Source organism: Amphiura filiformis, chromosome 8 (assembly GCF_039555335.1).
Source record: "Amphiura filiformis chromosome 8, Afil_fr2py, whole genome shotgun sequence".
Taxonomy (NCBI): Eukaryota; Metazoa; Echinodermata; class Ophiuroidea; order Amphilepidida; family Amphiuridae; genus Amphiura; species Amphiura filiformis.
Window position 1 is genome coordinate 1,355,026 of NC_092635.1, and position 60,948 is coordinate 1,415,973.

General features: G+C 35.4%; 1 protein-coding gene across 2 annotated transcripts; it reads left to right on the forward strand.

The window, feature by feature from the left end:
• Window positions 1–29,982: 29,982 nt before the first annotated feature.
• Window positions 29,983–60,250, forward strand: LOC140158491 (cartilage oligomeric matrix protein-like). 2 transcript variants are annotated; one of them, XM_072181588.1, is made up of 22 exons: window positions 29,983–30,326; window positions 31,220–31,307; window positions 39,355–39,670; window positions 40,234–40,683; window positions 44,426–44,508; window positions 46,008–46,077; window positions 46,986–47,149; window positions 48,114–48,254; window positions 49,065–49,142; window positions 49,475–49,627; window positions 50,055–50,159; window positions 50,497–50,604; window positions 50,946–51,108; window positions 51,556–51,674; window positions 52,123–52,175; window positions 52,669–52,754; window positions 53,144–53,239; window positions 55,661–55,839; window positions 56,532–56,777; window positions 57,013–57,185; window positions 58,379–58,518; window positions 59,206–60,250. In XM_072181588.1, the coding sequence occupies exons 3-22, from the start codon at window positions 39,553–39,555 to the stop codon at window positions 59,271–59,273; spliced, it is 2,793 nt and encodes a 930-aa protein (XP_072037689.1). In that variant the 5' UTR covers window positions 29,983–30,326; window positions 31,220–31,307; window positions 39,355–39,552; the 3' UTR covers window positions 59,274–60,250. The 2 variants fall into 2 exon arrangements, with proteins under 2 accessions (XP_072037689.1, XP_072037690.1); XM_072181589.1 differs by lacking the exons at window positions 39,355–39,670; window positions 40,234–40,683 and having other exon boundaries at window positions 29,994–30,326; window positions 59,206–60,247.
• Window positions 60,251–60,948: the final 698 nt, after the last annotated feature.

A 60,948-nucleotide genomic window follows, 5' to 3' on the forward strand; every position in this document is an offset into this window, starting at 1 on the left:
CTAGGTGATATGGGCAAGTTATTATTTTTTGTGACATTTGATCCCTTGCAAAATTAATCAAGCACACATCCTTGCTCACAAATATCGATTTTTATTTTTTCTTACAAATATGTAAAAAATGCTAATTTTTGGTAAAAAAATCCCGATTTTTTTTCGTAAATTTCGAGGAAATTGGACATGAGCGACTATTATTTCTTCCTAACATATTTCTTAACAAAATGATACCAAATATGACTAAAAACAATATTGCTGTACGAAAATATAACCATTTAAAAAATATATTTGACTGACCAAAGTTACCCCGCTGACCGAAGTTACCCCATTTTACGGTTCCTAATGGAATTACCAACATTTATACAGCGTGCATGCTATTGGTAGTCTACAGTGTTTTTATTCATGATAATCATCATGATCATGTATATTGATTTAAAGTGAAAGGCCTTATTTTTCTCATAAACATATTGAAATTAGAAGTTCCAACTCAGTGTATTTCCGAAGATATCATCAAAAAACTACCTAATTAGTCTCAAATATGGTATACCCCGGGGGTATACCATATTTTAGACTAATTCGACAGTTTTTGGGTGGGTGCGGCGTGCCGCACCCACCCTGTATTCTCTGACTATTGACCTACTTTTTCACATGCCGCAGTGTTGAGAAAATATTCGTGCCGGTTATATCCCAAACACCCACAGAGGTGATAGTTTACGGTGAGTTTTGTAATTATTACTTGATTTTGATATTTAAGTAATACGATAAAGTCGTCATAGGCAGTAATGTGTTTGTATTAAAAGAAATAACAAAAATAATTGTTTAAGTAATAGAAATACTATTTGGAAATTGCAGCAAGATTTGCAGATGTTTTTATTTGAACAGTATCAGTTCACCAGTTTTGCTAGTTTTCCTAATCTTTGGGCTAAATTAATAGCATCGTGAAGGTCATATATATCATTTTATACTGAGAGCTTCGGCATGTACTTAAATACAGCTTGTATGTGCATTGTGTTCAGTGTGTACATAGGCTATTTACTTTTCAAATCTTTGATGCTTGTATAAGGTATTATAGACAAATTATTATAATGCATGTGCACCAGTAGAAATGGCCCAGGTTGAATAAAATAAATAAACATATGAATGAATATTTTATTCCCTGGATTATTTTGTTGGGACAAAATAATGATATAGTTTGACGCTTTGAAATACAGTTATGTTAATCATAATAAAGTTACAAAGTTAAAAAATAATATCGAAATATTGTAAAATCAAACATTTCCCCTCATAAGTTGCAATACAACATATTGAGGACATTGACATGACAGATTTTTAAACTTTGATATGGAAAGATACCCCAGCCCTGTTGTCTCACCAGAGAAGATGAGCAGAAGTCTTTCTATCTGATGATAAAAAAAAAACTCTAGGTATGATTACGAAAATGTTTTAAATAACTATTATCTACAAAAGTTTTATAACCATGTTTTATATAAAATGTTAACATAAAACGTCTTGTGTTATGATGTGAAGGGTTAATATATAAACGTATAAAGTTAAAAACTCTTTTAACTTTGTTTATACGTTTTGTGTTATTCCCCTATTGGAAATCGATGTTGTGTCATATTTTCCCTGTTTTTAATTGTGAACTTGACTTACTCATTCTTTCATTTCTCTTGACAATTTTTCATTTGCCCACCCTATTCCTTTTAAAGGAATTTTTATTTGATGATTTCTTTGGAAATACACCGGTACCGATTTGGAACGCCAAATTTCAATATGTTTATAAGAAGTTAAACACCAAAAAGAACATAGACACCAAAATGCCGAATTGCCAGGATGACCCATAAAGTCTAGCTTCTCCCACAAAAAGAACAAAAAGATGCCCGGGAGCGTGCAAAACACAAGACAAAACGAAGACAGGGACCAAAGGAGCAAGCTACACAAATTCAGCAGACTCGTGGGTCATAGCAACTCTAGCCAGGTATTTTTTCATGGCCTGTTTACAAGTACATTTGTCAAGAATTGATTTGATAAGGTTATCTTTGATTTATGACAATAAAGTGGTTAATTAATAAAACATTAAAAAAAAGTCAGGTAAGTTTCGAACTTGAGCGGAAAAAAAAAATCATCAATGGATAGAAGTCCATGGCTTTAACCGCGCGCTGTGCCACGGGGCCCGGGCGCGTTATACATGTATAGATCAGTGTGTGAAAGTGGAAGAATTGTGAAAAACTTGATTTTTTTTGGCGAATGGGGTCCAGAATTTGTATGTAGAGTATCCAGGAAAATGCTCGGGTAGAAAGTGAATCTGGAAAAGAAGTGCGACAGTGACTCGCAGGTAGGGCTGTAGCACTAGTGTCGAAAAATTGGGGATCAGTGTGATTTAGGCCGTGTAAAATTAATATTTTGGTTCTCGTCCCTCCCTCCTCAATTTCTGGGATTTGTCAGATTTTTTTTTTTTTTAGATTTTTCAATTTTTTAGACTTTGGAATGATTCATGAAATCTTCATACATATAAATAAGTTTATTAGAGAACAAGCATCACTTCCAAGTCTTTATGTGGTACTCTAGGGGTTTATCCTCAGAATCTCACATTTGAAAAAAAAAAAGGGCCTCATCATCTCCTCGAGCAATAATGCAGACGAAAGAAAACCAATTACACTTCCAATTTTACCTCGAAAATACAATACAAAAACAAAACAAAAAAAAACCTCCCTCCCTCATCAATTCATGAAAATCCTCTGGACGAGAACCAAAACATTAATTTTATACGGCCTTACCAATAATTTTGGTGAAATGAAGCAAGAATGTTTGTTTATTTTACCAAACAATGATTGTAGAATTGGTGTCACTTTTGGAACTAATGAGTTGTTAAAATATTACACTTAGGACAGTAAATAAGATTTGGCATGGTTTTAGATATATTTTGTAGGCTACCCAGTGAAAAAATATCATAGACCGATAGCGGTTATGTTGGGTGTCTCGCGGAGCATCTGTTTAGTCTTGTTAGTCAGTCGTTTTTTTTTTAAACTTGCTGGTCACGGCTACATGCCTGTACCGCGTGACTCCAATGCTTACACATGTCCCAGCTTGCACCTAAATGGAATCAGCCAAATATGTTGAGTGTGTAGGTCAACAGAGCAAAGTGTCATGAAAAAATGAGTTAAATGCATGGAAAATGGCCAAAATAACCAATACAGTTTCTGTCACTTTACCTTCAGCTCAAAATGGACAGAAACCCTTCCCGACAATTATTACTATTATTTCAGCATTTTGAGTATAGAATAACAAAATTAAAATATGAACGGAATCGTACAATAAGGCTTTAATGGTTTTGACGGATTGGCCACATAAAAAAATAGGTTCTCGTCCGGAGGATTGTCATGAATTGACGAGGACTAGGCTAGGCGGTGGTGTTTTTTGTAATAATAGCCGGAGTTGCATTTTGTAGTTGTTGGCCACACATCGAGTGCCAGTAATGTATGCTCAGTACGTGTTTGCAGAAAGTAAACAGAATAATGAATAAGTTTGACAACATTATCTCCCATAACAAAAAAGTATGTGGATAGCAAAAAAATAATAATTAAATTAGGCCAAATAAAAATAACAACCTGTTAACGATACACACAAGTAAGGCGCGGAGTGGATTTTGCGTCTTGTTGAAATTGAAAAACTGAAATTTTAGATTGCAGACTACGAGAATGGGAAAGTAATTACTGATCTTCATGAAAGTCAAGATCATCCACATATATATTATTTGTAGTGTATTAAAGGGCAACACGTTGTGTTCAATGGGCAATGAGAGACATGCGCAGGTGATGGACAATGATTGCCTTGCGTGAGTCGAAAAATACGAGACAATTCACACCAGGAATTCAAAATTACTAGATATTTGAGGCTTCGACGTTCCCAGGTTTATATTAATCTTTATATATCATTTTAAATTTGTATTTTCTTTTCTTTCGTTCAACAAGAAATTGCTATGAAAAGTGATTCTACAGACCTATATAGTATAGTAGTATACATGGTGGACTTGAAACGTTTTCTGAATTTTAGTCCAGCCATATGGTACGGTGAAATGAAATTGATCATAACGTTTGAGGAAAAACACTATATTATGGTCAGTAGGCCTACAACAAGCAAGTTTTTGGCAATTTCCCCAAATTTGTTTTAAATATATGCAGTTGTATTGTTTTCTTACAGCACGAAAGTTTTAGTTGCTTTAATCACTTAAGGTTATTAATTATTTTAAACTGTTGTGATTTGGTAGTTCACATCATGTCATCTTACGAATGGTAGTGAGCTTTGGCAAAAACTCCATTGCTCAATTCATAGCGAACGTGTAGAAGAATTTAAATATCACATATATACTTTTATAGGTGCTGCGGTTCTTGAGTTACGTTGTAAAGAGGGCTGAAACAACAACACTTTTGTAAAACTTACATAAACTAATTAACAACAATAAATTAAGCAAGTTAGCAAAGTATACGATTTGTAGAATGAACTGTTGCAAAACATCAAGGTGTTAATTTTCAATAATATAATATATAATAAAAATCGATTCTTAGGTTGCTTCGACCAACAATACCTCGTCGACCCTTAATATCATGATGCAGTCATGTCTACAGTAGAATTCAACTCGACCTTTGCAGGACTTAAACCCCATTAAAAGCTATTAAACCAAGATAACACTCATTGAAAACAGCTCAACTGATTAAATCATATCTTCTCTGGTTAAATACACACATCATATGTTTCTGCTTTACACGTACAATGGAGCAATGCGCTGGGATTATACTTTCAGTTGGGTGAACGATTATAAAGCGAGCGCTAGAGAACAATTCTCTGTGGCCTTTGTTTACGAAATGAGACAATACGTGCTTATTGTTAACCAGCGTTCTTGAAAATGAGAAACATGGTGGTTTGCAGACTTAACACGGTTTGGAAATAATTTCTTCATATTTTTTGGTGTAATCTGTCGTTTACATATCCTTCCTAAAACACCAAAGTACGCATATTTCCAAACATCTAAATTAGCTAAAAATTTAGGACATGTTACAAAACTATATTGTCTAGAATTTTAGAAGAGTACTTTTAATATTGGCCGGTTATTTTTCACACAGCGACGTTAACTAGGCAATGTACTATTACCTATAACATTAACTAAAACACCAAAGTACGCATATTTCCAAACATCTAAATTAGCTAAAAATTTAGGACATGTTACAAAACTATATTTTCTAGAACTTTAGAAGAGTACTTTTAATATTGGCCGGTTATTTTTCACACAGCGACGTTAACTAGGCATATCCCCATACTTTTAACGTAGGCTATTTGTAGAGGTCACGCGTCAATGGGAAAGAGCACTGTGTATTGTGTATAGGAAAACGGACAGTAACTGCAGTATGTGTACTCAAATATACCACAGACCCTAGAAAATTCTACATGTTCGAGGATAGTAGTGAAATTTAGCAGTTGGACCCTGAAATGAACAATATTTTCCCCAATTTAAATAAACCTAAACTAGTAATCTATGTTGTGCATTGACAGTATGACTTTCAAACATTTGATATATCATTTAATTTTGAATGTCATGACTTAGCGCGAGATTTATATAATTTCATCAATTCCAGAATTCTGTAGCTTAATCTACTTATCAATAGAGCAACAGATAATAATGACAGAGCAAAATAAAATTACAGCATGTTAAATACTGACAATTATTTTATAAAACATCATACTAAGTGCATACTTAGTGCTACTACTAAGTATGTCATAATGTGAAACAAATTCATGTCTCCCCGCAGGCACCATTTATGTACAAAGTAACGAATGCTCATTTACCGCTTAAACCTAGTGGGTGCGTACCCGGGTGCGTAGTCAAACTTAATGATCAGTGGCAGAGCCACCAGGAGAGTGAGTTAGGGTCAAAAACAATTACGATTCATCAATTCGATATAGCTAAATTAAGAAGAAACCTCCAGGAGTTCCTCATATGAACACAACAGGAACCTAATGTTAGATTTCATGTTTGACCTAACTTACTTAAATGACCCAAATATACCATTGATAACCGAGACCAACCGATCGTCACAAGCTTTTCAATCTATACATTTTTGTTTATCGTTGTCTAAATCAGTGAAGATCAGCGCCTCACTGAAAAAAAATGAAAGAGAAAATGCGGAATTCAAAGGAAAAGAAAAGCTGAAAGGAACCCGCTGCTCACCAAAATTCACCCCGACCATCATGCCAAAATACTAGTCTAAAATATCAAATTTCTGCCCGTTACGCGTGTACATTGTAACAGCGTTTCTAAAAACTGTTTATGTATACCCCTGATAATCAAAATGATTCAACCAGGAAATTCTTTTCGTCTTTGCAAATACATTTTAATTCCCCCGACCATGAAAGCAGTACACCTCTGGTCCAAATCCACTTTCATCCAAGTGACCCATGAAAGATACCCGGGATGCGTAGAAGTGATGACAATGTTTGAATATATCGCCCTGCACTAGAACGTTAACCGCGGTACCTATTCATTGAACCATAGATGTCACAGAACATGGATAAAGACCTGGGTCGTAATTCTATATAATATTCATATTTATAATATGATATGCTGATCACTCACACCTAAAGCACTGCAGGGATTATTGTTCTATTGTGTCCGATTTGAGCGCTGACATATTGGAAATGTTGCCAATCAATATTCACGAGAGTGTTTAACGTCCAGTTATCAAAATAACTTGTGTTTGGCAGGTGTGAAATATATCTGACTGTGTGTTTTAATTACGTAACGCATCAAAGTTTGGGCATCATTGAATGGCTGCCTAGTGCTGTTATGATGTTTAGTTTCTATAATAATAAGGATTATTTTCTTTATTCATTCCTGTCTTTTCCTTTCTCTGCACTTATTCTTTCTTATAGCTGCACTTTACGGGCCTGTCACTCCGTCGCTCTCCTTCTCCCATTTTCTTTTTGTCTTCCTCCCCTCCCTCCAATTTCGATCACCCATCCGCTTCTCCTCTTTTCACCCCTCGACCCTCCTTCACTCCCTCACCATGGCTTTTAAAATGGATAGTCGTGATATTAACCCATTTGACTTTATTGAATAGGCATGTAACAATGATAACAACATATACTGCGAAGTAGTTAATAATAGAAAGTGACACAGATAGACCTTTTATATACCATGTAATATGGCAGCAAAGGCACGTTGTTATGGGTAATCGATCAGCACCCCCGGGATCAGCACCTCTATTGAATTTATTTAAATGAGGCACCTAAATTAAGATGGGTGGTAAATAATTGTACATCGACGGTAAAGTTTGCTTTTTTGTGCTGGCGAAGACTCAGTGGGTTGAATGAGAACACAAAGTATCTCTCACTCAAGTGGGCGTTTTCACATGACATTCTTTTGATCACTTATTGACAGTAGCCTGCATGGTAAAGCGTTAATACGCTTTCAGGTTAGTTATCGATTTAATGGCGGAACCCTTCTGTCCTGAACAAAAGGTACCTCTCGATGAAAAGCCTGTGTCGGTAAATCAAATCGACACAAAAGAACAATGCGTTATGTAATCTATTGAGCCTCGGATATGATAGATCCATGCTCACAACTGTAAGCATAGTATCTTTGAAAAGAGCGGCATGATTGCAGACATACACAGGTGATGAGTGTAAGGGCGATATATTAAAAAATTGTATACATCTATTGCTCATTGAACACATATTTCCAAATTCATGGAACACATATTTCCAAACTCATGGAACACAGCATATTCCACTTAATATTAATGCAACATCTTGCAAAAAAGCTGATACTTGGCTAGTACTAGCATAGATTTAGACAAGGACATTCAACAGAATAATAACTTATCGTCGCCCTGGAGGAGATCGCCAGATCACTTGACAACAACACACAAACAGATGTGCAAATAACTTGATTTCTCAAAAGCATTTGATACGGTGGTAGCTGGTGGTGCACCAACGACTCATCAAGAAGATAGACTACTATGGTATATGTGATAAAACCAACGAAAACATGGTTGACCAACAGAACCCGGAGGGTTGTAGTCGAAGGTGAAGCGTCATCCACAGTGCATGTTGATTCTGGAGTGCCTCAGGACACGGTCCTTGGGCCAATGATGTTCTTGTTATTCATCCATTAAACTGTTTGCAGATGACTGCCTATTATTTCGAAACACCTGAAGATGCAAACCAGCTGCAAGAAGATCAGCTTGGAAGAGTGGAATCACCCACAAATACATCATGGGAAAAGAAGAGTTCAGCGCAGTCTCCAGCCAGGCCTACCTTGGATTAGAAATTTATGAAACCTCACAATGAAGCTGTGGCATCCAAAGCTGAAAAGACCCCGGGAAAGACCATTTTGCTTTTTAAGACTGAATCTCGGCAAATGCTCATCAAATGCTCATCAAGACTCAGCTTACACCTCACTAGTACTATCACAGATATAAGCACATTTTCTTCACCAGGACCATAAGAGAATGGGAAGCGCTCCCCAAGCCATCATCGAACTGCTCACCATAGAGAGCAGTTCAAGGGAGCCATCAGCAGAGAGTAGACACGACAGAGTTTTTACTTGCACCAAACCAGCACCTGTAAATTTGGAGAGCACTTTTTGCACAGAGTCCACTGTTGTAGACACCGCACCGAAGTCCTCATCCAGATGCTGAACAGGCTTTGATGAGTAGCAGCATAGAAGTAGAAACTATGGTCATGATGGCAGTTAATCCCTCCATGGTTAATCCTCTTATTACGTCATTTCTACGGCGAATTGAGGTTGCACTATTGTATCTATCTAATAATAGATCTAGAATATAGTTTGATCAGCTCTTAAGTTCTTAAGATTTTTACCACTACGCCGAAAGGTAGACCCACGTTAAGAGTGCTATTAGTTGACCTGTCTGGCCTATATTTTGTGTGTTAAAGAAAATAGACAAAGTACAGGACTTCAATTAATAATTTGTGATGCTTCTGGCGAGATGTCACCAGACAATTATCAAAATAAAATATTTTGATATTAATCCGCGATGTGAAAAGGCCCGCCAATTACGAGCTGATCAAAGTACATCAGCTATTATAATGTCGGCAATGTGATACAATACAACATGGATAACGCGAACAGCTGATCCGCAGTACTCTAATCCTAAAAGTAAAAGATATCGTTTTGAAACCCAATCAGAACATGTTTAGTTCCCTTTTCTCTCTCTCGCTGCGTGTATCAAATAACCATGCATGACGACATCAGGTGAACTGTTTCAGGCATGACCTTCAATTATTCAACCCTAATGTAAAAGAGTAAAAGCCCACTTTTGAAAGAGCCAGAACGAACAAGCCTTTAGTGAAAATCACACTCTCAGAAGAGTACGAGTGGAATATCTTTATCGTTTAGTGCATTATTCAGAGAGTGTGATTTTCATTCCAAATGAGACTTGTCCCTTATTATGACACTTCAAATATTGACTTTTAGTTTTTACTCTTCTAGTTCTACATTTACAGAGAACCAATGGGAAATTAATATTTTTGACAATCAAATTCATGGACGTAAAATGGGGATGCAATGGTAAACGATGAAATATATTTTGCAGTTGAACTGCAGGGTTTGCATTTGTATGACTGTTAACAACCGGATTAAGATATGCTTACGCGGGCTTTGTGACTGAAAAAAATGTGCGTGTAACACTCTGGGTTGGTAAAGTGTTCTTTCTTTCTTATTGATTATATTCAGTTTCCTCTTGTAGCGAGCAATCGTTCCCCATTGATGTTATTTGTTCTTGTGCAGGATGCGTATCCCCATTACCTACTTTACTTGTATTATGCTGGGGAAACGATTAAGCATCAGTAATGATCTCTTGTACTTGTGTGTTTGCGTAATATTTGTTTGTGTGTATTGTATACCTCGACTGCTCAAATTAGTACCCAGTTTCAACCACCGTTTATCAGTGGGTTTGACCTAATGGATAGAGCGCCCGTCTAGAGATCGGAAGGTCGTGGGTTCGAATCCCATGCCGGCACATTCCCTTGCTTTTTTCAAGTTGGATTGTGTGCCGGTCGGGATTTGTGTTTATTTGTTGTCTTGTTTAGTAATACTTTGGGGTTGGTAAACTGTTTTTTCTTTCTTATTAATTATATTCAGTTTCCTCTTGCAGCGAGCAATCGTTCCCCATTGTGTTTTAAGTTTAAAGGATAAGTGTCTGAGTGGACAAAATGCTGAAAGGACGATCTGGTATAAGGACAAAATGGTTAAAGGACGAAGTGATAAGAGGCCTAAAGAATGTTAATGGACTAATGGTTAGCCTAAGAGTCCATTGGCCCAAGTGGTTAATGGTTAAGGAACTAAATAAGGAAGATGTGGGTAACATACCTACTGGTTGAGGGGAAAGTGGCAAGTGTCCGTTTCATACCAGTATGTAAATCATACATATAAATCTGCAATTTTTATTATTTACTTATAATATTTAAAATATTAAATGTGGCTTCCACATGGATCGATTCTAGGTCCATTACTCTTCTTCTCTATACTAATGACAAACTATAAATAACAAACAATAGTCAATGTTATCCTCTAGGTCACCATTTCGATGAAAATACATATGATAGAATATGATGATAATAGAGTCGTCATTGGCAAAAACATATCATATTATAAAAAATTCATATCCCTGTGGCATTACGGCATTTGGTGTGGAATTTGTCCATGTAAAGAGAGTACCATGCTTGTTGCAATAAAAATGCACACTTTTCTACTAATTAAAATGATAGGACTTATGTATTATGAACATGTTCCCTGAACTAGAAAGAGAGATCGGCATCGTAACTGTATTTTGGAACAGAGATCGGCATCCTAATTGCCTATATTGGAAAAGAGATCGGTATCCTAACTGCCTATTAGAACGGAGACCGACATCCTATTGAAACAGATCGGCATCCTAGCTGCTTATAATAGACCGATATTATGAATTGCCTTTACTAGAATGGAGACAGGCATAATAACTGCCTATATTGGAACAGAGACCGGCATCCTAACTGCCTATATTGGAACAGAGACCGGTATCCTATTCAACTGCATATCTTAATTGATGCCTATTGATGCCTATTGATGCCTATATTGGCCGGGGGCTCTCCTGGTTGAAAGTATACTTTTTCAGTGATTTTGGTATATCAATGGGTGGGTTTATATCATGGCAAAGGTGTCCTTAAAAGCGCACAATTAGGACAAACGTGGGTACTTTGGGGGGTATTTTTGTGTGAAATATTGGTATAGTGATGGGTTGTAGCATAAACTGCAAAAAGTAGGTTTAAAAAAGTCTGCATCCGAAAGTCTGCGAGGCACATCCCCGTACAAAATATTTCGAAGAACCCCTCCTGGGTGAACATAGATCTGCACCCTAACTGTCTATGGTGAAACAGAGACCGGCATCCCAACTCCCTATTATGAGAACAGGCATCCTAACTTCCTACATTGGAATAGAGATCGACATTCTACAGTAACTGCCTACCGGTATATTTTGCAAAACTGCTGAATAAGCGCTGCATCTTTTAACACTCAATTCCCCTAATCATAGACCCTGAATATAATATGTACTTGAGCTTTGAAATTAAGTCAAGCTCAAGGTTGGATGACGAGAACTACAACTTGATGTTGTCCATGACTCTAACACCGACCGCACCGGGGAACCCTGCTTGCCCCGGGCTCACCCGTCGTAGTTAATAAAAGCTTTTTCTCGAACTGTGAGCAGGCTATTCATAATGCACAACATTTTTCCTGATTCCAAGTTTAGCCATAGACAGTAGAAGAGCAAAGCAAATTTAGCACAGCAAATCTTTGATATTGGATTTATATTTCCATTAACAGGTATGAAAACTTCAATTTTAGTTGATTAATCCACACTAATGATACACCCATGAAATGATGAAGTAGAGGTACAGGAAAGACCGAAAGGAGGACAGGAGGTTGGAGAACAAGCCGCTTTTTGTGGACCTTACGGACTTAGCAAGCGCGTAGCGCCAGGGGTTGAACCGAACCGCGCGTAGCGCAAACTCTCTGGATAATGTCAGAGACCGTAAGTAATGCAAGGAAAGACTTCTGATTTGAACTAGGAAGCAACTCCGCGTATACGATTTATATGATAGTGGGAACCCCGAGTGATAACCCGGGCACAAGAATTAAAAACACTGCACTGAAGTGTCGTTTAACTCCAATAGTACCCTATGAGCTTTACCCCGGTTTGACCCTGAAATGACATAGGTCACATTGAGGATGATGTGATACAAAAGCTTTGTGTTTTTCCGCGGTTTCTTTCTTCTTTGTAGTTTGCAAATATAACTACTGATGAGCATGTTAAGGGATCTAGAATGAGCGTTTATGGCGTTTCGACAGTATTTTTTGTGGGACATGAGAGCACCTCAGAGGTATCGAATTGCATTCTGAGTACGAAGCATGTCTTTCTGATATCAAATAATTTTCATTTTTTGAAATTCACGATATAATACAAATTTTATGACAAATTATTAAAATTTTATATTTTTCAAAATTTTGATATATAACAGATATAATAAATTTGATAAATCTAATGATATATTTTAAAGTGTATGTAGCTGGGAGGAAAAGCCGACGATCAATTGAAAATGTTGACCTTTTATATTGAAGATATGGATTTTTTCCCAAAAGACCTATTTTTTTGGTGTTTTGGGGAAAAAATCCATATCTTCAATACGAAAGGTCAAAATTTTCAATTGATCGTCGGCTTTTCATCCCACCTACATACACTTTAAGTATAAGTCATCAGATTTATAAAGTTTACTTCAAGTACTGTTAAATATTAAAAATATCAATTTTTAATGATTTGCCATAAAATGTGTATTACATTGCGAATTTCAAAAAAATCAAAATTATTTGATATCAGAATGACATTCTTCGTATTCAGAATGCAATTCGATATGTCTGATGTGCTATAATGTCCCACAATAAATACTGTCCAAACGTTCATACCCCATATGTTACGATTACCTTTTCCAAGTTAAAGCAAAGATACTCAACACACTGGTCTATAATTCAAAACAATTATATTTAGGCCTAATTATTAATGAAAGTACATGAGTATTGGACAATACTTAATAACATGTAAAACACAAATAACAATCACTGCTTTAAGCTAATATTACTACAGCAGATCTTCTTAGCGCATGGCAGTCTGGTTGTTGTTGCTGTAAGTAATATCCATCTGACACACCGTATCCTTTGCGTATAGATCAGGTGACAGATGGCAATCTCCAAAACTGTCCCCAATCACTCCTTTCTTCTTGGAACAGTTTCTACTCTGTTCCATTTTCATTGCCATGAGTGTTGGGGGCCAGGGTGGCATATTTAGAGAGGGTATACACTACAGCCATGATTTTTCCGTGTTACATAATTATATGTACTTTTTTAGTGTAGTCTCCCCTCAAACATTCCCATTAAAATTAAGCATCATCAATTGTCTTGTGTGTACTTCCGATAGGTGTATCGGCCAGAATCTTGCATCGTAGGCCTAGAATAAATGCTAGAATGGATTTTTTAATGGTTGATTACTGCTAAATTATCTCTTTTCTTTGTTGTTTTTTGCAAATCAACACAAAAGTTAGACATTTTACACATATTTTCACTACTTTGTGGCATTTACAAATTTCCGTGAGCAAACCCCGAATTCCGTGAATTTTTCCGTATCACGGAGAAATCATGGCTTATACACCAGTGTACTTCGGTTATCTATAAATGCGCTTTTATAAACGCACGTAACTCATGAGCACGACATACCAAGACCAGCAACAGCAAGCGTGACCACATTTTTGTGCATTGACCACTATACCGAAAGGGATAGGAACGCTGTATGTAAATATCATCAAATGTAAGTATTAATTGAATTGCAAAATCATTACACATTTTGCAATTCCGAATTTGTAATATGTTTTTGAAAGTATTTCACGACGGAACAATATTCAACGACGGAAACGTTTACAATATAATCCCAAAGTTGAAAAAATAGACAATTTTGCTACACAGGAGTCTCATGTTGTTCCGCCTTTGCATTCAAATGTATAGAAAGACCACTTGCTATGTACATGGAAATAGTAGATGTAGAAGGTCACTTCAAGACTTACTGTCTATAAGCTGTTATGGCAACGCGGAGGTGGTCACGTGCGTATTTATAAAAGCGCATTTATATAACCGAAGTACACTGTACACAGAAAGCCGCACAAGGCTCGAGAGTGGTTAATTTGGAGGTGCTGATTCCGAATCGTTAAATGTGCACTTCATACATGTTGTCGAGCCTTCATGTTTGACATTAAAAGGTAGCACATGTTATTTCAACGTTGTTCAATTTCGATAAAACCCATGCCCAAGTATTTCTCTTATCCTTTAAAAAGCATAGTTTCTCAAGTTCAAACAAAAAGGCGAAAAGCAAATCTTTAGCGCTTACAGTGGTCAATGCTCAGGTTTCAAATTGTTTATAATGTAAATTATAAACGTAAATCAGAAAAGAAATAGTTTTGCACCATGAACTAAAGAGATATGGTTTGCAGTTTGTGGAATGCTTCCTTACCTAGAAAACATCACAAAATAGGTCATGGTCAATATAGGGGTTGACAGTGTTTGCCATTATTTCCCCAGTAACAAAGCATCATGATCATGTTCCACCCAGAAGAAAAAGCTGAACTTAAAAATGTAAAAGGGTATGCCCTAAAGGTTTGATCATAGACCCTAAAAGGGCTGTTTTAGAAAGTTACAAGTGAATTGAATGTGTAAGTATAAATGTCCGTGATATTAGAGTCAAGTTTTAGCCAATAATTTTAGGAGGACCTCATGGTTAGTTTACCCACGCAGGTGAAATAAAAGGGGATGACGTCATGAAGAGATAGTCGACGTAAGTTAAAGTGACGTACATATTTACTGTAGCTTGTGCCAATGACATCATATTGAAATAATTACGTAACTGTTGATTTGGAAATTTTCAAGATTGTAAACGAACATTGTTAATGACAAAACAAAACAATCAAAGAACATTGATCACTTGATAACATTAGGTGTGTAATTCGCCCGGTAATTCGCAGTTAAAACCCAAAATTTTCATAGCTAAAAACGGATATATCGGTATATTATATGAATCCGCGCATCATTATAAGATCGCGAAAATGAGAATGACCAATCAAGAACTCAAGGACTGTGTGTCAAAGAATTTATAAGGTACCTATCTGGATGTCCAATATTATTTGGCAAACAAATTGCTGATCTTAACAGCTCTTAACATAGCGGCATTACTACTCGCTAAGATGATGGTTTTAAATGTGGATGAAATGTATTCCAACATGTCAAATAAGTGAGCTGAATTAATTATTCACCATGTTCATGCTGTAAGAGACAGTCTTTTAAGGATGCACACAGGATCATTGAAGTGTTACATGGCCAAAATTGAGTTTTCATCATTAATGTCATCTTCAAACCGTATTTTATCTTGTCATTAATAGATTTTAAAGAAATCTTAAAATTTGAACCATAAGAAAAGCTATTTTAAAGACCCTTTTTCATTAAAAATTCGTCAAAATGCAAAAGCAAATAAATCATTGTTTTCCCGCAATATATCGCGTTCTCGAAACGCGTACTGCGGCGTACAGCTAGCAAAGACACGCACACATGGTAAACTGGATGGGCGAGGTGATTGCTGATTGAGGCGCTGGAGTCGCCAATCGCGATAACTACCGTATTTTATCGTATTGATCTCTTCCAAGGTAGGTAAAGCTTGCACCATTGCATTGCGAAACTGCGGGCCGACAGACCACCACCGTCCCCATCCTAGAATCAGTAGGCCTACTCGATAAATTTCGCCAAAAAAGTGCTGATATAGTGGTATAAATTATAGGTTTTTATATGAACATAATTTAGTGAATTTTTTGTTTGTTTTATTTTGTTTTTCAAGTTTCATTCTGAACTTGAAAAGATGAAATTTATCTGTAAGAAGTAGTTACCCGTAAGAAGCCCTGTAATGATGACGCAATCTGGTAGATACGATAGAAAACGTAGGCCCTAAATATTTTGCTAGTAGGCTAGACTTAGCCCATACATCATTAGGCTTATTGTTTTATGTTTAAAAATTCGTTTTATTTCATTCATTCATTCATTTCATTGTTATTATTTGATTTACCAAGTTGGTGTAGTTGGACAAGAATATAGGCCTATTATATTAGCTTATAATTATGCAGTCCCAGCCTTGGTTCGGGGGCCTCTGCGGTCGTTCAGTCTCGTCTTAATTTTGAAGACCATAAAAATAGGCAAGCAGTTACTACCGGTAGGCCTATATTAGATACCTAAGGCCCTGAATAATGTTTCAAAGTGTTATTAAAACACGGATTTAAGATTCGTTTTCAAACGTTCTCTACTCCTGATTGATTATGATTGCGATAAAAGCTTTTGGTTTTACAACACTTTTTGCGAATGTTTTGGCCGAATGCCTTTTTATTTGCAATGTTTGCCTGGTTTTCAACTTTCACGTTTATAATGTTTTCTGCATACTTTAAAAGGTAAACTGCTTTAAAGCATTTTTCGTGAATGTTTTCATGCAGTGTTTTAAAACGCTCTTTACAGCATGATGCCTATACGGTAGGCCTACTGCATAAACCACAATCTAATTTAAAGCCACAAGTGTTCCGTTTTCTACTTTTGAAATTCGGTTTTGTTAGGCTATATCAATTTCCGTGTTTTTCAGTTTTCTTGTGACCTCTCCGTGTTTTGCCCGTTTAACATAATATATAGGCCTACTTTTTGTCCGTTTTACAAGAAGTTTATTCAAGACATATTACAACTTTTACCCCAATTTTTACACGTTTATTTGATTGAAAACAACAACAGACACACTTTTTTTATATTTTTGTTGTTGTATTTTATTCACTTTTTATGCGGTACAAAATATTTTACAACTTTATTGTAGCTTTAGGCCTATAATAGGCCTATGACCTTTGTACGTGTTTGATATTCCGTAAAAAGTTAAAAATAAAATATGATAACTACAAACAATTACAATAACAAAAACGGAATATTGAGTAATGCGACACATCAGAATCTTTTCAAATTTTACTTGGGAGTCCTGTGGTGTAGGCCTAGCTATAACGGGCGTTAAAATCTCATTGGCGCGGACGGGCCGTTGTGGTGCCTCTCAAGCACTAACTAAAAAGAAAAACCAACGTGTAGTAACAACATCATGTTTGCGGTTCAGAAAAGGACAATGAACATAAAATGCAATATTTGTCAACACCAAAAAAAAAAAAAAAAAAAAAAAAAAATAACCAAAAACGATAAATTAAAAACACTGCATTTTCAAAGCAAAATTAAGAAAATTAGGACAAAACAGAAATCACAATTATAATATGTCTCAATTTATTCTTCATTTCATAAAACTTCCTGATTATCTGCTAAAATAATTGCTTGTCAGTTATTCTATGCTACTTTTAATGTTCTGATGTCCGCAAATTTTAATACAGAACATGATCTTTTTTTGTACGGAACAGGACAAAATTGTGCTTAAATAATCATGGTTTCGTTCGCGGCAACACTACCATGCACTGTGCAACTTATTCGCGTAACCTGTCTGTCTGTCCGCGCGCCCTGTCGCTCCTCAAACGCTGACGCGATGCCGCGGCCTTGCCGGAAGCTCTGCTGCACCATGGAAACAAGACTGCAGTAAATAAAATGATTACACCATGTGGATAAATATCTGCCGAATGTGCACGGATAATTTAGTAAAATTGTATATTTTACCTTCTAAATCATCATAAAAATGCCAATCTGCTGCAGTTGGACGCCCTTCTCATTTTCTAACTTGACCAAACGTCACAAGTCACCGGATTATATATTTATGGAATAATCTTCAAAAATGGACCTAAAATCCGCTGTATTTTTCTAAATCGCGATTTTCGGCAAGTTCACTTTTGACCACTTTTAACCATTTTGGTCCGCCATAGCGTCTAAATGAAGCATCACTGAGGTAAGTTTTTAAGTCAAACGTTTAGATATGGCCAAAATCTAGATAGTGTTTTTTCATTTTTTTAAATTAGGGCCTAGAACTTTTTTTATCACCCATGATTCAAAAATTTGAACACGGGTCATACGTTTTTACTGATTTTTTGCCTATATTTTAAAAACTAAGCAAAATTTCGAAAAAATAAAAAACACTATCTAGATTTATTTGTCTAAATTAATAAAATTCATGTTTTACAGTTTTTGATTTTCAAATAATTTTTTTTTTGGCGGACCAAAAATTTTTGGTCAAAAAAGCCGTTTTTTGGGATTTTCTCGAAAATAGTACTTTTTGACCCAAAACTGACATTTTAAATGGATTGATGAACTCATTTCCGTTCAAAAAATGTATACTTTTATATACTTTACATAAATAGTTTTCGAGTTATGAGGTGAATAATAATGGATAATTAGTGATCCTGTGTGCCTCCTTAACTAGTATTGGAATTCCATTAGGAAAAATGGATCACAATAATAAAGTTACACTGCATTTACGGCACAAAAAGCGTTGGCTGAAGTCTCAACTAACTGCTGATAAAAGTACAAACTGTACAATAATATACAAGAATTTAGTAGTGTGAATACTCTCGTTCCAAGATTGCTGCATGCCACAGATGTTCTCTCTTGTCAACAGATAATCAGATTATAAACTTTCAAGAATCTACCTGTTTGTAAATCCAAGAAGGATCTTGCCAATTAGTTCTGCGAGTTCTTCGATGAAAAAGTGCTCAAAATTCGAGGTGCGTTCGATTTTGCTATACAATGTTGAAACGGCACTGCCGCATTGACATGATTGATGAAACAGCCTGTTGAAAAAACCACTTGCTACAAACGGTTGACTTTTTAAGAACGAAGTAACCTGATATCGGGTTTTGTTATCTTAGGAATTAACAGAATGAATTATCATGGTACACAAGAAAAAGTAATTTTTTTTTAACTACATGTAGGCTTATATGTACTCTTGCTGTCCAGTAGTCAAATCTAATTTATGCACAAATGACAAGCCTTCCGTAAATAAATTCATCAGGATTGTCCATAATTCATACTTTATAAAGGTTCTGGTGTACAAATCCAAAAGTATTTCGGTATAAAGATGTTAGATATACCTCAATGACGTTTCATACTACAGCGTAGTACTTTCTCAAATTGACTGATCAATTCTCCCACTCCTCGTCTGTTTCCTGTTGGAACTTGATGTTGGTGGCGTTTCGGAGTGCAGTAATTGGTCATAAGTGTGGGGTAGAAAGTGGTTGCCCTCGTCTTGGTTGAAACTCTACCCCACGGTTAAAACCACGCCCAGAATCTATTGTACCCAAAACATTCACAAAGCCGGCACTCCCCTAAGACCGACTGCAGACTATTGTGGCTCAATTATGTATGAGACTTCAAAATCACTTGCTAAATATTAGGTCCTCCAGTAGGGCAATCAGACCACCATGTCATGAACTTAGTAGGGATTTTGATCGACGATGGTGAGGAGTTCATCTCCCACGATGTTGTATCCCTGTTCACAAACACCCACATTAGTGAAGCCTTAGAGAATATTAAACAGCGGCTATCGGAAGATCTCACTCTAGGTGATAGAACCAATCTAACTGTTGATGATATCATGAAGCTTTTAGAATTCATGCTCACCACCACATATTTCTCGTTCCGTGATTTACCATCAAAAGTTCGGCACCACGATGGGCTCCCCGGTAAACCCGATAGTGGCTAACCTGTATATGGAGTGACTTGAAAAGGAAGCCATAGCCACAGCACCCATCAATTGCCAGCCCAGAATGTGGAAAAGATATGTGGATGATGTATTATAGATAGTTAGCAAAGGTTCAGCAGAACAGCTCACATCACGTATGAAAAAGAAGAAAACAGGCAAATTGCTTTCCTGGACACTCTCATTGTTAAAAGGCAGGACGGTTCAGTCAAACTCTTAGTCTACCGACAAAAACACATACAGATCAATACCTTCATTTTCAATCCTACCATCCACTTCAACACAAACTTAGTGACATTCGTACGTTAATGACCAGAAAGGACACAGTTGTCACGGAAGAGGCATACAATCTTCATCGTCATCTCATTTCAGTTGTGCAATTTCATTTTCTGCAAGGTCTTGAATTATATTGTTTTTAGAAGTGTGAAATAAGGTGGCATGTGGTTTGTGCAAATACTGCCTTCTTAAAAGCGTTTTTAATCTTATTCATTTTGCTACTTTTTAAACATATGTCTCCAGAGTTTAGACTAAATTTATACCGGTAGTTTGCTGGTCAAGCTTACGGTATTTTATTGATTGTGTAACTTGTACATTATTTTATGTTTTAGTATATTAAGGTATGTTTAATGAGCTTTATCATGATTATTTTTCATGTATACTATTTTGTTCAACATGTAGGCCCTAGTTGATTTTGTATTTGTGTTTGTAGTTTTAAGATTCTGTGCAGCGCCTTGAGGCTGTTTTTACATCGTAGGGCGCTTTATAAATCCCATGTATTATTATTATTATTATTATCTTCTTGAATAGAACAAAATCAAAGAAGCCCTGAAAATATGCGGTGATTTAAAGACGTTAACAAAATGAAACCAATCGAAGACAACCATCAGAGGCATAGTTGTCCTCCCATACAAAGAGGGACTTTCTCAGCGAGCGAAACGCGTGTTTAGAAAACATGGTATCCAAACATCAAATGGTCAATCAAACCACATCAGATTCTCATCTCAGGAACATACTGGTTAATCCCAAAGACAAACGTGATATATTACAAACAGCGGAATGTGTTTATCAAATTCCTTGCCTTAACTGTGAAAAATCTTACATAGGGGAAACCGCGAGAGTATGCGGAACACGCCTCAAAGAACATAAGACTGAAGCTGACAAAGCCTCAAACAAGGCATTCACAAGATCACAGAGAAAAGCCTCGGTCACAGGAGAGGTAAATAAATCAGCCATAACGGACCACGTAGCGAAGAAAAACCATTTCATAGGCTGGGAAGACGCAAAAAACAGAGACAAAGAGCAAAATAGAAAACGAAGACACATTAAGGAAGCCATCGTGATCCGGCAAAAGGGAGCCAACACATTCAACCAAGACGAGGGCAACCACTTCCTACCCCACATTTATGACCAATTACTCCACTCCAATTCGACTCCAACGTCAAGTTCCAACAGGAAACAGACGAGGAGTGGGAGAGTTGATCAATCAATTTGAGAAAGTACTACGTTGTGGTACGAAACGTCATTGAGGTATGTCTAACATCTTTAAACCGAAATACTTTTGGATTTGTACACAAGAACCTTTATAAATTATGACAAGCTTTATTGGTTAACTAATCGTATTAAACAATTAATATCTAAACATCATAAAGCCTTTGCTTCTGACAATTATGTGCAGTGGTGTAAACTTAGAAATCAAGTTAAACGTGAAATTTAAGGCTAAAATTTCATATCATGGTAGCAGGATCAGGAACTTGCGTAAAACAGAGCCAAGATAATGATAATGTTACTAATTCCAGCTCAGCTTGGACATCCAAGATATTGAGGCGTCTGACTACAAAGGCAAAGTAAATGCTAATAATACCAAGTTTGTTCGTGTTTGTGAGAGATTGGAGCCTCTTAATTTCAGTTAACTGTTAACTGCCTGATTGTGTATTTACTGCAAAATCTCCTTAGTTATACCCTTGTTATTTCTGGTAAAATAAAATCTGCGAAGTCTGATGGCCCTGATCAAATCTTTCATATATGGGTCATACTCAGCTACACTCAGCCAGGGACCCTGTATGATGATGGGACTGGAAACGGATTATTGACAGCCGACGTTGTAAAACTATTGTTATCAGATTATCTTTTACGACCTTCGATAACATGCGAGTTGAGCCGAGGGCGCGATGTTTGATTTCTTATCATGTTGCCCTACAAAATACCAAAAACACATCAAAACATTCCAATATTTTCTAAAGTTATGTCAAATTGTGTAAAATGTCTATCCTTTGTCGAAAATAATTTCTGTCTAGCGTTGAGAATCATTTACATAGGATTTTGGAGACAAAATTGTCATAATTTTGTGGAGATACAGAATGCTAGAACAAACAAATTTATATTTTATCTTGAATGTGTACACCGTACGCTTTCTGTTCCTACTGATTTCGATACTGAAATAATTCTTAAAATAATGTTCTTTGATGATTTATGTTGGCATTTCTAGAGTCTATCATTATAGGCAAACATGTAGGCTCATTTCGCAATGTACAAGACAAACCACGTGCTGTGTTGTAACTTTGCTTGGATTCGTACCAGGGTCTATCGATCAACGTATTATTCATGCTTGCTCGACTAAGGATACTTTGTAAACCAGCAACTCGCATGGTACGATGGGTGGAAGCCGTTTCCAGTCCCTTCATACACGTCCCTAACTCAGCACAGTGTTGCTCACTATACAGCCTTTCCGCCTAAGGTCAGAACTACCAGAGCGTGAGCTGGTATAAGTAAGGTTAGTAACTTTTTTCGAATAGCTCCTGCTTATAAGTCAGACCTGGTGTCTCCTCATAACTCTCCACGTCCATTGTCATAGAACCTGCTTTGCAAGAAACCATTTAACTCTACAACCTATGAGATGTCTTTCTCTGTACTTGCATCTATGATCTGGAATGGACTGTCAATCATGTCAGAAACTCGGTAACAATTTAAACAATTCAAATCGAGGCTTAAAACTCATTCATTAAAGGCTTCTTGTACATTTTTTTTGCAAGTATTTTGGATTGTTCAGAGCTACGAGACCTCCTGTTTCCGCAAGTTAAATTAAAGTCCCATTCAGTAATCCCAGCGAAAGTGTAAAAAAGTTAAATCGTTATTGCTTAAAAGTGAAGGATAAGTAATTCAAATTATCATTGGTAGCTCCTTCACCCAATGGAATTTGGGGAGCTGCACAGATAATTGGTGGATGTTACAATCTAAGTGCGGATAGCTCTGCGCCAGGTTCGGCTGCAACTGGCCCAGATGATGCGATCTGATTGTGATGATTCACCATGGCAGCGAAATTAGCTGGAAAAAGGCGCTATATAAATCTGAAATTTATTTATTTAGAAATGACAAATTTGGCCAAAAAAAACAAACCCGAAGAAAACAGCAGTATTGACTAAGTTGAAGCCCCCGAATGGGGGTTCTTCGAAAATTTTTGTACGGGGGTGTGCCACGCAGACTTTGGGATGCTGACTTTCTCTATACCTACTTTTTGCTGTTTTTGCTACCCATCAGTATACCAATTTTCAAGAAAAGGCACCCAAAAAGCACTCAAATTTGCTACTTTAAGTGCACTTTTTCCAAAATGCATTGGTCTCCACTGAAAACCCACCCATTGATATACCAAAATCGCTGAAAAGGTACCCCAAAACCGTGGCACATCCCCGTATACCTTCAACCAGGAAGAACCCCCTCCGGGGTTGAAGCCCCATTCAAATACATGTAGCTAATTTATATACGGTTAGTATATAAATGTCAGATTAATGTAAAATATCTTATTTTGTCTTAAATACGCGGCTTTTTGGCTGAACCACTAGCAGGCTATGTTAGCACATCTATGACAATGACAAAAGTACCAAAATCGGAATATTGATGATTTTTACGATCGTCAGGATGAGCAAATCACTGAATGGGCCTTTAAGTTAGTTTAGTGAATGGACTAGCTCAAGATCTGGTAATGGCCGATGTAAAGTGACCCTCAAAAAGTTGGGCTATCTAACTGCATATGTGGAACTGAACCACAAACCATGGATCTCCTATTGTGATGTCCTCTATTGGAGCACAAGAATACAAAGCTGAAGACCTTGCAGAGAACAATGATATTGTAAAGAGTTGTGTCTTGCTCTGGCTGAAACACAATATCTAGAATACGATAAGAAGAAGTTAAATGATAAAAAAAGAGCATCGTTTAACTGGGGCCACCACAAAGGGTAGTGACACTATATTTTGACCCGACAGTTCATCCAGGACTCTTATTTCCATTACAAAATCCTTTCATCTGAATAAGACATTAAATGTACAAAGAACCTATGTATTTTAATGCGGTACATAATTCATGTAAATGTATTTCTAATTTAGATATCCATTAAAAGGCTAAGTTTCTGAAAGCACAACTTCAGAGAACCAGTGCAAATAATCATTTTTGCCAATTTATCCCAATGAACGTCAATCCAATGTAGCTTTCGATATAGAAGTACGAAATGTTACAATAATTTTGAGAAAACATATCATCACATTTAATCGTTTCATGTTTCCGAATGACAGTTATAAAAATGTTATAAATTTCTAGTATTTTATCTTAAAATGGTAATGAAAAATAATACGATACATTTGACGTGAGAAATCGAATTCTTATAAACAGACAATTAAACTGAACACCTCTGATTTCCTTCCGGAAATATAAGATGTTACCACCTCGAAGAATTGGCAAAAATGTAACAAGGGAAGCTCTATTGTCAGCAGTTCTCTTGTGAATTGATGTGCTCTAGGCCAAAATGCTATCAGTGGTGTACAATGTAAAGTTGGTAAACAATCATCTCCGGAGAAGCAAAATAAACAACACCAAACAGCAGGCTGTTGATTGTATAACATAGGAATATTCCTTCTGCAAAACGTAGCAGAAATTGTGAGATCAGATTGGATTGTTATTGAGAGACAGAACTATTTTAAAACAACTTCTCCGGTAATTGTCACTGTTTCTTAGTTAATTGTCACGGTTTCTTAGTATTCGACAATATTACAAATATTACAAATATATTACTGTTTCTTAGTATCCGATATTACAAAATACAGTAAGCAAAAGTATTAAGGTACCAGTTGTGTTCACCCCTGTATATCCTGAATAAAGACAAATATGTCAACATTAAAACGATGCCTCAACTCTTTAGCTCTGATTTAAGACCTTGTTTGTTGAAATTGGTTGAGAATTAATGAAATGGTGATCCAAAACCTAATGAAGATATGAAATAAAAAGTTGCACTTTTGTGTTCACTTTCTAATCAATGAAAGCACAACGCTAGTTTTTCGTGCTAATTAATGAAAGCACGGCGCTAGCTCTCTTGTTCGCGAATGCTTTGTGTACAAGTCAATAGGGCATGTAATGTGGCAAACTGCAACTTTCAAATTTGCATTTGTGTTTTTGGATCGTCGTGTCTTTATTTCTTGAACAATTTTAACGAATGGGGTCTTAAATTCGAGCTAAAAGATGCAGCTATTGGCTGTTGGTTCCAATTATGACATATCTGCCTTTGTTTAGGATATACATGGGGTGAACGTAACTTGTACCTTAATTATTTGGCTTACTGTAAAGCAAATGTTAAATGAAGACTAAGAGCTGCAAATTATGTCAAGAACACAAATTCGATAAAATAGTTGTTCATAATTTCGTTTTATAATCATCATGATTAAGGGGGTACTACACCCATATGGTAAATTTGTGACTATTTTTGCATTTTTCTCAAAAAATAATTATACACTGGTAACAAAATTTATGTATATTATTGGGGCAAGATATCCAATTACTACACTAAAATTTCAGTGACTCAAGACAAGCGGTTCAGTATATATGAGAGGAAACGAGGTACATCCTAGCGGTACCTTATTTCTGATCATAAATAACAAACCGCTTGTTTTGGGTCACTGAAATTCCAGTGTAGTAATTGGATTCCTTGCCCCTATAATATACATAACTTTTGTTACCACTGTGTTATTAGTTTTTGAGAAAAAGGCAAAAATATACACAAATTTATCGAGGGGTGTAGTACCCCCTTAAAAGGAATTAACAAAGAAAATGTACTTCTAAATTGATGTCACACTCGCCATGACATGACATGCTACCGCTATTGCCTTTGACTGAAGAGAACATAATCTACACAAACTAAAGATCATCTTTATACTATCAAGATTGGCAGAAGTAAGGATTAGGAATGAGAATTATGTTGTAATAGTAGTCGTAATCGAGAAAATTGCTAAAAGGTGCGTTAAAGGGCAGTATTTTAGCACTGAGTAAAAATAAGCATAATAAATATATTATTTTGCAGAGTTGTATTTTTTGTCGCCTGTTTAGTTTCCCTGGACAACGAGAAAAGCTGAGAAACCAGGTATGCCCAGATGCTTCACGCGTACTATATTATACTAATTTATATGCTGCACTCCCAAGATCCGACTCCATCACAGAGATGACACTTAGCCTGCTAAGACTGAGGTATAGAGAATAAGACAGGTAAGATAAGACTTGAAAAACACAACATGTGGATGTAAGGAGAAACTAGGGTGAGCCAGATGATACACTATTAATAGGTCTACCAATAGGAAGTATTTGGTATTTCGATATCTAGGTCCTGTGTCAAGAAATGAAATCTATTTAGTACAATCTTCAGAGATAAATTCGCAGACTATTCTACAATCGCGTTCGAAGTAAATTGGAGACCCACATTAAAATATTATTTGTGTTCCACAATATTTCTTGCTACATTTAAAATCACTTTTTAAAAACACTTTGATTTGATATGTACAATGTTTTGGTACCTCAATTATGGTACTGACAGCATTTCATAATTCTACCCCGGATTCATCAAGGAAGAAGGTTACGGTGTTGCTCTGAGGAATATTGTGGAATATTTCGGGCCGGTTTATTTGTACACTCACAAAAAAACCTAGGAAAATTGTTCTTGTAATTTCTGTCATATAATGACAGTCATTACTTGAGAGTCATTGAATTTAGAATCAGAATAATTTGAGAGTATTTGTACTGAAGGAAACAGAATCAGAATATTTTGAAAATTTTTAGCTTCTTAATGTTCCTGAATGTTTAAACCTAATTGTTCCATTTCTGGTCCACTTTGTTTGGTATCTAGCATGTTCAATCACTATCAGTTCTCAATGTGGTCATTGTTTAATCACAGTACCCAATGGCGTGGTATTTAAGCGTAGGATGAGTTCCTTACAAGTTAAGTAATATAATATTAGACTAATTTACTGCTTATAACTTGTCTCTACAATTTGTTATGGTGTATATAATATTTTGGTTCACTTTTTAGGAAGATGTAAATGTCAGATTCGCAGTAACGTTCGGAATAAGTACCACCAAATGCTGAATCATACGGAGTTACAGACAGATGGTTAAGTTAATTATGTCCATAATATCATAGTATATTTTCAAAGAATCGATGAATTAGAATGTAAAATGAGATTAATTGGACAATATTTATATTTATATTATTGGTCACAATATTCTTCATGCATTGCATAGTTTTGGCGCTCACCCATTTAACTTGTTTTGAAAGGTTTTCAAAAGTGCATAAGTTACAAAGTACCTGGTTCAACTTTTTCAATAAGCATGCTATTTTATATGTTATGGCTCAATGATAAATATTTTAAAAATCCATCTAACTAACGACTAACAGACGAAGACCCCAACTGTCAAGTTGATGTAAATTTGGGCTCGAAAATGATTGAGTGACATAAATCACAGTACATAAATGTTGTAAAAATGATATCCAACATACGTATGCAATTATATCAATTTCATTTATATGATCTGCATCTATTATTTGCGTAAAAGTAAAAAGAAAATCTCATACCTGGGTGGATGGGTCATCCTCGGAATGCCAAACCCCGGGGAATCCAAAACTATCTATATGAACTAAATACTCTCATTCACAGAGGCATATATCGATGACCTCCATTCAACAATCATAGCTTACAAGTTGTGGAGTATGAGGTTTTGTACCCAAAGCATTCAGAGGTTATTTTTATGAAAGTACAATATATTGGGGTTAAGAACTATGCCGTGGCAGTCGAGATTGTGTGAGACCCAAGAGTGTATCCTGACGTCGTGTGACGTGTGCATCAAATTGAACCGTATCTTCTTCAAATTACTGGTATTTGTATGTACCTGATTTTGAACTTCATGACATACATGTAATAGCCTGCTTTTACACAGTTTCTTGTTGTACGGGTACATGTCCACATAAATGTATTTTATCTGCACTGACAAGAAAAGGTTTCATTGCACTGAAAAGAAATCATCAGATTTGTTCCAATCATTCTACTTTTTATCCAATACTTTTCGCAGATGTACTTTCATCTTTTAGACGTTTCAAATATCGTGGCCAAAGACCTCGGAGCCGACCAACACATGGAATCTAGTGTGTATCATTTGATTTTATTAGCAGCTTCTTCCCAGGTATCAAGTTCAGAATTCGGTCAGTCAGACCGTGCTTGTGTTATAAGTGTTAGCCAATCCTAGTTTCTACATTTATAGTTTATTTTATGTGAAAAATTACCTTTACCTTAAGATGGCATCTAATCGAAGATTCAACAACTTGGAAGACAAATTTAACACTGTTTAAGCATTGTAAAATATAATTTGACCTGACTGTAGGATCATACCAGCTCTTTGTTAAAATCACCTTTATCTACCCTTAACCTATTTAAAATGCTGCCCTTGATGAGTCACAACATTAGCAATCTTTAACGTGATGGCTCAACTGGTCCAATGATGACCCATTTAATGTCCAGAGTTTCTTAACAGTAAAAAATTAACCAATCAAGACTGATTAAGTAACTGGCCAGTGTCCGAAAGGGCAAAAACTGTTGTCATTAGAGCTCTCCGGCCGAACCGGTACACATTTTATAATGCAAAGGTTGATGGTCATTTCCAGGCGAAATATTTTGCAGGTGTAAATTGTCACGGAGCTGACATGGTGGAATATTACCTGTCGAGGTGTGCTGCAGACCAAGGAGTCCCCAACAAGGAGATGCTTTATACGGCTCATAGCATCTATTCACGCTGACATTGGTTGGCTCACCTGAAATAATTATTGAACGTAAAATGAGAAACTTAAGATCAGGATAAAAACCTCATGCAATTAAAATGAGAAACAATTAAAGTATCGGTATAATATTGAGATTATAGTGTTGACTTAATTACTTATTGATATAAAACAAACTGAGATTAAATGCCCTGTGACAGAACCATCAGGTGGGATGATTCATAATGCACCAAAACATCAAAATGGTCATTCATGGTCAAGACTCAAGTGTTGGTAAAATGTTTCCACGAAATTCGGAAGCTAATAATGAAGCCTAGCACAAGATGGTACTACAATCCGTTGCACGGAATGGCGTGGGTATGTTTTTAAAACTTTTCAAAACAAGTTTAATGGGTGAGCGCCAAAACTATCCTCCAAATGAACCGCAATCCACCAAAAACATACCGTGACCATTATTGTCCACTTCAACTTATTTTACATTCTTAATAATCGATTCATACTTTGAAACTATTTATTGGTAAATCCATATGATTCAGCATTTGCTAGTACTTATCCCGAACATTACTGGGAATCTGACATTCATATCTTCCCAAGAAAGTGAACCAAATTGTTTACACCATAACACATTTTTGAGACAAGTCGTAAACAACAACTTAATTTAATATTATCTTCACTTGTGAGGAACTCATCCTACGCTTAAATACCACGCCATTGGCTACTGTGATTAAGCAATGACCACATGGAGAGCTGAAAGTGGCTGCACACACTAGGAACCAAACAAAGTGGACAAGAGATGGAACAATTAGGTTTTAACTTTCATCAACATTAAGAAACTAAAATTAGGTATACATTTGTCTGGAAGTTAGGGAATCACATCGAGCCGGCTAGACAATAAATTGCCCCACTTCTCATCTCAACAGTGGAATACTCACCAATGTGACCATTTGAAAGAGTTCAATAGGATAAATAGTTATCATTCCATACGTTTAAATACAAATTGATATCTGACGAAAATTGGCGGTAATTTGATTTTATTTTTTCCCTTCGTCTTTTACCTCTGTGTCTGCTAGATCCCAGCGACTGAAGATGTTGTATCGTGTGACGTGAAATGCGTAGTAACTAAAGACTTCCCGCAGAGGAGGTATTCGTTGAACACCAGGACTAGTACTGATTCTGCGTTCGCGTCCCCCAGGTAGAAGCTGCTCTTATGCCCCACCCCCGTAGGCACAGGCATCGCAAACATCTTCTAAACCGACCTCCGAGGGGTTATATTTAGCCCGATAGCATTGCCTAGAAATTGTCATTCAGCTTCTGGGCACTGTCGTAGATGTGTGTCCACTCAAAATGGGGAGATAGTATTGGATCATATCTTATCTTTCTAGTTTTGTTGTGTTTGTTTGTGTTGCGTCTACCACCAACCGGATAATATTGTACTTCGTCGTTGCACATAATTAGGAAAATTGTTTAAAAACACAAGGTAAGATCTCGTCTGTTCTTTAAATTATTAATAAAACTAATCGAAGAGATTGATTGACTTTGATTGGATCGATTATTCTGGCCTTGCAATATGTGATGCGATTAAGAAAAATCAGTCGGAACACGGAAATATTGATTTTGAGATACAGCCAAGCAAAGGAAATATATCCTTTTGTTTCCTGTTGTTTTGGAAACTCTTTAATCTTTGAAACTGGTTGTTCAATTTCAATGGGATTTTCTGCAAAATCCAGCTTTGTAAATGCTTTCTACTATCCTAGAAGAAACTGAAAATATAATGTTTCCGAATTCCGACTGATTTTGCTTGATCACATCACATATTACATTTGAAAAATAACATACATGTAAGTTTGTTTGTTATTTCGGTAAGTGTTTCAGGCATTAAGATATATAAAGGAAATATATAGGAAATATATGGAGAATTTTGCACGGAATTTTTTGATATTTTTGAAATCTAACATTTTAACTGATATGTTTTTTTAAATTATTTTATGAATGTTATTGAAATTTACATGTATACTAAGGATAACGTGCGCTATTGGCACAGTGTCTATGAAAATACTTTCATGTTTAAATGAAACTTGTACACATATCTGTCACCCGTAATCCACTTTTGATGGACAAGATGACTGTGAAAGTGATGGTGTGTCCATCAAATGGTACTAAATAAATGGCTAGTTGCTAATACCCTCCGCAATTAGGATAATGATTCTGGTTTAGATTTGGTGTTTAGGGTTAGGGTTAGTATTAATGTAGGGGTTGGGTTGAGGTTCGGAGAGTATTCTAAAGTTATTCCCAATAAAACATACATTTATGATAGAATTAATTGGCCATTTGAATTATTCATTAATCATTTGCTTTTGTCATTCCATCCAGATGGCTTCAACACAGAGAATACGGCTATTTTGGCTGCCATGTCTAATAATCATTTTGTCAGCAATACCACAAGAAAATGCACAACCAGGTAAGTTTTATGTTGGATAATTCATTTGCACGGGTGTTCACAATTTCGGTAAGTAAATTTATTCTGTTATAATGTTTTTGTGAGAAGATCAAGGTAGGAAGATCGAATTGGATCATTGGATCTTTTATCTTAGTTTAAATGACTTTTTAACAGTGAATCGAATCAATTTACATATCTGTACTTGGATCGGCTTCAGTTTCTGCAGTAAAAATATAATGACAAATGCAGATCAATTGTTCCAATGCAATTGAAAAAGATACCGAGATAATTTGCTTACAGCTTAATGCTTTCGTACATGACATGTTAATGCCATTCTACGAGAACATGCTTGTGGAAGATGATTCGTCTCTACTGTCGATTTGAATTAACATTATTTTTAATGTTCACTGTACATCCAGCTGGACCTGCTGGGGGATTTAATAGGTTGTGTAATCAACTGTTTCAGTTTGCACCAAGCCACATATATGTTCGAACTTAAAACACGTGTTCAGCAGTAGCATTTTAATATAAATGTAAATAGCACTGCTGTCACATAAGGAAATTATTAAAAAACAATTTCCGAAGATTCAGTTACAATGATTAGGATTGTTATGGCAATATCTGTTTACAATTTTTTTACTTGATGAGATTTGAGCAAACTGACATATAATACATTGCAAGAATGAAAAAAATCAGGACTCAGCGGTTTGTATTTTTTGCTTCAATTAAAAGCTTGCTTAATTGGATATATTTTTCAAGGTCACCGGTCAAAATGTAAAAAACACAATGGTCCAGATTTGCTTGTTATAAGACATTAAGGCTCAAACCATTCTATTATAGGGCTTTTTATTATCAATTTTAACATTTAAATGTGATCATTCGCTTATATTTAGATAGCAAATATAGAAACCATCAACATTTAACATTGCATGTATATGTTTGTTCACGTCAAAGTTAATTGTCTTAAATTCTCGCGCCAAATTTTGATAGTTCGATCCTATGTAATGAATAAGTAAATATAATTTTTTGACATAATTACCGTAAAACTGTTTAGTGCATCTGTGCTTGACGAGCTGATATAGCAGCTTAAGGAACTGTCCTGTTTAAATCAAATCATCATCCGAGGATCTAAGAAGTGAGACTAGCTCGTCTGTGACCCCGAGGATTCCTATTCCAGAGTTCAAGCTGTGCCCTGCAAGTTACCTGCGTAAATAGTCAGAATATCAAGTCACAATTTACGGAATATAACTCGCCGTGTGAGATTCCTATAATTTGGGAATAATATAAATTTCAAATCAGTTCAGAAGGTGAGGGATTTCAAACACTCATAATATTCTAGTTTTTAGTAGTCGAATAAACGTCATAGAATTCTTGTAGAACTCGAACTAACCTTTGTATTACCTTTGACCTAAAGTGACAAAATACGTCATGACGAGCAACCCTATCTCTGTGGCCACCAATCTTCCTTCCGCACGAGTTTCAGTTGGTATAAATCGAGTATGGACTTGAGGCATTTAGGCACATTATTTGTACAAAACATTTATATTAAAGCAGTACACGTGTGTTGCCTTTTAATTATAAATAACAGAATATATTACGATGATGGTGATGATGAAGAAGAAGAGAAGTGGCTTAAAACTTTCAAGGACACTTCCGCTATCGTCATTATGATATATAATATAAATGTAATAGATTAGATGATGACCTGCCAGACATGAAAACATTTAATGTATCATGTACAATTCTTTGTTGAAATTTTATCATACTTATTTTTAAAGATGAAAAACTACAAGACAATATAATTATGTATATATTTGTGAAGTAGCAGCAGTATTTTAATATACATCTCAACAAGTGAAATTAGATCTCACCATTTATCTAACGTTAGAAATTCCCTAAACAGAATATCAATTTACATACTTTTTATGTTTCTTAAATAGAATTTAAGAGAGCCCTAGCATTTTAAACACTTTTCTGATCTTCTTGGCATTTTTCGGAAAAAGGACGCATAAACATCGGGATCGTCATTATGATAGATTGTCACAGGTAACAGGAATTATGAAAAAACACAATTTACGAAATACAAATTGATAAATGTAAGGGTAGACAAGGTATTGTTGGTCGAAGCAGCCAAAAAATATCGATTTTTATTATGTAAATCAATATATTATTGAAAACTAACACTTTGATGTTTTGCAAAAAGTTCATTTTACAAGCCATATACTTTCAAGACTTGCTTGATTTATCGTTGTTAATGAGTTATGTACGTTTACGTAAGTGTTGCAGGTGTTTCAGCCCTCCTACAACATAACTCAAGAACCCCACGACTTACAAAAGTACATATCTGTGATATTTGAATTCTCCTACACACTCGCTATGAAATGAGCAATGCAAATTTTGCCAAAGATGATTACCATTCGCAAAATGCTGTGAACTACCAAATCGCAACACTTTAAAATAGTGTCAAACCTTAACACCCTATCTTCAATACCTCATAGATGTGTCAAAAGTCCAAATCCCAGCTAGCAATCTCTTCCTCATTGTTTGGACAGCTTTTACGTTGAATCCATAAGGCGTGGTTCCACAACAAACATAGTTGTCATTCCTCAGGCTAATTATTATACTCGTGTTGTGCTTATCATCAGCTATTGTTACGTCTTCCTCCAGGGGTCATTTACCTCCAATACGACCTTACTATCAAAACTTTTGCATGTCAATGTTATATTTATATACTTGAAAGTTTTATACTTTGTTTAAGAGCAGCCCTTAGGTAGTTCAAGTTTCATGATTAATTGGGACGCTGTGATGATGTGATACTTTATTTCATTTTTCTTTTAGCTCTTTCGAAAATTCAGATTAGGTACATGCTATAATATTATCTAGTGTCTCATTTATATTCATCCAAATCATTGTTATCTTCTTCATTAATTTCCTAATTCGTTTGTTTATTTGAATTGGCTTTATGAACAATAAGCTAAATGGATTGATAATGCATTTCTCAATAGGAAAATATGAATCTTATGCTTAACAGTGACATTGCGTAGGGAATATACAATAATGCATATATGAATTAATATAAATTAATAATTATATCTATTTTATTCCAGATAATGTTTTGCTTAAGAAGCTTATTGAAAAATATATCTATTCAATTTTTTTTCATTTGTTGGTTATTTTACTTATCTGTATCCAGCGTTGAACTTCGGAAATTTATACCCGATAATACAATTAGGTACTTTTATACATGTAGTGGAATATTTTAAAACCAATTATCTATTTTATTGCACGTATGCGATGTCTAATTCTCACCTTTTGATTTTCGGACCTTCTTTAATTTCCACATTTCCAGTCATCACTGCCAAATTTCAATGAATAAACCAGTATGAAACGATTAGTCAATAATCAGGGTAATTAACCTAATTCGTATTCCCATGATGTCGTAACCTGATCTAATTGTTCGTCTAATTGGCAGTAATTGTTCCAATATAAATCATTAACGTCTTAGCATGATTTCTTTGTTTCTTATGGTTAAGTACCTTGTATAAGTCAAGTAGAGTACACAACAAATTCACCATCGATGTTAGGTTAAATGACGAAACCGTGGGAAGTAGTTCCCTAGTTCGGTAGTACAATATGCTATAAACGCTATAACTTTCGGACTACCGAACCTTAGTTTGGGACCCGGGTTTGGGACTAGCAAACGTTAGGGCTAGCGAACCTTAGGAAAATAGAGAGAATTCCTGAAATGGCTTATACCCTTGTATGCACACCTCACTCACCATTTGTCGTTTGATAAAAAAAAAAGAAGCTAAAATTAAGGTTGGTATATACTAGTGAAAGTTTCGTTAGTATTTGATTATGATGTTTTGTGATTGACTGTTAACAAAGGTTGCCTCAGCTGACCTGATGTATTTATCACATTATAAAATGCCAACTGCGTCCATTATTACCCAAATTGAGCTGAATAACAAGTCGACTTACGTTTCACTTAAAGTTGGATTATTTTCCAAAAGTGCAGTATTAAGATATCTTGTTTATATAAATTATTAGCACAATAGGGAATCAATGTCATTCTGTGATTTGGTACAATTTTGACCAGTGTCTTGAAGGATCTAATAGAAACGTGGGTGTTTCATTTTAAATCCTAACATTTTCCTGTTGAGCGTTATTATTTGAAATTTGGCCAACGTTTTGAATTTGCCAAACTTCATATCCGTTCTCTTAAAGCTGCAAAAATTATACTACCCGGGCATAATACATAGTATAGCCATAGGAGAATATTAAGGACAACCCCACTTTCTATTCGTTAAATCAACTCCGAACCAAATGCAAAATCAGTTTTTAATTATGAATTTTCCGCACTCGACAACCTCCTCATGGAAGACATACACTAATTACATTGGAATAACATCATCACGATTACAATTTTAATTCCATCTGATATTTCAAGCTCTGCTTTCCCATCTGGTTGGCAGAGAAGGCATGTCATGGTGGTAGACTTTGTAGATGTGTAAGCAGGTGCACATGGTCAAATCAAACCGTAACCTACATTACAAGCATTCGTCATGGTGTTTAAAAGCTGTTAGTGTATAGAATAGAGTTGGCTCCATGATTTGGACAACACTAACTTGTTACGGAATGCATATACAGACTTGACATTTACTATAGACTATTTTTCGCAAAATTCTAAGACTGGTCTGGAAGGAGACTGCATAATGCGCACTGGCTAAATGGGGTGTGTCGGGAGATGGTGCAAAATTAATTGTTTGATAGAAAATGTGCTTTCCATAAGTTTACATTATGATGCTCATAATTGAGTGAATTTGCCTAAAATGGCGGATTTAGGGATGCTGTATTTGAGCTTTGTGGGGGACACAATTTCGGACTTCATGCAAAATTGTTCTGTTATTATCAAATTTATAGGGGTTTGAGGTGATTTTTCAATTGACATTTATAACAGTTGAAATACACTTGTAATGTACCAATTTTTTGAACATAGGAGGAGCTTAAAGTGGTACGTATTCAGAAAGTTTGAATGCCCCCCGGGTCAAATGTTATAAACTTTAATTTATACGGTACAAAAACAACTGCCTGGATTCCTGATTGTCCATGAACTCACACATGTACTCTGGAGTATTTGTTCTATTTATTCATTAGTCATGGTAGAGATAACGGGGTGGAGGCCATCATCCCAACATTGGAGTTGGCAGATTTAAAATAACTATGTCGTGTAGTATTTTACTTTAAACAATTAAAGACAGGAACAAGTAATTATATTGATCAAAATAAAGTGAAAGTGCTTTCAAAGGATGACTTAATAAACTGGATCATCAAAAACACATTGTTTGTCAACTTGTTTATCGTCATATATACCTCACAACTGTGTCACATAAAGCGTCGTGGTTTGGCAACATTGGTGTTGTTGTATTCAAATGAGTATAGCATTTTTGTGAAATGACACGAATCATATTTTTGGGTTTAGTTCTTATGACTTATCAATGAAAATTGTACTTATACTTTGTGACCTGTAGGATACTTAACCACACGTGGGAAATTAGAATGCGTAAAATGTAGAATTTACAGGTTGCGCTTTCAATAGATGTTTGCTAATTTTGCCACTAAAAGTGCCCGTCCAAATCCGCAACCTCCTTGTAAGCATTAAACATCACACTCTGTCGTTGGCTGTTTATCACAAGAATCAGGAGTAAAATATTGAATATTTTGAATTCATCACATTTTACCAGGTAAAACCACATCTACGACATGTGCTAAAAACTGTGATGGGCTGTGATGTTGAGATGTAGATCCAACGCGTTTTAGGTATATTGGTGCTAAGTCGGCGAAAATTCAACACGACACGTTCTCTACCCAGGAGCACAGCCATGATGGCCATTACACAGCATGTCGAGATTGGAATAAGTTTTTAAACTATTGCAAACTAACCTAAAATTTGCTTGTGGCATGACTGTAAGCTTTAAAAGGTTGTGCTTAAAGATAATTCCAAGGTTAGTTGCCACAGAATGAGTTTTAAAAGTTATTACAAAAATAATGACCTTGAACCACGTACTTTGGTGAGTGACAATTATTATTTAAGGGATGAAGTAGAGTTTTAAATGATGGTAGTCCTAACATCATCTCCAGTTTGTAGCATCAGTTGGTCAGTCCAAACTTAAGTTTATAAAATCTGAACAAGACGTATTGCAAACACCACAATGTGGCCATATACAAGACAAAGTAACATTGACTTATTTTCAAGTTCGGAATACTGCTCCTTACACAAAGCAACGATGCTTTTTGTACAGACATCCCACGTCTTTTTCTAGTTGATAATATATTGTTAACGACATTGAGGCTGGTTCCAATCACTTGCTCTGGTTAATTCATCTTATGACATTCCACCAACTATCAAATTACTACAATATAGGCCATTGAACCAGCCTCTTCAAGTGGGAGGTAAAATGGGGTATTACTAAAATCCATTGTGAACATGGATGAAACCCTTCCGGGACACCATGTAAAAAGGAAAAGTCCTTCGACATCAAAAGGGCTTGTAAGGTATTTTCATCTTATTGTTTTACACACATTTGAGTCCTGACCATTATTGAATATTTTAAACATTTAAATTAATGAAGCCACTTTGAATCTATTTCACAAGCTGTTTATGTAGTAATTTTTAATAAACATTACAATGTTTTAGAGCTTGGAAGAAGGGAATACAGTAAGCAAAAGAATTAAGGTAGCAGTTGTGTTCACCTCTGTATATCCTAAATAAAGACACATGCGTCAAAATGTAAACAAACAGCCGATGTCTGTATTCTTTAACTGTTATCCAAAACCTAATGAAGATACGAAATAAAAAGTTGCACTTTTGTGTTCTAATCAATGAAAACACCACGCTAGTTTTTCGTGCTAATCAATGAAAGCACGGTGCTATAGTTTTATTGTTCGCGAACGCTTTGTGTACAAATCAATAGGGCATACCATGTGGCAAACTTGCATCTTCCTTAGGTTGTTGGATCGTTGTGTCTTTATTTCTTGAACAATGTCAACGAATTCGAGCTAAAAGATGCGGTTATTGGCTGTTGGTTCCAATTATGACATATCTGCCTTTGTTTAGGATACACAGGGGTGAACGTAACTGGTATCGTAATTATTTGGTTTACTGTATGTGCTTGCAAATCGTACATCGTTTCAAGAGTACATATTTTTTGATTTGACATTATTTTTTAGCAACTGCACAAAAAACAATACCAACCAAATTTGTACAGACTACGTACAAAATTTACAAAGTGCATTCTCTATGTGATTGCTCTGGCTTGTTATAATCCAATCGTTTTGCAATTCAAAACCAAACAGTGCGTTCTTGTCCTGTTGCTGTCCATATCAGGCCTTAAAAGTTAAATACTGCAGATATGGTAGGCTGACGACGACATCATTATAGTGCAAAAAATCAATTGAATAAAATTGTGTGCGTCACCCCACGGACAGTCCCAGGAATTATGTTACTATAGATTAAGTCTTTTTACCTTAGGTCATAATATATGAAAATGGAAAAATAAACGCAAAAAGGACATTGCTTTACGTCATGAACATGCTCTTATTTTTCATGACGTGGTTAAAGTTTCGAAATCTTCTTTCCCTATGGTTTTCTTTAACAGTCACTACTCAAGTTCTGTACAACATTAACCGTTTTCAGGACCCCTAACACTACCAGATAAATCATTCGGCTCTAATCCAAGGCTCTAATACAGAAGTATCCTTGATATTCTCTTTACCAAAAGCCTCTCCGTCTCCATATTATAAGATGATTTGTACTTACGCCTTTTTAAACTTTTGTAACTTGGCTATGTAAAATCACCTTATGATGTGACTAGTAATATTATTGTTTCATGGGAGGAACATAATTAACTGCTATTATATAATGTAGCATGGATAGGACCCAAATGAGAAGTAATTCATTTAAACATGAAACATCTATTTTTGGGATGTTGCAATATTTACAGCCAGTGTGTGTATACTAATAGTACATGTATATGAAAATGACCATATTTCCTTCCCATATTTACAGAGATGAATTTATTTGAGGTATTTGGCCTGGATGGTCAAGCACTAAGAGACTCATACGGCAACACGAGAGAAAATACCAACTTCTTCGACGGTACCCTAGAATCCACACCTAATGCAAGAGAAGACATAGCCATGAAAAATTTAAAAACATTAGCGCAAAAGGTTACGCGGTACAAGTGATGATAAAAAGAGCGGCACTATGCCGGACATTTTCCTTGTCACTCAACTTCAGGCTGCTGAGGGCGTGTTTTTAGGAGCGTATGGTCCAAATCCGTCGTTGAATATTTTTGAAGTTTTGCTTGACCGAGATGGTAGCGGTAAGTTATTATTGATTATTATTTATGTTTGTGAAGCTATAGACGGGATAATAACTATTAGCTGTTTTATAGATATTTGACAATTTCTGCTTTCTATATTGTACATATCAATTGCTCAGTGCCAGAGGTGGGTAAGTGCAATAGCTGCCCTGTGAACATTTAGCAATTTAGACACAGTATTGTCTCATCTACACATTGGCAGCTATTGTACTTACCAACCTTTGATACTGAGCAATCGACAAACGAGACCAGGCAACTATTACAGATGGTACCTACCACGTTGATATCCCATATCAATATATTCATTACTCCACTAATGTACAAATATGTTTTTTTTAAATTTGGAAGTTTTAAACGAGTCGATACATTAAAGAATCTGATAGGACATGTGCTATATTTTTTGACCATGTGCTATACTCAGTCTAAATTGCAACTAACATGAACAGTGCAACCAATAACCAAGCAGCTATAAACCCATGTTTAACATATTTAATGATTCAGTTGGTAATACAGAACCTCAATCATAACTGTCAACATTAACACAATGTCTCTTGTCTCCACAGTTGACTTCGTTTACTTAACAAACAGTGGTCCGAAGACAATTACTTTTCCTACAACGAATTTAATGGATGGAAATTGGCACATATTAGTATTACGTCTTCATGACTTAGTCAAAGCACAAAATAAGGCTACATTATACATAGATTGTCAAGAAATAGCATCATACGATATAGAAACAAAACTCAAAAGATCTTTTCACAAGAATAATGTGCAACAAGCAACGTTTAGTTTGGGTAATGCCGGTTCCCAACCTAGGGTACCACTTTATGGAGCGGTTCAAAACCCATCATTTGTGTTTGGTGGAACAGTAGAAGATATTCATAGACAATTTGGTGAATGTACAGGATCTGGTCAAGGCAATGGAGATATCTCAATTGGAGGAAACAATAATGAACCACCACCGGATTTAATAGACCTATTTAATGGTGGCGATACTCAACAGGATGACCTATGTAAGTACAAACCATTTATATAGTTTTCTTTTAAGTATTTTATTGATGATTATACAAAATGCACGTTTTGCATGTAAATTGATGTCTATCCTGTTTTAGATAATTGCACTGATCCATAGTTACCACAATCATACGTTGAATAAAAATAAGTTGAATTTTAAATCATTTATCACCAGGCACAATTCAAACCATTTTAACATTTCTCCTTTCATAATATAATTCTGCATATATGCACTTTTGTGGTTTGGCAATTTCCATATAATAACATTGCGCTATTTGATGAAGTAAAATCACGTATGACTGCAAGTAACATAGCACCATTGCTATATTTGTGATAGATACCCTATGAAGTTATCTTTCACACTGTGCATAGGTTTGGATTTAAAATTCAACTAAGATTTCACCTCGTGTCTTTCTCACATTTCACTAACATAAACTATATAATATTCTAAAACTAAACTCATTTACACAAATTTACTCAAATCTTTCAATATCTTTTTACATTTCATTGTCATTTTCATAGAGCAAAAAAGTGAAGTGTGAGTCAGTGATGCGGTGGTGAGACTTCCATCCTCCTCCCTAGACTAGCAACCTCAGCATGATTACTGTGGAATCATTTACATGTAGAGATAGACGGCTAGCATCATCTTGATGATCAAGACATTTTTACCGAATTCTAGTTATACACTAAAACCAAAGTAAAATATACATACTTTATAAACTGTATGATGAATCCCCAAAAGTTGCTTTCCTGAATAAATAGCAATTTTGCAAGGAAAGTGACCGGGTATGTATAGATGAGTTGACTTGTGACGTCATTACCTGGCAGTATGCACGTGCATCATCACAATTCCCATTGTTTCTTACCTGGCAGTATGCTCGCTTTAAAACTCCCGCCACATTACAATTTTGCTGCTAACAGTGTAGTGGTTGTATGCAGTTTGCTTTGTTGGTAAAAATTGAGGTCATGGGTCAACGTGGTCTTTCAACAAAGTTCCTGTAAAATATTGGTCCCATCAGTGATCAGTGTATTCGACCAAAGAAAATGCTACTTAATCTTGTTTTAACTTAAAAATATTTGCCACTTTTCCACTATTCATAAATGTAGTGAATCAAGATAAAATGTAATCGTCGTCAATATAAGCGAAAATGGTCTCATATCCAATGGCAGAGTTCAATCATTTCCATGTAATAATCATAGTTCACAATTTGACCTCAAGTTGTGGGGGTTGATTATCAATACCGAACTCACCTGAATGTCATTTAATTAGTGTTTAAACATATCGGGGTTAATGAAAGGTGTCTTGACAATTTATCATTGGAGTCTGGGTAACTCCTTCTGATCCATGTAATTGTTTCTGCAACTTAAGTTTACTTAGCACTCGAAAACAAAGGCATGTCAAAATATTTTCTTTGGATTAAAACTGAATTCAGAACTTTCCTTTTTGAAATTATTGGTTGGCTACTACCATGACTACATGTATTTTGAATCAAATGAATTTATACGATACAGTAGCTTGTAAATTGGACGAATTATAGCTTTCGCAGATATCTGGTATATTAAGTTATTAAGGACATTTTGAAAACATTTAAAATGCATGTTATAGTAGCTTATGTTGTTTAAGATGTTGCTATACTTGTGTAATAAATAAAGCGTAATTTAGAATATGAGGAGATATTACATTTATGGTATACACACACTACGCAAAAGTATCGCAACATTGGTAAAACAAGGCAAATAAATGGGGTAGAAAGTGTCACTTGTAGTGACATCATACGCCCGATGACCTTGAATCGCACCAAAAAATTTGTCTTCTAACGTAACTATTTTCCTGATAACTTAAACCATTTGGTGACCATTTTAAAGGCATCTGGACATTTTTTGGGATTAAAATTTCTTTGTCTCTACATTCAAAACGAATTCCCATCTTTAGGCCATTGTAAGCACTGAAATAGGCGCACGTTGTCACCACAAATGACAATAAACGTCCACCCAATTTATTAGCCTAATAATCTTACTTAGTTCACATGCAAAGAACCATTTCCACGCAGTACGTCATGTTAAATCGACAGGATATTGGATCAATGCTCAACGTATACATGGTATAGTTATCCGAATTCTTCTGTTTTCAGCAATGTTGCAATACATTTGTGTAGTGTAGTGTGTGCATACAGTTATAATTTGGTGCAATGTTTTTGCAAATCAAAATCTACTCAAAATAAAAAAGTAATCCATTACTTAAAATTGTATTTGAATGCAAAATAAATCAAACAATTTACATGTTAAACATGCATTTTGTGTCAAAAGGGTTCAGATGTGTTATTTTCAAAATTGGTTTGTTTCCAGAAAATTATGTTGATTTTGTGTTCTTGTTGGTATGTTATTTTTGAACGTACATCTATATGATTATGCTATAAAATACTTATAAAATACGTTTTTATGAAGAAAATAAACAAATATTCAGTGATAGTTCATAAGGAATGTTAATTTCAACTTTGGATTTTGTTCATTTTGAACAATTCCTATGAAAATGATTTTTTACTCACATTTTAGTGCCGTGTTACCACTACAGCAGTGGTTTTATTAAACTGACAATTCATCACATCAGACTGTGTCTTTTTATGGGCGTTGAGGGCGTGATGTGTTGACCAAAGATATTGTTGGGTGCGATGCCCCCATCATCCTTGCTTAGAGTGTCATTTTGATCCGTGGAAAAGGTCACGAAGCACCTGTTTAGGTTTGATCTAATATCAATATTCATGCTGCACAAGAAAATTACAAGAGGCAAAAATAGTAACTTTTTGCACAAGATTTGCAATTTAAAGAGAATTGGCCATTGCTCATGGCAATTAATAGTATATGGAGAACATAAGTGTGCTCTTTCATTTAATAACATAAAATTTGAAAAATATTTTAAGGATCAACCGGGGTTTTGACTTTTAAAACCTACATCTTGGTCAAAAATTGTGCTGGAATAGGCCGTTTTCAACAGATTTACCTACGAGGATTTACCACATTCGCCTTGCTCTAAACATTGAATTGCGCCATCTGTTGACGTAATCAAAACAGTGTTTTTAGGGGGAAGTATTAGCTTTCGTTCGATATAAAAACCTTTCTGATTGGATGAAGGAAACTATCGGGGTTTGACAATTATGCATTCCTACAAGTGAAAAATAGTTTATATGCATTTAATCTGTGTGACCATGCCAATTGGCATTGTTCCACCCTATTCCCAATAAAGGTTTGGTCCATATGGCTTTTGCTTGGGAGGATTTGTTTAATCAGATGTATTGGGGTGGAAACTGTGTGCGTATGCAGTGTTGAGAGAGTCGGTTTTATGACCAAACCTTTTGATATGTTATACATTTAACACATTTCTATCTTTCCAACAAACCCTTTTGTATCATGGGGCACTTGAAGTCCCAACACGATACCATAAAATAGCATGTACGCACTCTGGCTAGATAGCAGAGGCATAGCCAGCTTTTTACTGTGGAGGGGCAAAGAGAAAATTTTGTCCCCATGTCAATTTTGGTCCCACTTTCATTTATTTTAATGACACTTTACTCTTTACCGCCCCCAATGTATCCCTGACAATTTCAGGGGGGGGGGGAGGGACTTGCCCAGGCTACCTCTGGATCGTCACTGGTAGACATGCCTATAATGTGTGTATAAATTGAATAGACAGAATAACGATAAACATAACCTAATTACATTTTTAATTTTAATTTTTTATTTCAGCTGTTGGAACCAGGGATCTTATCAATTCAATATTATCTTTATCAGATAGTATGAAAACAATGCAAGCTATTATAACTCAACAGGTAAGAAATGTAGGCTATTGAAAAAATATTTTATTGAAAATTACATTATCGGCATCAGTAGAATTATCTCAATGGTTCCAAACGCAATTAAGGGTTATTCCTTCATCTCTCTTGCCTCTACCACCTACCAGGGAAGTGAGACAGATGGAAACTGGTCAATCCAACTTCTATTGAATTATTTACGTAACATTATATAGATGGTATATACCAAGCTATTATGTAGTCAGCTGGCCTTTGATGTGGAACTGACTTACCGCCTTTTGCCAGTTTGTTATTTACAGGTTTATTATTATCGACAAAAAATAATGTTTTTATTTTAAATATGGGAAATCAGTCATTTACGTTTAAACCGCTAATTATCACTATAAATGAATGTGCTCATTTAGCACATAAATTACATCTATCGCATCTATTTGCTGGCGCGTAGCAGCCCAAATTGCTGTTGACAAGAATGTTCCAGAGTATTATTTACATTATTTACATTCTGCGTAAAATAAATTGTATTTTGTTTTATTTTCTGTTTTATCACTGCTATCTGAGAGTGTATTTAACATTATACATTTAATTATAATAGTAGCTTTTCTCACAATAACATAGCTTTAATAAATTTTTGTAAATGAAAATGATAACATTCTTATTAAATTTTATTAAATCTGTTTTTGTTTCTAAAACTAGTCATGCATTGCGGTAATATAACATAGCCTATTGTTCGGACTTAGCACATGTCTTCGTACTGCTATTGATTTTTAAGCGGGAACTTTGATGTTAGACATGCTGCAGGTTGGCCCAATTGTTCCCCTCCCACCTGTACTTCTTTTGTTTAGTATCGCGGTTAGTATGATTCTCACTTTGATGTAGTCTTTGAGCGGCTTCCATCTGTTTCACTTCCCTGATCAGAAGTCGTATAGCTTCAATCGATCCTCCCCATGCGATATGCAATGAACAGGTGTGTATTACTCTAGTGTCTATTCTTTTCTAATCTCGGGAGGAAATATTTCCATGGTCTATATTTTTTCACAGTGAAATGATCCAAGGATTGTTTGATGATCTAAAACACGCTGTCAAATGTAGATTGACCTGTTCGTTTTCTCAGCTCGTGAATATTGCACTGCGAAATTTAAACACTTCTTTTGTGTACTTTGATCAGGTAACTTCAATCCAAGGTGATTCTGCGGTCACACGATTATATAACAAACTGAAATAAACCCGAAACCGCTTTCCACAAGTTTTAAGTTTCTAACAAAGGGTACAGACAATGTATCGGTAATAACATCGGCCAAGAGCTTAGGCAACATAATAGGAAACCACGTGACCAAAACCAAAACCAATCATAAAACTCATTACCTGAAACGACCGATTGTTCTACATGAGTTTGCGTTGAAAAAAAAGATCCCACATGAATCGATAACATCAAAGCGAATGAATGAATGAATGAATGAATGAATTTATATATGAATGAATAGGTAATAAAATTACACTTCTTTTCTGTCTATTTACAGGGCAAACAAGTAGAAAGATTAAGTCACGTTATGTCGAGTTGTGAATTGTGCAACTATGAAGAACATAGAGGTTAGTCTATGTATTCGTTTGGGTGAGATAGGGCGGTTTTAGCATATTACCTTTTAGCTTATCTATTGCATGAATTTCTGTTGAAATGTAATATAATAATGTTCGAACTATGTAACAGAACTTGCATTAGTTGTATTAAATTATAATTCTGTTCAACTGGACTTACTGATTTTTGATGGCTACAGTATCACGTCATATCCATGAGGCACCATCAGACCGACTGATCTGTCGTGATACGATTTCAATATTATGTAATGCATATACAAACTATATAAATTCAAAGCAAGGCCTAATTAAAAAAATGTTCAGTTTGCCACTCTAGTTCAATTGCCTGGTAGCATAATGGCACAGTACACAATACATAAGTATATAGCAAACATAAGATTTTTTTTTTCAAATGGCCAACTACTCACTGGCTGTTGAATCAGGTGGTGGCCGCATTGCATTCTCTAAATTCAGTAAATTTTCATCGTCAACCGTGTAATTGAATGGGATTTTTTTGAAATTTTAAAACGCTTGAAATATCACAAACAAAAACAAAACTAACCGAGTATATTGGAAAATGCCATACGGCCGGGCGGTTTCACAAGTTGCCGGCTCGATCATGTCATCCGCCGCCTGGTTGAATATATATGTACTGCTGTCACCCCCATTTTGCTCTTTTTTCAAATTAGATTTTTATTGATTTGGGATATTTTATCCCGGACTTTCTGTCACAATTATGTTACATATTTCAATAACTCTCTGATGACACAAGTATTATATTATAATTCCAAAATAATCTTTTTTTATGATTATTATCCATGATGTTCAACAAAATATTGATTATAAATAAATACAAGCTTTAGTGATATTTTGCAATTATAAATTAACTTGATTTATATATCAAACTTGATCACCTTCTATAGTACCACCTGAAGTAGTGCGCCCTCCAGGCTGTGAAATGAACCCATGTTTTCATGGTGTGGCGTGTACCAATATACCCAATCAGAATCCAGGTTATCGATGTGGTCAATGTCCAATAGGTTTCGAAGGCAATGGTACAAGGAATGGATGCTATGATATTAACGAGGTACGGACCAAAATTTATTTGTAATAATATTGTTTATTCGTATATATTAAGATTATGTATGTAATATATTGACAGAATTTAGTGCTCCGCCAATCCCAACCTACAGGATTCGCCCACACATGTCGTTGTTTTCGAACTTTTAGAATACCTCTGACCCATACATTGAATAAGCTCAAGTTAAGATACGCAAATGTTAATGTCTTTTGTCTGGGCATATGAAATACCGTGTGAATCCAATTGGGAACAGGATCTCAATGACGAACGTAACTTTTTATGTTTCGTCATATTCTATCGATATTTCTGAAAAGAAAATAGTTTGTGGGTATTTTATTGATCTGTCAACTATTGTAAACGACATCTGATTTTTTTATAGATTTTTTTTATACTCTACGGATATCTGAAAGTCCATTTAACGTAATTGCCATGTTTTGTAACATTCGAAAGTACAGTAAGCAAAAGAATTAAGGTAGCAGTTTTGTTTACTCCCTCTATATCCTAAACAGACAGATATGCCATAATTGGAAACAGCAGCCATAGCTGCATTTTATCTTTAGCTCGAATTTAAGACCTCTTTCGCATTCGTTGAAATTATTCAGGAAATAAAGACAAGACGACCAAAAAACCCAAGGAAGATTCTAATTTAAAATTTGCACACAAAGCGTTCTCGAACAAGAGAATTAGCGCAGTGCTTCCATTGATTAGCACGTTAAAACCATTGTCGTACTTTCATTGACTAGAACACATAAGTGCAACTTTTGATTTCGTTTCTTCCTTAGGTTTTAGATCACCGTTTCTTTAATTCTCAACAAATGTCAACAAAAGTTAGCGGTCTTAGGTATGATCTGCTTTACTCTCATGTACACATATTTTATACTTAGCATTATTCATATTAAGATTAATTCATAGATAATACATGTAACATTATTAATACCCGAAATATATTGTTTTCCATCCTAATTTCCAGTGCACGGAATACGACCCATGTACCACCATCACTGAATGTCAAAACACTATACCAGGTTTCCGATGTACTGATTGTCCGCCGGGTTACGAAGGAACAGCTATATCGGGTATTGGGCGTCAAGAAGCTAGCCGCATGAGACAGGTATGGGGTGGGGACAGTGACCCCAATGTGGTGTACACCCCGACTTTGCTCTTCTATCGCTTTGGCGATCAGGACGTGGTGTTCCAGGTGCGGGGACTCACTCGGATGATGCTGGGTTGGATTGAAGGGAAGAATATGCATACGTGCTGTGGAAAAGAACGATAATAGGCATGGGGAGGAGAGTGGGCCATCTTAAAAAGGTGGCCCACTTTTCGGGGCTAGATTTCTAATTTATATCATATATCTAAGAAATATTAGGGTAATTTAACGCTTTGGGCTTTCATTTCCACAGCGCGTACAGTAGGAAAAACACAAACTATTGTTTTATGTCTAAATTTATAAATAGTCTTGTTTGTAGATAGTGAATTCTTGTATTTCTTGTAATTATTCATCATTCGTCCAGCTATATGTTTTTGTCGTTTTGAAGTTGTTATTAAAGTATTATTAAAAATTGAGACTTTCAGATAATTTTGTCAGCATAAATGTGCAGTTGTAATTAGTTGTGAGATTTTGTGTCCATGTACCATGTATACGATACTCAGAAAACTTACAGGATCACAAGCTGACAATTCTGATTTGCATCTTTAGTAGCAATCTGCTTGTTTCTGTTATTAATCCATTACAAACCATCTTTTATTATTATCCTGATTTGTAGTTATTTTATTTTTAGCTTTGTGGCTAAAAGCATACAAAACATTCCAATTATATTCTGAACATTATCAAACATAATGTACATTTGTATTTAGCTATTCATATTATGAAAGGCAACTACAATGTTAAATCTAGCATAATTATGTTCTTATTTCACAGTTATGCCAAGACATAAATGAATGCGAAGACGGTAGAAATGGTGGCTGCGTGCCCAACTCCAAATGTATCAACACTCTAGTAAGTAGAAGCGTTAGATAGATTTTTACATTACATCATTTATTTTGTTTTATTATCATTATGTTGTTGTATTTTGTCTTTTATAGATATTAGGATTCAGGTCCATAGTTAACAACAAAATAATTTCCACATCATTAACATAATTATCTATATTTCACTAACATTGTCCCCCTTCAGCACTAGGTTTTTTACATTTCCCACAGTCTATTGGAAGTACAGCAAGGCTTGCCCAATATTACTTTTGGTTAAATATCATTTGGTTTGGGTCAATATTAATCTTTCTAAAGAAATCGAAAGTTATAACTAATTGATGATGATATTTCTATTTTCAGGGCTCATTTTGGTGCGATGGGTGTGATCCAGGTTATTTTGGTAACCAAACATACGGTTGTGTACCTCGAAGAGTTTGTCCAGATGGATCAATTAATCCATGTGATGAACACGCTGATTGCATCGTAGCACGTGGACCCAGATACTTTTGCGAGGTAAATCGAACACAAGTTGTTATACATACATAGTTGTCAGAGTAAGGTCAGTTAGCTTCTCCTGTATCAAAATCAGACAACGAACATTCACTAATATGTTTTTTCATATGTATTTTTTTATGTAGTTACTTCTTTCTGAATGTTTTATAACTTGAATGCTAGAACAAAATTTCAAACATACCTCACGTCATCCAGTAATTAAACAGTATCAAAATAAACTAATACTGAAAACATATAAATTTATGTAAAGATGTCACTTACAGACTTTGGCGAGTTGCATGTCGCAGCATCTTAGTGGACCTGTTTGTTACATCAAACAGAAGATAAGATTACGCGCGTCTGACCATAACACACTTGTACAATGACGCATATGCGATAGTCTGCTTTAATTTCCGATATGCATATTATTTCTTTGTATTTGTGACAGTGCCAAACAGGCTGGGCTGGTAATGGATACATATGCAGCCGTGATACTGATTTGGACGGCTACCCTGACATCAAATTACCTTGTCAAGATCCCTACTGTAATGCGGTAAGAAGAAATGAGTGTTAAAGTGTAATTATATCACATGAAATAGGTGCAAAAGATTGTTACAGATTATGTAGTATTGAAATTATATGTACCTCATTCATCAATGTTTGGTTTGTAAATAATTTGTGGTAGGTACGAATATACACGTTACTTTATTCTAATACAAAGTTTTTTAAACAAGTTAAGTCAACAATTAATCATTGACAAGTTAAGTCAACTTGCGTTAATAATGAATGTAATTGCTTCTTAAAACATAGTATTTAACGCTAATTGCTAAGGTTTAAACAAATAATTTCACGTTGTTTAAAACAATTCGTATGTCATATTGAACACACAGGATAATTGTCCCATCATACCAAACAGCGGACAAGAAGACGCTGATCAAGACGGAATAGGAGATATATGCGACCCCGATGCTGACAACGACGGCGTACCAAATGGCCCAGTAAGATTTATAAATTGTACTGTTTTCTTAAACACGACTCTTCTAATTAAATCAAATTGATGCTGAAATTAAAGTAATCTTTTATTACTGTGCATCCTGTACACGAATAAATAGAATAATTTTGTGACAAAACTACTTTGCTATTTGTACATTCCCCATAATACATAGCGTCAGGATCTAAATTACGTCATTGTTGCTTTCCGCTATGCAACTTACTGTCTGCTTAATTGCTGAAGGTCATTTCACAAGCATGGGGAGGAAAATGATAAAGTAGTTTATATCCTACCACTATGCATTGTGGGATATAATCAACTCGTCAATCATTTGATTTGATTTGACAGGACAACTGCCCACTGAGAATTAACCCCGACCAGGACGATCGACAGGACAATGATACAATTGGAACAAAATGTGATAACTGTAGATTTGTCAAGAATCCTGACCAAAAAGATACCGACATGGATGGCTTTGGGGATGCCTGCGATGATGATATTGACGATGATGGTGAGAAATATGCCGAGATAATTAGTGTCTAGTTTCGATATCTATCTAAATATCGTTGGTGATTATTTGGTTATTTTTGTTCGAAGGTTGTGAGCGAAATAAGAAAAATTATAAACTGACTTCAAATGGAAAGAGTTCCTGGAAGAAACATTTGGATCTTATTTAGATCTAGCGGGAAATAGTCTTTAAAGGTAGTTTAGAACTGTTTATGGAATAAAAAATAACTGGAGAACTCTACTACAAGTTACAAAACACTCCAAATATACCGGAAAATATGTGATATGAGAGGGGAGGAATTTGTGGCATAATGGTTTCAAGGACATACTCTTTCAAAGACATACTCTTTGACGCTGCAACACATGTATACGAGCGTTAATACATGCATATTATGGGATTATTAAGGAGATGGATTAAGTAATCTAGTAATATCTTATTGTTTTATTGTAGGAATCCTCAACGAATACGACAACTGTATGTACACACCAAACTTTGATCAAGTAGACCAAGACGGTGATACTTTTGGTGATGCGTGCGATAACTGCCCTCTTGAATACAACCCAGATCAGGTAATTTATGTCTTTCTTGTGCTAATCCATGCAAGTTTCTAATTTTAACATAAACTTATGGAATTCAAAGGGAGCTGACACTCCTTAAAAATATGTAGATGAGTCGGCTTTCCTTCAAAATGCACCTCTGCCGATTGGCAAATTCCATCCACAGCATTTTCGGTTTATTCTACGGTTTATTCTAGGGAGTTAGCCTAGCATAGAAATTTATCAATAATCTTTACACTAGTCTACGGTTTATTCTAGGGAGTTAGCCTAGCATAGAAATTTATCAATAATCTTTACACTAGTCTAACACATGAATATTTCAATAACACCAAATTGTCGGCATAGGTTAAAAGTATTCAGATATCTATGATACTATGTAATGTATGGTAAAATATACCGCCTGACTTACTCTCTGTTTCAAAGAAGTTAACTTCCTGCAAATTACTTACTTGCATTACAGGCTGATAAGGATGAAGATCTGATGGGTGACCTTTGTGACACAAACAACGACAGGTACAATATGTGTTTTAATCTTATGATAAAAAACCTAGTTTTTAATTATAGCTGGTAATTTTCCAAATCATCAGCCCAAGTGCTTGCAGAATAACAGCTAATGTTATCGTTGTGTTGACATATTTTTCAACATGTTGGAACTTCAGTGGAGTAAGAATCCTTAATCGACGAGAACTTTTTAGAATTGTGGCAGTCCCCCTTACTTTTTACTTATTCATACTGATCAACATTCACAACAATGCAATAATAAAACAAAGCAGGCATCCTTTCTTACGATGCTATTATAAGTTCTCAATTAATATTGTATGCAACTCTAGTTTGCTCTCTTAATTTGAGCATTTCTTAATTTGAGCACTTTGGATTACAATTGCGACTGAAAACTTTAACATTAACATTAACAGATTTGGATTTCAAACTTTCTCTTGAACTCTACTGTTATGGTGACGGGGTAATACCTTGCTTTATTTGGTATATATTTATGTTTCTCATCCAGGGATCAGGATGGTATTCAAGATAATGTAGATAACTGCCCAGACATACCAAATAATGCTCAACAAGATACCGACAGTGATGGATTTGGTAAATATTACAACATGATATTAGTTTAATGTGTGGGTATATGAGGGTGGTGTGTGGGTGTGTGTGGGGGTATGTGTTACAAGGGTTGCGTGGGGCCATGGTGTGTCGAAATGAAATCATATGAGTCAAATTGTATTGAGAAAAGTCTTGTGTGTTGTTCATCTTATTTGTTTAACCAAGGACAAAACCGCGCAAAACACCCGGGATAGGACAAAATAGAAAATATTCCTACTACATGTAGCAAGCACCCTCCTAAAATGACGTAACCTTGAAACTGTTTAAAGGAAGATGTACACAAAACATTTTATGATGCACACTTTAAAGAATGGCTTTATCTCGGAGATCGTATCTATGTAATTTCCTATGAATCATCCTTCTGCTTTTACCAGGTAATGAATGCGATGATGATGACGATAATGATGGCATCTTAGACCCAGTTGACAACTGCAGGCTTGTTTACAACCCTGATCAGCAAGATGCTAATGGTAAGATAGATCTCCAATTTACAATGTTAACAGAAAAAAGTAACATACGCATGCCAGATGATGCAGTTCCTGTATAAAGAACTCAAAAACAAGATGGAGTGAAAGTTTTTCTATAAAACAAAAATGGTTGGTTTAAAGAAAGGCAGGTGTTATAGTTTATAAATGGTTTAGCCGAAGAATTCCTTTAGAAATATTATGATATAGAATTTTTTGTACCAGGTGTATACCTTAATGACAGTAAAACACTCTTCAAAGTTTCAAATTAGTTAAAGCACATCGTCAAAAACAATAAGGGAAATGTAAGATCCACCCAATTGCTAATGAAATACAAATATCATATTGTATTTAATGATGTAAATGACCGTTTCTGTATATATTGTCAATAGAAACACTTCCAACTGCAATCGCAGGTCACGGGTTCAACTATCTCTAAGACTAAATTCCACTCATTGAATACCCTTTCAACCACATACTACGACCGTGTCTTTATACTTAACCCATGGAGACAAATCAGTCCACTTCTATTGACTGATTTGTTCTTATAAATCGCAGTGATTTATAGTGCGCTACGCACAGGCACAACGCCTAGACGTTGATCCACAAGCCTCAGCATACTTTACAGGTTCACAAGCCGACCGGCCTGTGCTAATTTTTAATACCTTGTGCAATACTGAGACACTTATATTTACTTTTCTATAACTCATATAATTTTTTTTTATGTCGATTAATTTGGATTATTCTTGATATTTTTAGCGTCAGCTATAAAATGAATATTTAATTTTCCATTACATGCCACGACCCCAGAGTACCAAATGTATTACGTTCACTCACATCATGGGTAGACCCATTAGGGTGGTAATGAGACCATATTATTATGGATGGCAACGACCCAATGCCAAAAACAAAATACATGTTTTTCAAAAAAATCACTTCAGAATGCACAACAAAACACACTGTTTGTATAAGTTAACAAAATTTGAATGTTTAACGAAAAGTATAGTATGATTGAACAATATTCTTGCATTTAAACAAGAATGCACAAAATCAACAAATTACAATGATTTAATATATTTATTCATTGTTAATTATAAAGTGTTGTTGCACTCAATGTTCTGATCGACTGATCTATATCCTCATTCAAACTTGTCCAGCTAAGAACACTGTTGACTTGCGTAATATATATCCGTACAAAATTCCTTGCACATATGATAATTTCCAAAACGGTGCTGCTTTCAATATTCACTCACTTGACCTTGTTCCATACTGTTCCAATTACATTGGCAAATATGTTGTTTCATAAACCAGACTTCAGCAAGTCGACATACTTTTTTTAATGAAGGATGAGTACTTGTACTCGAAATTCCTTTCGTTATTGCTGGATTAATGGCTATGCAAATGACTGGCTCACATGTACCTTTCTTTGAAGGCACTTAGCTGTAATCACATTTCTGCACAACATCTCTTCCATTAAAATCCGTAACGAATCATTTCTGCAGTTTCCTCATGGACCCGCACATTATAGTTTGGGTGTTGTTTCTAAAATATGCATAATTTTAGAAACTTTAAATTTATATCGTTGTGCTCGTGAATTTTGAAACTATATAAGTTGAAGAAAAATAATTTACGTAAACATCTCAAAAAAGTAACTAACCCCCTATTATTCAAAAAGGGACAACTGTATTACAAATCTGTAAAATGCGTTGGAAATAGAATTTATTTCTGCGCATTTTGACACCTCATTTGATACGATAGTCCAGAAAACAATAAAACACCGGTCAATTTAATGTAGTGAGGTCCCGATTTGAAACTTACATACAATAATTTATTAACAATACATGATCGGAAGGTTGCGGGTTCGAGCCCCACCACGGCCAGTGTGTTGCGTCTTTGAGCAAGAAAGCTTAATTCCCAATTGCTCCACTCCACCCAGGTGTAAAATGTTGCGCTGCTGGGGGTAATCACAATCTAAGTCTGGTGAAGCGGAAATGATTCTGATATATCCTAATGGCAGCGGAATAATTGTTGAAGTGTGTTGATAATTAGGCCATGCCTAGCTGAAGCGCACGTTAAATCAAACAACATTTATTTATTTTTATACAAAAACACTCAGATTTCATTCCATTATACTGAATACAAAATCAATACAATTTGCTGCAACTTTCATATCTTGGGTTACATTGATTTAAACGTACGCTGTGACTTTAATATTTAGTCAATTGCTACAAATGAGGTGACAAAATGTGCGGAAATAAATTTTGCTTCCAACGCATCATACAGATTTTTAATACAATCGGCCGTTATTGAATAATGGTCATTATTTAAGGTGGGTTAGTTACTTTTTTAGAGATGTTTATTAAGACACACGGGATAAATATAATACAAATAATGAACTATAACATTGTGATGATGAACACATTGCAGGTGATGGTCGAGGCGATGCTTGTGAAGATGATTTTGACAAGGATGGTCACATTGATCCCTATGATGCATGTCCAGAGGATCCAAAGATTTATGACACAGATTTCAGAACTTTCCAGACCATTGTTTTAGATCCCATTGGCGATTCACAAGTAGATCCTAATTGGGTGGTGTTTGATCAGGTAAGAATTTGACGTGTTATGAAGCTGCTATACAACATTTATGCATTACATATACAGAAAAGGGTATAGTAGTTGTTGCAAAATGCAAACAATAATCATGATATGCTCATCATTCACTAACATACTCTGCAAAAATTATTCAAAGGACGAGCTTTCCTGTTCATATTCATAAGTATTTTGAACATTCTTATGTAATTGACACCACAAACTTACTACTAAATGCAGATAATATATTGATTTACACCAAAAAGCTATGTGGCACTATCTCAAACTGAGCGGAAACCATTTTATACTTTTAAAATGAAGCCTACCAACATAGTATTAATATTTTCATTGAAATAAAAGACGTCGGTTTAGAATTGTCAAAAGATTTGCTTCTTGCATAATTAAAAAAGAGTGGGCACCCTTAATCACTAAAGTACCGGGAACTTAAATATAAATATACATATATATATATATATGTATATGTACAGGGTTTTAATGTCTGTCATACGAAACAGAACTGTAGTGTAATGTATTAAGCCAAGTTCAACCCTTATGGAATATATATATATATATATATACTCGCACCTTTACCATGATTACATAACTGTTTACAATTGTTTTTTGGTGATTACTTCCCTGGTGATACTTACCGCGGTTTTTTAACAATATGCATTTGACTCTGAAACATTTTGCTCTTTTTCCTACAGGGAAAACAAATTATGCAAACAGTAAACAGTGATCCTGGATTAGCTGTATCATACCAAGCCTTCCAAGGAGTAGACTTCGAGGGGACATTCTTTGTCAACACAGAAACTGACGATGATTATGCAGGTTTTGTCTTTGGTTATCAAGATTCGGCTAGCTTTTATGTACTCATGTGGAAAAAACAACCCCAGACATACTGGGAGGCTACTCCATTCCGTGCAGTTGCTGAAGCTGGCTTTCAACTCAAGGTATAAACGAACATGATAAAATCAATGACAATAATACAAGCATGAGAATTTTCAGGTTTAAGCCTGAACTTCAGGCTTTTGTTGGTCCAAATTTCCGCTTCAAACTTTTCAGCTTTTTTTCATTGTTTATCATCCTCATGCCCTTCATCAGTGCAGTATCCTCTTCACCAAATCGGTACAAATATTTTTCCAGGTTATATATAATTCTATTGTTATTTCTGGTTTTTCACATTAGGCAGTAAAATCTGACACAGGTCCAGGTTCTATGATGCGTAATGCTCTATGGCATACTGGAGACACAGATAGACAAGTCAAACTTTTATGGCAAGATTCCAATAAAGCAGGCTGGAAATCAAAGACAGCATATAGGTGGCAAGTCCAACACAGACCCAGTGTTGGTATGATTAGGTGAGTCAAAGACAGCATATAGACAGCATATAGGTGGCAAGTCCAACACAGACCCAGTGTTGGTATGATTGGGTGAGTAATGTAATTCACCGTGTCTGTAAAAGGGTCTTTAATTTAATCTGTTTCTTTGCATATAGAAGTGTTGTAATGTTAGGTGATATTCAGGCAGTGTGTTTAAACAACTATTAAGCAGTCACTCACAAACAATCGTAGGGAAGCTAAATTTCTTGCACGAAGTCAATCTAGCAAACTACCTTTTTGTAGGTAAGATCGAATAGCGGTTTCTTGAATTTTGTTGAAAGTGAAAGTTTCCCAGTTTTACTAACAAATCAAAATCAGCGAAATACAGTCATGGACAAAAGTTTGGAATATTTTTATTTTTTGCATAACCCTGTTTTTAAGTGCACATTTCTTATCATCAACACCACGGCACATAGAGCCCTACCCGTGAGGGAATTCTTTGAAAATGAGAATGTAGAACACCTGGATTGGTCGGCTTTGAGCCCGGATATGAACCCTATAGAGAACTTATGGACAGAAGTATCCTGCAGGATAGGTAACATGGACAACCAACCAATCACCCTGCAGGAACTTAGACACGCTCTCATTGCTTGCTGGCAAGATATTCCACAAGAGACCTTGGCAAACCTGGTCGAGGGAATGTCACGTCGCGTAAATGACCTTGAGCTGGCAAGGGGTGGACACACCAAATATTGAGACTTGTTTTCTCAAGCAAGAGACTTATCTGAACATGTCACAGTGAGAGTTTAAGTTTTTGTTTTAACAATAAAGTTTGCTAGTGTCTTTAATCTCATTTTGTGATACAAAGACACCGCCAAAAAGTGTTGCGATTGTGTGATCCTTCCATTGCAATGCGCTTCCCCAGGTAATTATTTGTTTAATTGACAAACTGTGTAATGCAAATATCAAAGGACATTCATATCTTCCAATTAAATTCAACTGAACACAACTCCAGAACAATAAATCTGTTTTTAATATGATTGAAAACTGCATTTGATACAAAAATGAAAAATATTCCAAACTTTTGTCCATGACTGTATTTACATAATCAATTAAACAAAAAATTATCGCCCAATTCTTCTGTGAATACATTCAATTTTTAGATATCATAATTTATCATGTCATGTCTGAGATGGTAAAACTTTATTTTTGTACGTTTTTATTCTTTCTAGAGTTAAACTTTATGAAGCAGACTTACTGAGGGCTGACTCAGGCTACTTAATGGACACCTCCATGAGAGGTGGTCGCCTTGGTCTTTTCTGTTTCTCACAAGAAAAAGTCATCTGGGCACGACTTACGTACAGATGTAACAGTAAGTATATGAAAAAAAAGAACCTTGAAACTTCAGTTCTATAAGATTACATTTTATTTAAGGCCTATTAAAAAGAAAAATTTATTCATCATCAAGCAATTTATGCAGCGGGTATAAAAATGCCAACGTAAAGTTTTTCCGTTTTCACCAAATACAAATGATGACAATAATCATTACTTGAAATTATGCGAAATGCTATCACGGTAGATTTGAAAAGGCGCATTATATGAGAAAATAGATCAAATCGAATGTTAGGATATCTTTTGCACATAAAATGAAATATTATTTTTGGGATCCTCCGTGCATGAGCATGACATAATTACCGTACATTGACATACAGAAGCACCCCGTTGGAACATTGGTTTTGTAGACAAATACCTTACCTCACGATCAAGAAAGTGGACCTAAAATAGTAAAAATATACAAATTGAACGTTTTCTTCAATTTGTCCCACTCTTTTTTGTTTGCTGGGACGGAGCAACTTAATTTCCCCCCCCCAAATGCAAGTGTTAGTATTGAGTTTTGGGACAAGGTTACGAGATATTGGTCCTTGGCCACAAAATATTAACTTGAGTATCATCGTTGCCATCCTGATATAATAGAACTACATTAGAGCGTGTGGAGTTAAAAATTAGTCCTTTTATTGATACATTTACTCCATGTGCACGAATTCTCATTCTCTTTCAGATGAAGTACCATCAGACTTTGGCTTCCAAACCAGGCCCCAAGGAAGAAATCCACAGACCGTAGGATAATATAATATCGTCACAATAGAGTCTACAATTTATATTTAAGTGAGATAAAACTAGAAATATTATCTACTTTTTACATTTTATTGTTGGAAAACCAGCACATTATAAAAGAAGAATACGTGAGAAGAGATGACGTGAATAATGAAGTGATTGTATGATGTAAACCAAATGTACCTCCTTCAATGATACAGCTTTATACATTATAATTAATACACTGCTCAAACTAAATGTAATCTTAAGCTTAATGAAACACTAATGAATGAGAAAATTAATAAGTTCAAAAAACTAATACTTGATTTTAGCAAGATATGGCAATATTTACACGATAATAAAAATCCATACACTCCTTATATAAGACCTTAAACTCCCTTGCAGGGGTGTAGATTTTAAAAGGAGTCACCCATTCAGGCTAACCCCAGTTGAAACTCACACTCCCCGTGTGCAAGATGCAGGTAGTGTCTTCCATTATGTAGGAGTTGTATGGATTTGTAATGGAATAGCCCAATGGGCTCACAGCAGCATGATGGTTTAAGGGATCGATCACCCACCTATGTACAGTTTTTTGTGGGGCGAATGTAATAGAAAAATCAAAATTATTTGATATCATCAGGACATTCCTCGTATTCAGATCAGGTCCCACACAAATACTGTGCAAACGTCGCAAACCCTTTGAGACTTTGCACTCTATTTATCGTGTTGGAAGTATAGGTGGAAATGTTGTCATATTTTAATCTCCCTTGTCAATCAAATAGAGGAAATTATGTCGCATTGTGACAAGTAAGATATCAAAATGCGTGAAACACATTTATCTATCTCATTGCTTCTTATTTAAGTATGCAGATACTTTACTGTGAGCAGTGTATTAAAAGGGCATTTCGTGATCCACAGCCTCATCCCCCCACTTTTCTCAAAACAAGTTGAGATTTTTATATCGCTGGAAACTTCTGGCTACATAATGTTTATGTACAAAAACATTCTTGCAGATTAATTCGTTTAGCAAAGATATCGTGAAATTTGAATTTCGTTTGGTGCACCAGATCGAAATTAGAACACATTGGGCCAAAAAAAAAAAAGGTTTGTCTCTGGACCTTTTGGCTAAAAAGCTATGTGCTATGCTTTTTTTTTTTTTTTTTTTTTTTGAAAAACAGGCTATGTCCTATGCGATGTTTTTTTTTTTTGTAACAAGAACGGCGCCCCAAATAACATGGCATACGCAAACGTAGTTCTTACTCCCGGTTTAACTATTCTAACCGTCACCTCCTAAAACCCCTAACCTAAACCCTAACCCTAACCTATACTAAAAAATATGCTTAAATTCAAGTTCCCGTTCAAGTTCTGAAAAATTTCGATCACACGACGTGACAATGTAAATGTTGTGAGTAGTGCCAATCACAAATGTTGATGTGCGCCGCTATTTTGTCCTACATTTAAACATTACCGTAAGTAAGGAGTACAAAAAGTTGACATTTATGTGTTGAGGAAACTCCAATATTTACTCGGCATGGTATGAAAATTAGTTAAATGATGATCTTTTTTCTGGTATACCGATATGAAATCGCGTATCGAGCAGCAAAATATTTGCACATGGGGAATTCCCAGTGACGTGTTCTAGATCTACAAGTAGAGTCGATTGTCCCGCTATTTCGTTCGCAGAGTCGTTACTTGCATACTGTTTCAA

What these genes read in the sequence shown, in the direction of transcription:
- LOC140158491 (XM_072181588.1), top strand. Translation starts at nt 39,553, where the DNA reads ATGCCGGACATTTTCCTTGTCACTCAACTTCAGGCTGCTGAGGGCGTG. An exon ending in ACGGCGTACCAAATGGCCCA is followed by an intron (nt 50,605 to 50,945) that starts GTAAGATTTATA and finishes TTGATTTGACAG; the next exon opens with GACAACTGCCCACTGAGAAT. An exon ending in ATTGGGTGGTGTTTGATCAG is followed by an intron (nt 55,840 to 56,531) that starts GTAAGAATTTGA and finishes TTTTTCCTACAG; the next exon opens with GGAAAACAAATTATGCAAAC.